This window comes from Coenobita brevimanus, chromosome 13 (genome assembly GCF_032717465.1).
Source record: "Coenobita brevimanus isolate Jiangsu-jjx chromosome 13, ASM3271746v2, whole genome shotgun sequence".
Taxonomy (NCBI): Eukaryota; Metazoa; Arthropoda; class Malacostraca; order Decapoda; family Coenobitidae; genus Coenobita; species Coenobita brevimanus.
This window is the reverse complement of record NC_136966.1, coordinates 52,579,005-52,651,093: the sequence shown is the minus strand read 5'-3', so window position 1 is coordinate 52,651,093 and position 72,089 is coordinate 52,579,005. Positions and strand designations below refer to the sequence as shown.

The window sequence follows — 72,089 nt, the reverse complement described above, 5'->3', positions numbered from 1 at the left end:
GTTATTAGATTTAATTATTATTAAACATCACCAGCAATATAACGCGGCCATGGCAATAAACAAAATGACGTGTTTATAGGCGTGAACACCATTACATGATCATAAGGTCATATGGTCACAAACTGTGTTGCATTCACTAACATTAAGAAGAAATAGCACTTATTTGCAATCCCTTTTTGCTCTAGCGTATTTCCTTATTGTTATGAAAAAAACACCAAGCTGCATCATAAACAATTTACAGTTGTTCTTGTCACTGTTTAGACCTAGCTCATATAATTAAACATGCCTCACTTGAAGAAAAAAGTATGTGTGTGAGAAGATGGACTTTGTCATGTGGATACGTGGCGGACGACTGGTAAGAAGGAATAAACTTATGCGGAAACTACACAGCTACACCAAATAGAAAGGGACTAGAGAGACGGCCAAGCGACAGAAAGGAAAAATCAACTCATTCCGATAGTACAAATCAAAATGACCTTCCAAGGTTGAGGCTAAGATACGATATAAAGAATAAACAGCAATCGAAAGTTCGTCTACACACACCCACACCCACCCACACACACTTGTGCTGGCCATTCGCTTTTCATATGGGTCTTCATCCCCTTCCTTGTAACATATCCACGCCCCTTTAGTGTGGCGCACCTCCCAGGAAGAGAACTACTCAAATGCGCGCTATAGTAGTAGTAGTAGTAGTAGCAGCAGTAGTAGGAGCGGCAGGATGGCCACACGTTGGGTTTTAGGCCTGACGGTCCGACTTTTGAGCTCCATGGACGCTCGTTTCTCTTCCTTTGGGTCTCTTGATTAGCATACATTCATTTATTCCCCTAGATACCTTGATCTTGTTTGTTATAAGATAAAAATAAACCGAGCCACACATGGTACAGGAAAGTGCAAAATGTATTATTGTAAATAGATATTTTAGCTATGTAACACGTTGTGATCCGAGATGTGCACATATTTTCGGGGGGATATATGCTCAGACGGTATACGGGCACGTTTTGCGTCCTAAGGGACAAAATAATTACCAACTTTTACTTCAGTCCATAAGCTTTACTTTGTATAGGCTGACTTGTTACTCTCATTTCTGAAATGATTATTGTTCAACATAAGAACAACACACACACACACACACACACATACACACACACACATTAACAATCAGCAAATTAGTGTGATATATAGGACGTGTGCTAATACCGACATTAACGAATGGGTGTGAAACGCTGGTCCAGAATGAAAACGAAAAACCGAGAATAACAGCAATGGAAATTGGATTATCGAAAAATGTTTAGGGTAAAATGGGCAGGATATGAGATAATATGATTTGCGAAAGATGTGGCTAAAGGAAGTCTGCTGATAATAGTATACATATAATAGAGTGTACATGGATGGAGAGAAGGGATGTATATAGGAGGCTGAAAAAGGCTATTGGTCATATGGAACGAATTAAGGGATGCAGACAGGGTGAAGAAAAGGATACGAGTATATGCTGATAAGTTCGAGGGAGTGCTAGACCAATTAGAAGACAGATGGGTATCGTAAATGTGTGAAGCTGTGAGATATTATAGAGGCTAGAAGATTTACAGTGGATTGAGTTAACTGGATGAACTGTGTAAGGCGAAGCACGTGGCTAGGCGCTGACACCTTTTTTTCCCCCTTTTTTTTTTTTTCAGTATAGCCAAATGACTGGATCTAGAACGCATATATGAAGAAAACAAATATGAGAAGGCGGCTAGACCTGGAAAGTGGAGCCATGATTTCAGGGGTTCGATTGGTGTAGATGAGCGGTGGACCACTTCAGCTACATTTGGTGGTGATGGACCTCTTTCGTTCCCTCTCTTTAGAACCACCAGTATTTGGTATGGATTGTTCTAAATAACTCGTGAGAACAAGCCCATTATTATCCGATCAGCACCTCACCCCATCCTTCTATGTGAAAAAGGTCATGGTGATGATAGTGATGATGATGATGAAAATTTTAAAATCTGACATCTAATCCGGACATGTCATACTACATTATTTTGCTATACACTCTCAGCAAGCAGAAATAGATCTGGTGCTACTAAAATGTAATATATGGGATATGGATAGTTCTTGCACTACAAAATACTGTATATATGAACCTTTTTGTATCGTTCTTTAGAGATTAATATGCGCTTACCGATTATGATAACAGCCTTCTAGGGGACATGTCTTTGTATATTTCAATAACCTAACTGTGGTTCACAGATGGGCAGCAGATAGTCAAAGATCAGATATGAAGTAAGTAGATTAAGTAGTGCTCTAGTTTATACCTCATCTATTTAGGACAAGGTCGAGTAGATAAAGTATGGGGGCAGGAATGACATTTGCCATGTCTCGATGCTTGAATAATGTAGACGTTTTAAGCAACTTAAAAAAAAAAAAAAAAAGTCCCCCCTCCAAAGGGTGGAATCACACATGCCTCGTGCTGATACACATCTAGAGTGGCTCGGAATATGACCTTGACCTTGACCTACTTGCACCAATTTCGGACCTGTAGATTTTCATCCCTACTACACACCTCTGTTTTGTGATATCTTGAGTGGCTGCGAACTTATCGTGGTAACAGACACACAGACCTTGACCTACTTTCACTAACATTGAACTCGTGATCAATTTTTTCCCTACTACACCAGTGTGAAATTTTGTGATGATATCTTGAACGGTTGCGAAGTTATCGTGCCGACAGTCACATAGACAGACAGACAAACAAAACAATACCAGCTTCTGTATCGCAGCCGGCAAAAAAGAGCAGTTCTTTCAAACTGGTCAATCAGCAGATGCTCAAGCTTTGGCTGGGGTCTATCTGTGCACGTGACTGTTTGCTATCAACAGACTGACATTTCAATTTAATCATTACAGGAAAAAAAAAAAATTCCAGTTCGGTGACTATATATATATATATATATACTCCACTGTTACCTGGCGCGTCCCTGAGTGGCGGTCAGAGGAGGGCCATACAGATATTCAAGGTACTACTCTCAGACGGCGCGGGCCATGGAACTCCCTATTGATAATCCCTCCAAGATCCGAAAAAATAGAGCCAAAGGCATGTCCGGGATTTGGTTTTGTCCGGGACTTGAGGAAAATGCCCCTGGACTGGTATTTATAGACCCCAACCCAACCTAACTTTGAAAGCCACCTAAATAACTTCCTACCAGACATGCACAGTACCTATTTAACACCCTATGCACACAAATAAGGGACAGAGACCATGAAATAAATGAAAAGGAACCAGAGAATGAGAAATTAGGAGTATGGAAAATATTGAGCAGTGTACAGGGCACTTACATGTCCGTGACCGTCACAAAGATTAACCCGCCTCCTCTATGGCTCTGAGAGTGGTGAAGGTGCACTTGAAGCACTTACAATAATCCTGTGTTGTGCTGCACTTAAGCCTTTGCACTGTGAATTATAATTGTTTAACAATGACCACTCCGTTCTTACTTGCGACACGCCAATGTTGCACTCTGCACTTAATCTTTTGCACTCGAATTTTATTTTCTTAACACTGCACAACACTGTAAATTCCCATGTGGTCTAGTGGCAAGGTACTGCAGTTTATTCACAGTTTATTAAAAAAAAAATGAGCACGTGGGCAGCCATGGCAACGAGCATGCAGTCACGACAGTAGGTAGGCAGGAACTGGAGAGGATGCAGGGGCACTCTAGGGGATGTCAGAGGAACTACACACCAAAATACAGCTGTTCGTCACCACATGGCAAATTTAAAGTAGGGATGAACACATCAGTTCTTTTTTTTTTCCGTGCTTTGGCCATTTCTGGTGTCCAAGGACCTGAACCCAAAATGTCCGGGACCTGGGCAACTAGGTCTCAAAGGGATTACTGAATAGGGCTCCATCGAATACACTGAATAAGGTGGCACAAAAAATTACATCTCACCAGAAACCATGTGGCAGGGAGGTGAGAATATTTGCCACAATCACCTCAGCCAAACATGAATTCTAATGTTAATAATCTGACAGGCATTCCTGTTGGATCATCACCTACCAAACGCCCAACCACACTACCTCCTGTGGTAACGGGTAGTGTGACACCGAAAGTGAGTAGGCAATGTCTCGGCAAATCAGAGACTGAGACATTAAACAAACGGAAATCCATGATGATCTACACATACAATGTAAGAAGCCTCACAAAAAACTAGAAACTTGATATCTGAATGACTGAATTAGAAAACACTAGTTGGGATATTGTAGGTCTGAGTGAGATCAACAAAGAAGATAAATTAATTCAGCTCCAAGACAGCAATCACCTGTTTTACTACAAAGGAAGGCAAAATAAAAGAGTTAGTGGTGTAGGATTTCTAATTAACAGAAATCTTGCAGAGAACATTGTTAAATTCAATAGTGTATCTGACAGAGTTGCATAGACTGTAATTAGACTAGGCAACACCCTGAAAGTAATACAATTATATGTACTGACTTATCAAAGCTCAGATGAAGAAACAGAGTCATTCTATGATAATATCTCCCAGATTATGGAAGAAGAAAAACCAGACACTCAATACTCATGGGAGAGTTTAATGCAAAAGTTGGCAACCTGAAAATTGGAAAAGCATGTATGGGAAATTCAGAGAGAGAGAAAGAAGTGACAGAGGTGTAACGGTGGTAAATTCTGCTGTAACATATAACATGAGAGTAATGAACACAATCTTTCACAAAAGAATGGGGAGAAAATGGACCTAGAAAAGTCAAAAAGGATAAACAATGAATGAAATCGACTTCATTATAGCAGATAAAAATAATACAATCATATTGGCCTATGTCACAGTTATCAACAGTGACTATAGAAAGTGACCACAGAATGGTGGGTTGCACAGCCACGTCCAATTCCAGAAGTGAAAGAAAGAAGTTGATTAAAAATAAAAAGATATGCCCAATAAAAGTAAGTGACAACCAAGCAGCCTTCCTGTTAGAAATAACAAACAGATTTCAGGCTCTACGCTACATTGAGTGTGACATCGATGAGTTGAATGACAGACTACAAAGAGGCTAAGACAATCAGTGGATGTAGCAAGGAAAGCTAATACAACCAAAGCCAACAAGTATTCAAGAATGGCCCTCGAGGTCATGAAAAGGCAAAAGGAGATGAAAGTAAAAACAAATAAAGAATACAGAAACAGCAGACTTAATAAGACTATTAAAAAGAGACAGAGAGAAGAAAAAAGAGAGAGAAACATGGATCACATCAAAGAAACCATCAAAAAAGGAAAAAGTCTGAAATAGGTTTGAAGTAAAATGGCACTAGGAAAGCAACAAATTATATCACTAAGAAACAAAAATGGTAAAGTCATTAAGTTTTGAGATAGGATGGTGAAGAGAGTTGAAGATTTTACAAAGAACTGTATTCATCAAAAACAATATTACCAGTAGCTAACTTTTCAGTTCACATAAGTGAAATACCAGAGGTAGCGCCTGACAAAGTACAGTAAACATTTCTCTCAAAAATATGAAAAGAAGAAAGGCCCAAGAGAATATGGACTAATAGCAGATTTACTGTGGATGCAGAGGCAGTGTATAATGAGGAAGGAAATTCCCCATACACTGTGTAATGCAATAGTTATTTTGCTTTACGAGAAAAGCAACTCAAAAGATCTTATAACTATCAAACCATTAGCTTATTACCAGTTATTTACAAACACTGCAATAAAGTTCTTACAAACAGAATAACAAATAAACTGCATTACATCTCTGTCCCAAACAGCCACAGATTCTAACAGCAGTAGTTCAGTATAGGAGGGACGTTGCCAAGTGAGTTGTTCTTCCTATGGTCAGCCTTTCGGTGTGCAACAAGATCAGCTCAGAAGTCGTAAATAAATACTGGCTTCTTAAGTTCAAAGTTTTCATCTTCCAAATACAGTAAACCCTCGATATAATGAACCCTGGTATTGTGAATTTCAATTAAAGCAAAAGGCCAAATTGCGACCAAACTTCCCCTGGATTTTGCGAACAAAGGTTGCTAAATGCGGGGGAGGTTTGTGAATCAGCCCACGGTGACAACAGTATCCCTTCCTGACACAGTAAGTGTACTTCAACAGCATCCCTTCCTGGTAAAGTAAGTGTACTGTAACAGTAGTACATTATACTGTATTCTTATTATAGGTATTGTACTTATATGTACAACTTCATACAGTATTGTACTTAATGTACAACTTCATAAACCATTGAATTCTCCATGTAAAACTTCATAGAGTAAGTTTAGGCTGTGGTTGTGCATGAAGGACCAAACGACTCCCTGGATATAGCGGCCCAGGTTCAGTAATCCCTCAGATAATACCAACTCTCGGACATAGTGAATTATCGGATATAGCAACCCATCCCTCCCCCCAGTTAGTTCATTATATCGAGGGTTTACCGTAATTACGCGTAACGCTTGCCAACTACATTTCACTGTTTTCACAAGTACCAGAGCTATACAATCTTCTCAACTGCACTGACACTGAACTGACATTGGATTACACTCAAGCTGAACTGAAACGAAACTGACTGCTCCAGGCTCTTCCATTTCCTTCAATAGCCTTCCCTTCTCCATCATTCTAGTACGCTCTCAAAGAAGCAACAGTTACCAACTCAAAGACATCCAAAATATCCAGAGTTTTCTTACACTACATAACACTCTACATTATTTAGCATACAAATTGAGATAAAATTACATAATTTAACAGTCACGTAAATAAAACATTACAGAGAAAAAGAGCACAAAAATTAATGTATAACTTTACAAAATACCTTCCTTCACAATAGCAGGCTAACTGGCAACTCTGACACTTAACGGAAAAATACGAGAAGTACTGAGAGCCCTCTGGACTACCTATGTAGCAAATCCCATTTCTCAACACTACCCCATCCCTAGTCCTTTGTCATCCCGACAAAACTACTCAATGTATACAAACATAATCCTTAATCCAAACTAAACATTTAATTATATACAGAATAATCCTTCAACTTATCAGGTCTTCTTCTATGCCTCTTCCGACAACATCCTTGCTCCTCCACACAGCCCATTCCTCCTGGAATGTCCTGGTCATCTTCCTCACTTCTTCCCTCTTGTATTTCAGTTCCATGGTTCTCCTCAACATCCTCGGCTGTGGACGAGCATGATTCCTTGGAGACGTCCCAGTTGTACTGTCCTGGCCCATGGTACTGCCACAGACGATTTACGTGTACAGTACCACCTTTAGGCGAAACTTCCTGCCTCCCCGAATACAGTACATTACATCTGATAGGTGGTCCAACACAGTGTAAGGCTCATCCCAAGGGCTCTGCAGCTTCGGTGACTGACCCTTCTTCTGCTGAGGATTGTATAAACAAACTGTCAATACCCTTGAAGCTAACCTCACTTGCCTTGGCATCACACTTGCACTTCACCTGAGAACTTTAGAGCTTCCCTGATGATGTACCTTAGCCAGCCTTTCCTGAAGATGCTTCACATAACTGGAGATGTCTGTAGGCAGCTCTTCACCTGGTGGTCTTCCCATTAATGCTAGGGGTATGGAACGGAGAGGCAGATTGAAAAAGACCTGGGATGTGGTCATTGAGCGTGACCTCAGGGATCAGGGACTGAACAGGGTAGCTGCCAGGGACTGAACAATGTGGATAGCCACCATTAGGTGACCAAGGCCAATGCATGCAAGCATTTTGGAGCCTTAAAAAACAAAATAAAACAAAAAAATTCAGAACATAGCTATACAAATAACTACTTACCCAGCAATTACAAATGAACTACCTCCCCTGCAATTTAGATGGAATGTTGTATCCCTTGCATTATTTTACAGATACTTTTATGGCAAATACTTAGACAAAATTGCATCCATTGTGCCATCTCTCTATGCCTTTCCCCATGCTACACAGGCATCTAATGGTGTCCATGAATGTCAAATTGTCATATTGCAGAACTTCTACTTATCAGAATTCTTTTATTCCCTGAACTGCTTCTCTTCGGAATTCGCTTCCCTAGATTAGTTCTCCCCCAAACTTCAACCTACAGCAGTTCAAATCCAACTGTCAGATTTTTTTTTTAAATACATGGAGGACACCAGTAATATGGTGTATGGAATTTTAAACATTTGTTTTTCCTTCCTCTGTTCATCTGGGGAAAAAAAAAAAAAAAAAAATGCACTGCCACAGACCCCTTCCACTAAATCCTTGGAATGACACATGACACTGGACTCACCTTCAAGGACCACACACGACATCAAAAAGCTGTGCAACCCCAGACTTAACACACTCAGGGCACTTAAATGGACAGCCTTCTGGCAACAAAAAGATACACTCTCCCTAAATGAAAAACAATACATTAAACATATAATGTTCCTTGCCTTGCAAGCATGGGCCCCTTTCATATCCAACACCCACTACACCTTGCAAACCATACAGTACAATGTGCTATGCATCATCAAGGGCTGCACTAAAACCACTTCCTCAAATCACTCTTTTGAACTTAAGTCTCCCCTGTATGTGAATATCTTGATGTAAGAAGCATACATTTCTACATGGCAGCCTGAGCCAACATAAACACCCCTGTCATTACATAACACAGCCACACAACACAGCAAAAAACAAAACAATCACCGCACAAACATTACCTGAACCCCTGACCCTCTTAAACAGTATACCACCTTCAGACACTCCTACACAAGCAAAGAAACATCTACATACTCACTTCATATGCAGGGCAATACATCTCAATCAGAACACCATACTACAAGCCTCCACCCACCCCCCTCCTGTTATTCACACATCGGAGACATCAAATGAAGCTGGTTGACTTAGATCAGGATGTTACCCAGCCCTTCTTAGCTTCTAACTTAGATAGGCCAACACTACATAACACACAAATTAGAGCACTGCAAAGCACATGCCACACTAAAATGCACACATAACATCAACAGCGTAATGAACGTATGGGGCAAATCCCATAAGGCAGTTGCTTACCTATGGCTAAAAGGTTTGCATAGCCAGACAGACTAGGGTTAGGAACAACAACAATGACAACAACAACAACAACTGTAAACTGCAAGTTTATACAAAACTGTGGCTGCTCTGTCTTGCTCAGCAACTTAGAATCACCCCTTTCACTACAGGACGTATTCCCAAAGCTGAGCAAAACAGCCTGGTGGTAGCAATAAAATTAAACTCCGTACTGATTGGCCTACCAGCCAAGGGTAGGAATGACACCCATGTCATTTATCTCTTTATTTCTCATACAATAGTCATAAGTTACTATACAACCTAATAAGGCAAACATAGTACAGCAAGTCCTCATTATAGGTCTCATTTATTGATATCATTTTTTGCTATTAACTCCTTGAAATCCAAGGCATAAAATATTATAACAGGCTTGATTTTCCACCTTCAGACAGTTTTATTTGGTTCTTGTACTAAAGGTTACATCTAACCCTTCCAGTGTGAAAAGTTTCTCCCCAACTAAATAAAACTGTCAAGAGATAACAAGAAAAATATGCAAAATACATTACCAGACTGTGAAGGTTAAGGCCACATTAAATTACAAAACACTTTCCTAATGCAGTTCCACTGCTGCCCAGGACAGTAAGATGCCAGTTCCCAATTAACAGCAACAAAAAATATATATATACTGCATATATATAGATAGACAGATAGACAGATAGATAGACAGACAGACAGATAGATAGATAGATAGATAGATAGATAGATAGACAGACAGACAGATAGATAGACACAGACAGACAGACAGATAGACAGACAGACAGATATATATATATATATATATATCACCCAGCATAGTAAATAGTTTCCTGGTGCACAGGAAACCATTTGGCTTGTCACTCAGTGTAGTGTCACCCACAGGCAGAAGGAAGAGGAAAGAATGAAGGAGAGAAAGACAGAAGAGGGAATGTAAAGTCACCCACAGGCAGATGGACAAGGAAAAAATGAAGTCTTTCTTTACTTCATTCTTTCCTTGTCCTTCTGCCAGCGGGTGACTTCATACTCCCTCTTCTGTCTTTCTGTCCTTCATTCTTTCCTCTTCCTTCTGCCCGTGGGTGACTCTACAATGAGTGACAAGCCAAATGGTTTCCTGTACACCAGGAAACCATTTATTATGCTGGGTGGTAACCATATAACCAAATTTTGGTGCCTGGTGGTTTAATGGGTAATTATTGCGCTCCAATCGGATTGAACCAGTGAGGGCTTATATCCAAGGGGTGGTTGGGGTTGATTGCTCATGTAATGCCACTCAGGGATGAGTGAGGTTGGTCACTCTCATCTTGAATGTTGGGACCAACTGCCTAGCCCCGGGCTCCTACGCCCCTTATGGGGCAATGCAGGAGTGGATGATGGATGGATGGATGGATATATATACAGTATATATATCATCCATCATCCACTCCTACGTTGCCCCATGAGGAACGTAGGAGCCCAGGGCTAGGCAGTTGGTCCCGACATTTAAGATGAGAGTGACCAGCCTCACTCATCCCTGAGTGGCATTACATGAGCAATCAACCCCAACCACCCCTTGGATATAAACCTTCACCGGCACAATCCGATTGTAGTGCAAAAATTTCCCACTCAACCACCAGGTGCCAAAATTTGGTTATATGGTTACCACCCAGCATAGTAAATGGTTTCCTGGTGCACAGGAAACCATTTGGCTCGTCATTCAGTGTAAAGTCACCCACAGGCTGAAGGAAGTGGAAAGAACGAAGGAAAGAAAGACAGAAGAGGGAGTGTAAAGTCACCCGTAGGCCGAAGGACAGGGAAAGAATGAAGGAAAGAAAGACAGAGGAGAATGGAAGGAAAGAAGGATGGAGAGGAAAGGGCAGACACCCGAGAGCAGCACTACATCGAGCAAGTGGATGGTGAGCGCCCCCACCTACCACAACCGGGCTAATACATGGCTCGGTCCCCTCTACAGGGAGGGAAAATCTTTTGAACAAACGATATATATATATATATATATATATATACAGTACAGTACATCCCCACAGTATGCGAGTTCAGAGTACACGATCCCCCTTGTATGCGAGAACCTATTCTTTTTTTTTTAATTTTAGCATATTTTTTATTAGTATGCGAACTGAACGCCTTGTATGCGAGATGGGCAGCGAAGAGTGGCCCAAATCCGGGGTTACCCCAAGTACGTGACATTGCCCACCCAAGAAGCGATAAAGGTTACTTATGCTCCGCCCACCTTGTGACGTCGATGCTGCTCACTCGTCACATGATGCCCATATGCGCCGCTTGGAAGGTGGTGAGGCGAGAGTCCCAGCAGAGGAAACACACGCACACACAGGGTACACTCGTTGTTCCAGGTACGTCCCCACTCCCCATGTACTCTAAGGCTATTTTTTTGTGTGAACCAGGATGTCCGCCCCCTCCTCCAGGAAGAAGAAGTGCATCACCTATGCCATGAAGATGCAAGTCATTAGGAAGATGGAGAGTGGAAAGGGTAACACAGCCATTGGCAAGGAACTAAGCTTGGCAGAATCGTCCATGCACACTATATGGGCTAAGAGGGAGGTCATAAGAAGACTGTGAAGACATATGGGATGGCACCATTGGACGGGTGAAGCACACTGACCAACCAGGCTACAATTCTTATGAAGCGGTACCTGGCTACATTTATCCTGAGGAAGGAGAAGGAAGGAATTCCACTGAACAGGTGCTACATCAGGGAGCAGGCCAAGATTTTCTACAAAGCTGCAGCACTGAAGCTTGCTGTAAAGAAACCATTTAAAGCCTCCGTGGGATTGCTTTGCCGCTTTCTGAAGAGGAAGGAGCTGCGTCACATTCGCCTCACGGGGGAACGTGCATCAGCAGATGAAATGGCGGCAGGGGATTAACCAGCCATCCTAAAGGGGATAATCGATAAAGGCGGCTACAGCAGGGACCAAATTTATAACACTGATGAAACAGCCCTATACTACAAGGCTATGCCGAAGTATACTTATATTAGCAAGCACCAGCGCCACGCCCGGGGCAGAAAAATCGACAAGAGCAGGATAAGTCATGTTTGCCGTGAACTTATCAGGCTCACACAAGATGCGTCCTGTTGTGGTGCATATTGCAGCACACCCCAGATGTTACAAGAATCTGCGCTGCATGGATGACAGCGGGGTATACTGGTACAGCAACTCCAATGGTTGGATGACGAGTAGCATCATTTCCGAGTGGCTGTTGCAGCATTTCATCCCTGATGCCAAGGCAAAATCCCGGGAACTTGGCATCCCCTTCAAGGTGCTTCTCATCCTCGACAATGCCCCAAGTCATCCAAACTGGCTAGCAGACCTCAGCAAGGAATGCAAGATTGTTTTTCTGACCCCAAGAACAACCTCTCTCATCCAACCGCTAGACCAGGAGTTGATTGCAACGATCAAGCAGCTATACCACCAACGCCTCTATGATCACCTCCGCAGCAAGACTGACAGCTGTGATGAACTGCAGGCAATTCTTGACTTGAACACAGTTGGGAGTGATGTCATGGACGCCGAGGATGGTTTGGACTCGCCACCCGCTTCATCCTCACCACGCACAGCACCCACACAACCAACTTCAACTCCTGAGAAGACTATTATGGCTTTTTGGTAGTCATTCAACCTCAAGGATGCCATCACTCTCTTGTTGTCCTCTTGGGCAGATATAACCACTGCAACAATTAACCATGCTTGGCGCCTCCTTGTACCACACCTGTGTGAAATCGCACTGGGAAGCGGCTTTCAGTCCCTCGCTGCTGCCGAGGCAGCCACTCTCACAAGTGCACAAACTGTGCCTGGATTTCAGGCCATCTCGCTGGAGGAGATCAGGGGTTTATATTCGGCCACAGCAGAGCAGGATCCCCAACAAATCGTGCAGCGAGTGGACGAGGCCGACGCAGAGAGGAGATCGCAGCAGAAAAGGCAGCAACACCAGTGATGGAGAGTGAAGATTTGTCCATGATGGAGATCAGCCGGGTACTGTGTGCCCTTGATAAATTCGAGGAAGAATTCAAGGACATCGAACGCTCTCAGTTGTGAGTGGAGGAGGTGATGTCTTCACTGGACAAAACTTTCCGCTACTACTCCGACAAGTACAACCAGGAAGTAAACAGACGGAAGCAAACACTCATCACTTGCTACCTTCGGCTTGAACAAAGTGAGGAATCACTCCCTTCAACATCAGAAGAGCCATATCCTGAGGAGGATCAAGAGACTGATTCGATGTCTGAGGTGTCAGAAATAGACTTTGAAGGGTTTATGAACGAAGTGAGTGCATTAGCTAGTGAAAGTGTCGAAAGTGCTGGTGACGAAAGTGGTGAGGAAGGTGGTATGTCAGGTGGTGTGGTGGGTGATGCAGGAGATGAACGCTAGGTGCCTCATCCTGCCTTGGATCCTTATCTTATCTCCATCACGCCTGTTGTCCTCTTGGGTAAAGGTGAGCAGCCATATTCTTGTTGGCTTAGTTAAGCCATATCCTTGTTGATTTACCTAGTAAAGCCATAATCTTGTTGGTCTACGTTATCTTAGGTAATATGTCTTAGATAGTTTCCCTGTATAGTACAATACTTGGGTCCGAAAGGCGTCTCAAGGGTTGCCCATGAAGGGAGGTGCCGCCCATATGTAATTTTCTCCATGTTTATGTATTCACAGTACGCGAATTCCTAGTACGCGACGACCTCTGCTGCCCATATACTCGCGTACTAGGGGGATGTACTGTATATATTTTTAACACACCTTACTTATAGTGAGGACTGTCTGTACAGAACATCATATAGACACACACATGGAGAAAGACCACAAATAACTATATTCTCATATGATAAGTCTGCCCATAGCACTGACAAACAGATTACAAGGTGCTTCTTGGAGGACGTGATGCCAGATCGCAAGGTGTTTCTTAGGGGAAGTGGTGTTCAAGTGGTTAAAAGTACTGTAGTAGTTAACTGTTCAAACAATGTGAGTCTGATCCCAATCTTGAGCGGGGAACAGTCTGTTTATTTGAATTTCATTAAAATAGACTTCACTGATCTTCCACATGGCCCAACAACATATAAAACCACTCCCACTACTATCATTATAACAGTCCTGAATGAGACAGCCTTAGTATGTATTAAAAATGAACTGTTGGCATTAGCACCAAAGCAGTGACATGTGAAAGTGTAAGGCACTTTGGAGAACCGCTGGATAACAAAGAATGGGTTGTCAAGTATATGCCCAAAGTCTGACACCTTGCCTTGTACTTTACACAACCAACCAGCTTTCATACACCTTCCTGTCAAATTTTTCAATCTCAATACAATTCACTCTATACAAATTCCCATTAGAAAATTCCGTTTCTAAGGTGTTACAGAAGCATAATAACACATCTATAAATTTACTGTTGGTTACAGTAACTGGAGACATTAAGAGATCAATAAATGTGATGAAACTGAGTCCCCAATAAATAGCCTTAAGGAGATGGAAATTTATAAGTTCATTAAAAAAAAAAAAACTCAACATTTAACTATTAAACTTCATTCACCTATTAATCTTCTGGAGCTAACAGTAACACTGTTTGTGTCATTTTCTACCAGGAAATTGAATTAACAATTTAACTACAGCCACAAAGTAGGGTAAACCCTCGATATACAATGGGTACCAGAGTTCAACGTAATGTGAGTTTAGCAATTTGCAAGTTTAGCAGAGACTGCTAAAATATCCACCTTCTCTCGTCTTCAGCAGTGTTTTGCTGGCTACAACCCTTGGAACATGATGCTCATTTGTTCCACGACCATAATTATGATATCACTGAGCAGGAATGGGTAAAGTTTACAAATACTGTATTCCCAATTCTGATATACAGGTATTTTGCAATAAATTACATAAAAGATTTTGGTATGTACTTTTAAAAAATCACTTTCTTTAGCTTTCATGTAGTAAAAATTAAAGATGTGCCAATACCAAGATGTTGGCCGATGCCGAAATCCACTTTTCAGCCGATACTGATACTGATACTCCGATACTAACAAATGGCCGATACTTTGCCGATACCAATACCAATACTTTTTAATTTTTATTTTTATTTGATTTATTTGATGCCGGTAATGTGAGTGTTGTTAATGCAGGAACAATATAGTAATCTATATATAATAATATATGATAATGTTACATCATACATGTAATTATAATGTAATATAACATAACATCATAACAATCTGTCTACCATTGTTGTGAAACATGTCTTGAATCACATAATAAACCAGAAAAGTATTGGAGTATCGGCCATATTTTTACCTTGCCGATACCGATACGAAAAAAAAAAAAAGGCCGATACTGCCTATAATGATACCGATACTATCGGCACATCCCTACTGAAAATTATAAATACCAAATAATAATTGTGTAAAAAAAACAAATGAGTGAGTGCATGGCAACACCGTAATCAGCTTTAAGGAAGCTTGGTGGCGTTCACCTCCCTCCATCCTCAATAAACACGCATGTAGCAGCCAAAGATGAAAAAACTGTACTGAAGTGTGAGACAATGTCGGAAAGAGCAACTAATTGTGTTATGTTCAGCAGTGGTTGGAAACCTATCTAAGGCAAGGGAAGTATGCCAGAATGAATAGGGATAAAATAAATATACTGAGTATGAAAGAAAATTGTGAAATTTTGGATAAACTTGATTCTGGGTTAGGGCAAAGCACAATTGGAAAATTGTTTAGGATCAGTTCTACCTGCATGTACATCATTAAGCCTCAGTGAAGGAGATGCCGTGGTCAGCCAGTCTCTGCCGCAGGGTCGTGTCCAGGAAGGCAGCACCGGGTGGGAACACTCCACCCCTGTTGGCACACATCACAGAAGGGTTGACAATGTAGCTAATTTATAGCTAGACTTTTTTTTCATTTATCAACTTTTTTTTTTTAAGGATCATTGCCAAATTCTGGCAAGTATGGCTTATTTCCTATCAGTACTCAAGAGAAAAAGTAGGGTTGCCAGTTTAGAGGTTTTATATACATCATCATCATCCGGACCTCCTTTCCCACCCCAAGGCAGGGTGAGGAGTAGCAATGTCCAGACAGCCCAAATTTGCCCAGTCCATTGGGCCACACTTCCAATCACTCATCATTCAAGCCCCCGAAATCCTGACTATCAGATACGCTAAAAACATTCACCACAATCTGTAGCTTCACATAAACGTATCCGATTGAGTCAATCCGGATGCTGCCACATTAAAAAGGGGTGCCAAATCCCTGATCGTGCAATTCTCCTCACAACATTCATCCAGCCAGCTCGATCTCTTGTCAGTTCCCTAGCCTCACCGACTTCCAAACCCCTCTTCCTCACACATTCATCCACCGTATCTCTCCACCTTCTCCTTGGCCTACCTCGCCTCCTCCCTCCTTCAAATTCACTCAGATATACTTTTTTCACCACTCTGTTGTTATCCATTCTCTCCACATGACCATACCACCTCAGTACACTCTCTTCAATTCTGGTGTCCACTGACTTCCTCACTCCACATTTTCCACAAATCACATTATTTTGCATCTTATCCACCCTCTGTACTCCACATAAATTCCTCAGCAGTCCCATCTCCACTGCTCTTACTCTTGACTTTTCATTTTCATGCCACACCACAGTCTTACATCAATATGTTAAAGTTGTCACTAACACTCCTTCATGTAAGCCTCATGCAGCTGCAACACTCAAGCCTCTGTTTCTTATCAAGGCCTTCATTGCACCAGCTACTTTTCTTCCTTGTGTCACTCTACTTTCAACCTCTTTTGCATATTTTCCTCTATTTTCTATCACTGTACCCAGGTATTTGAACTCCCTCACCAATTCCAGTCTCTCTTCTTTCACTGTAACATCACACTGGGAGCCATCTTCTCTCTCAATAACCATCACTTTACTCTTTTCTACATTTACTCTCAAGGTATGAAGCTCACAGACATCAGCAAAACTCTGCACCAGCCTACCAAGTTCTTGTTCGATACTTGCAAGCAGTACTGCATCATCAGCATACAACATATTTGAGATATTCCATCCATCACCATTCATTACCATTGCCATCCCCCTCTCCATTACTCGTGGTTTTACTTCTCTCATCATCCCATCCATATCACACAACCTTGTCGCATGCCCACACCGATCATGAACCATGCACTTAGATGCCCATTAACTTTTACACATGCTTTACTACCATCACAAAAATTCTTGACAGCATCTAGCAGCTTACCATCTATGCCGTACATGCGCAAAACTTTCCACAATCCTTCTCTGTCCACTTTCTCGTATGCTTTTTCCAGATCCATGAATGCCATAAACACCTTAAGGTTCTTCTCACAAGCCTTCTCTGCTATCTGTCTCACTGCAAATATTTGACCCACACATTCTCTGCCACTCCTAAAGCCACCCTGTTCATCACTCACTAGGACTTCTGATATCTCTCTTACTTCCTCTATAATAATTCTTCCATATACCTTCCCTACCACACTCAATAAACTTATGCCATGATAATTCTTGCACTCACGTTGCTCACCTTTATTTTTGTACATGGGTAAAATCACAGCCTTTTTCCACTCTACTGGCACAGTTTCACTCATCCATGCCTTCTTACATATCTTCTACAAGCACTTCATTCCACTCTCTCCACTACACTTAAGTATCTCTGCATACACCTCATCAACCCCAGCTGCTTCCCATATTTCAGCCGCTTCACAGCACTCTTCACCCGTGCGAATGTCATGTCTCCTGGCACTGCGTTCCTTCTCTGCACACCCCCAAAACCATTCATGTTTACTGCTGCTCAGCTCTCTCTATTACCATTCATCAGGTTTTCAAAATCTTCCATCTGGTCCTTACTTCATCCCAATGAGTTAATAATCTACCACCTACATCCTTCACACCATCACAATTCTTTCTGCTTTCACTTCTACATTTCCGCACCTCTTTCCACAGTAACTTCCTATTTTCAGAGTAGTTTGCATTCATTTTTCTTCCTAGATCATCATTTACCTCCTCCTTTTTCCTCTTCACCAATCTCTTTACATGCGTCTTGCTCTCACTATATTCAGTTCTTATTTCAATTGAACCCCTGTCCTGTAACCACTTTACCCATTTCTTCCTCTTTTCCTCCACCGCTCTCTTAACCTCCTCATCCCACCATGCCGTACCTTTCTTCTTTGTTGTTACTCTTGCACACCACAAACCGCTTTAGCATTCCTAACTAAGCAATCCCTAAATGCATTCCACAGGCTGTCCACATCCATTTCATCCCAATTCACTGATTCTAACTCCTCCTCTACTTTGGTCCTGTAATCATCTGCCATTTCTTTGATCCTCAGCTTCTCAACTTTCAGTCTCTCTCCCCGACTGTTCCCCTCTCTTGATCCACCTCTCTCCTCTCAGCTTGATCTTGCATACCACAATCACATGATCTGACAGACCTCGTATCAGCAACCATTCCCATCATCAACTTTTCTACGAGCACATAATCAATCAGGCTTCATTCAACATGATCCCTGTTCCCTCTATACCATGTATATGTATGTGCATCTTTGTGTTTGAGATACGAGTTACAAATGCACAACCTACTCCCCTGACATATATACACCATAGCTAAGTTATTCATTTTTTATTTAATAACATTTATTTTTAAGAACAACTGTTGTAACTCCAGACTCATCTGCACATGAACCCAACAGACCAAATAACTGGTCATGTCAACCGGTTGCTCCCAAAGCTCTTTTATTGAAGTTATGATGAAGGACTGACTGTGTTGCAATTTCGTGGTGCTTACATGAGGTTGCTCCCAGAGCTCTTATATTGAAGTTATGATGAAGGACTGACTGTTGCAATTTCGTGGTGCATGCATGAGGTATGCTGTGGTGTGGGGGCTGCATTGCAGTGTGGGCTGGGTGGATTGTTTGTAAATACAGCAGTATTTTGTGTCTGTACTGTAGCAGGGAAGGGTGATGGCCACATCACAGTCTGGCTGTGTATTCATGTACCTCCGGGTAAAGTAATCTCTGGGAGTTGAATGTCTGGCACATGTTCATGATGGATGCAGTTTGGCTGGAGGTTTTGGATGGCTTTGGATGGGTTGCTAGACATTATCAAACCTTTAGCCTTTGGACATCATTAGTGCTTCCGTCACACAAGAAAAATCATCTGGAATTACCCGGTAGTCAGAACCAATAAAAAAGATGTCAGCTGTCTTCTAAGGGTGAACGCTGGATTAAGTCCTTCTTTCTTATACTTATACATAATAATAATAAAAATAATAATAATAATTTGTGGTAGGTGGGAGCGCTCACCATCCACTCACTCGATGTAGCGCTGCTCTCGGGCGTCTGCCCTTTCCTCTCCTCCATCCTTCTTTCCTCCCATCCTCTTCTCTCTTCCTTTCCTTCATTCTTTCCTTGTCTTTCTGCCTACAGGTGACTTTACACTCCCTCTTCTGTCTATCTTTCCTTCATTCTTTTCTCTTCCTTCTGACAGTGGGTGACTACACTGAGTGACAAGCCAAATGGTTTCCTGGACACCAGGAAACCATTTACTACATTGGGTGGTAACCATATAACCAAATTTTGGCGTCTGGTGGTTTAGTGAGTAATTATTGCACTCCAATCGGATTGAGCCAGTGAAGGTTTATATCCAAGGGATGGTTGGGGTTTATTGCTCATGTAATGCCACTCAGGGATGAGTGAGGCTGGTCACTCTCATCTTGAATGTCAGGACCAACTGCCTAGCCACGGGGTCTTACGCTCCTCATGGGGCAATGTAGGATTGGATGATGGATGGATGGATGGATAATAATAATAATAATAATAATAATAATAATAACAATAATAATGATAATAATAATAATACTGTAATATTAATAATAACACCTGATATATGGCATCTATCACCACCACAGGCTCCCTCCCTCCCCTGTCTTGTTGCCTCCCTCCCCCTCCCCCTCCCCCTCTCCTTCTCCTCCTTTCTCCCTTACTCTGGTGGATGAGCGCTATGCCCTCGACGGGCTATGTTTGGAAGCATATGCCTAGCAGGGACTATTGGCGAACTTTTGCTCGTGGGTGTACAACTAAGAAGGTCACTGATGAATGGAAGGAAGAGAGTACGTGATGGGACAGAGTCCTGAGGAACACCACTACTGACAGTACTAGGAGAACAGTGGCTGTTAACTACGGCTAGAGAACGACCAGAAAGGAAGCTAGTGATGATGGCAAAGATGAAAGGATAGAAACCGAAAGAGGGAAGTTTGGAAATTAAGGATTTATGCCAGACTCGATCAAAACCCTTTAAGATATCAAGTGCAATGGCAAAGCTTTGGCCAAAGTCCCGAAAGGAGGATGACCAGGAGTTTGAAAGGTAGGTGAGAATTTCGCCAGTAGAGTGTTCCGGGCGGAACCCATACTGATGATCCGAAAGCAGGTTGTAATAGGAAAGGTGCTTTAAAAATTTTTTGTTTAGAACAGATCTAAAATCTTTAGAAATACAGGATGTTAAAGCAACTGGGCAATAGTTAGAGGGATGGGAATGGCCACACTTCTTTGGTAGAGCTGATAGAGAGCCAACCTCCAGCAAGAAGGAAAGGTACAGGTTGACTGGCAAAGGCAACAAAGTTTACCTAGGTAGGGTGTGAGCACAAAAGCACAGTTCTTGAGGACAACAGGCGGGACCCCATCAGGCCCATATGCCTTGCTAGTATTAAGGCCAGTGATGGCAGAAAATACATCAATTGAAGAAAATGTAATGTCAGCCATGAGGAAGACATAGGGAGGAAGTAATGGAGGAACAGCACCAGAAACATCTATGGTGGAATTGGAGGAGAAAGTCTGAGTGAAAAGTTGTGCTTTATCAGTAGAAGAAATAGCTACAAAGCAATCAGAGTGGAAAAGAGGAGGGAAGGATGATGAGGTAAAGTTGTTAGAAAGGTTTCTGGCAAGAAGCCAGAAAGGGTGGGAAGAATTTGAGATGGAGAGTTCAGAGCATTTGGTACAAACGAAATTATTTTTAGCAGAGAGAAGAACAGACTTAGTATGATTCCAGGCAGAGACATAAAAGAGATGAGATTCAGGGGCAGGTTGGCTCCAGTACCTTTTGTAGGCCTTCTCCTTGTTGTGGACAGCATTAGAACAAGTGCAATTAAATCAATTTTTTTTTTTTTTTTGCATTAGCCACCGGATATGAGAAAGAAATGTATGCTTCCATGCTGGAAAAAATAACCTTTGTAATGCACAAGACACACTCAGATGGCTCTCGGTCATGGAAACAAAAATCATTCAAGAGAAAATCAAATAATTCCTGCCTGAGAGCCTCCTAATCAGTAGCTCCAAAGTGCCACAGCCATCGCTTGCTGGGGGGATCTACAGACCTTCCTGGAGCGATAAGACAGGTTAAGGTGATAAGGTTGTACTCAGAGGAGTCCAACGGTGAGAAAAGATTAATGGCGCAAGCAGAAGGATTAGATGTACGAAAGAGGTCAAGTATGTTGGAACTCTAAGGCAGTCATGGGTATGGGCAGGGTGCTGTACAAGCTGCTCCAAGTCATTAAGGATAGAAATGATGAACTCTTGTTCACCTGGTGGATCAGTGAAAGGAGAGGACAGCCAAAGGAAGTGGTGAACACTGAAATCACCTTGTATGGAGATTTCAGAGAAGAGAAATTGACAAGATGCGTTTCATCTCAGAAGTAAGATAGCTGAAGAATTTTTCATAGTCAGTAGAATCAGGGGATAAGTAAACAGCACAGATATACTTATAGTAGTTAGAGAATGACAGGATAGCCTATGCCAGAGAGCAGAGAATTCAGAAGATTCAAGTTCAGGAACACGAGAGCAAGATGTCGTTGTGTACATATACACAACAGCCACCTTTGGCTTTGAAATAAGGACAGAGAAAATGGGAGGATACTGAGAAGGGTTTGCTATCAGTCACCTCAGATGACAACAGCAAAATAAGCTATAATAAAGATGATGATGATAATGACAATGACAATGATGATGATCTAATTCACTTCTAACCTTCCAGGCATGCAGTCAGCTTCATCCAGGATGGTCAGGGCAGCCTGAGTTACCAAAATGGCTGTCCCACAGTAACCTGGATCTGGTCCTGAAATCTGTGGGGGAAAAATTGAATAAACTGATAGAGAAGTGGCAAACCTGGAGCAGCATTTTTGGGCTTAGGAGGTTCACTATACATGTCCAGTTTAACATGGCCTAAAAGTGCCATCTCCCCATTCTGAATACTAAGCTGAAAATGAGATATAGTATACACATATGCTGGAATATGGTGCTAGTCACGAGTAAGTGTTATGGAAAAGATATAGAACTGTAACCTATACTTCTGTTTTATTCTACCACTGAGCTGTAACTAGTGACTGACATTAGAAAGTGGTGCTTGTTATGAACAAGTGTTAAACCATAGTAGCATCTTATCCTGCCCCTGAGTTACTGAAAATAAACTTCAAAAGGACAAAAATCTCCCAAGTAAAAGACAGATTCTGGGATGGCTTGATACATGTGGTTGGTGGTTGGTTGTCGTTTTGGGTGGGGATTTAAATGATCACGTTGGTGAAGCAGCTCAAGAATGGAAAGGGGTACGTGGGGGATGCGCATATGGTTGAGGAATGCAGAAGTGAAGTGGATACTCACATCTGGGAAGGCAATGAATATGACTGTGTGCAACATATAATTTAGGAAGAGGAAGAGAGTAGGTTGATTACATATGAGTCTGAGGGTAATACTGTAGTAGCTAGACTGACTACTCCCCGATCAGCTGGGCTGACAAGAGGTTGAAAGACATTATGGCTATAGGGTTAAGGTTATAAGAAGAGAAAAGTGTGTGCTGCAACACAAATTACTGGTATGTGACATGATGCTGATGGAGCATGTAGTGAAGAAGTGGACCTATGCACCCAGGAGGAATATACGGAAGTTGAAAAACCAAGCAGTAAGGGATGACTTCTATAATGAGATGAGTAGAGTGGTGGCTGAAAAGGGCGATGTTGACAAAAGTGTTAATAAGCAGTACAGAGCTCTCAAGAAAAATATATCGAGTGTTACTGATTCAGTATGTGGATGGACAAAAAGGTACCATGTTGGTGGGGTGAGAGTGTAGAAGCCACAGTTAAGGAAAAAAGAAAACTCTTTTTGGGAATGGAAAAGGGATGGGAACAGAGAGTACTACTTGGATGTCAAGCATAGGGCTAGAAAGGAGGTATAAAGGGCAAAATCTGAGTCTCAGAGACTTTTGCTTGGTAACCTAAATAGTGCTGAAAGGGAGGAAAATGGTACTTACAGTGGCACATCAGATGAAGGGTGAAAGCAGGGATACCACAGGTGAGCAATGTGTGAAGAACAATGAAAAAAAGGTAGTGGTGGACAGCGAAGATCTTAAAGATGCCTGGAGAGAGTATTATTACTGGCTGCTCAATAAGGACTTTGATCAGAACAGGGAAGGTATGGAGTCAGCTGATCTAGTGTTTGGCCTTTGCTCTTTGACTGATGCTGCAACAGATGCGGCCAGGGAAGGTGGCAGGTGTATCTGGGTTAACTGCTGAAATGCTGATGGTCTAAGAAGATACAGAAGTGAGTTTACTTAGTGACAATAAATTCAATTACACATGAGAGTGCTGTCCTAGGTGACTGGATTAAGACTGCAATTGTACATGTGTATAGGGGGATGGGTGATGTCCTGGAAAGAAGAAAGTACAGAGGTATAAAACTTTTGGACCACATAATGAAGGTAATGGAGAGAGTTGCAGGTCTGATTACGAGAAAGAGAATATTGATGAGGTGCAGTTTTGGTTTATGCCAAGCAAAAAGACCACTGATGCCATATACACTGTCTGACAGCTTCAGAAAAATACACAGGAATGAAGTGGGAGGTGAACTTTGTTTTTGCTGATTTGGAGATGGCCTCTGACAGAGTCCCAAGGGAGGTGATAAAGTGGGCAATGAGAAAGCCTGGGATTGAGGAGTGGCTGGTTAGTGTGGTCATGGCTATGTATGTGGGTGCTCGTACCCAGATGAGAGCGAATGGAGATTTAAGTGATGAGTTCTACGTGAATGCTGGCGTGCATGAGGGGTCAGTCTTGACCCCCTTACTGTTTGTCATGATGCCTGATGCTCTCTCACATGACTTCAGAAATGGACTCCCATGGGAGATGTTGTATGCTGATGATTTGCTACTGATGGCAGAAAATGAATTAGAGGCGGAGGAAAGGTTTAGGAAATGGAGAGATGGAATGAGGCCCTAGAGTTTGAGAGTAAATGCAGATAGAACAAAGATGATACCTAAGGCTGGTGGTGTATCCATAAATGCAAGGCCTGGGGGAAGGTAAAGGAAGTTTGGACTGCAATTGAAAAGCTGAGAGGAAGGGACTTGGATGTATTGGTGTTTTGAAGTGGAGGGGTAGACTGAGATGATTTGGGCATGTTAAGCGGATGGAGGATGACAATTGGGTGCAGAAAGTGAGAAGTTTGAAAGTCGCAGTACAGTTCTGAGAGGCAGACCAAAAATGGCCTGGGATGAGGTCATAGAGTAAGCTCAGGACTACGGGACTGAACAGGCAGGCTTTCAAAGATCGAACTGTGGAAAGAGCTGCCATTAGGTGACCAGCAACAACACATGCAAGCATGCTGAAAACTTCATAAACAATATAATATGAAGCTATGGTGGAAAACTTTACCAAACACCATCTCTTACATTATACCAAGGCTATCACAACTGGGTAAGGAAAGTAAGAAGTATGAAAGTTGGGGAAGGGTTGCGAGAGGCAGACCAAAAAAAGGGCTGGGACAAAGTCATAGTGACCTCAGGACTATGGGACTGAATAGGCAGACTACCAGAGAACAAACGATAGAGAGTGCCGCCATTAGATGACCTGGGTTAACACATACAAGTGTGCTGAAAACTTCATACACAATACAATATGAAGCTATGATAGAAAACTTTACCACCGACCATCTCCGTTATATTATACCTAGTCTATCATACAGAACCAGTGTGATGGTACAAGCATTTCTTTAGTTCTGTCTAAATTTTTATGGAAGCTGACTGGAAGTCATCACTAAAAATATGATTCTAAAATCATTCTTTTTAAAAACACCACTACAATAATTCATCTTCAGCTCTACAGTCAGAGGATGATATTTATTTTTCATTCTTGTTGCTTCAAGATGGTATTTAACATGGAAAGTACTTTTTGCACTGAAGTGGGTAATGAAGGCTATGGGTAACTCCTATTAACCAAGCCTCTCATCCTGATCATAATCATGATCCTCATCATCATCATATCATGATCATGATCATCATCATCTTGATCACCATCTCTGATGCCTTGCTCCCTCCTGGGAATCCCCGGACAGGAGATCGCTATGACAGAAGCACCTCCAGGCCACCTCATCATCAATCACTTTTCTCACTCTCTTAAACACTCCTGTCACTAAAAGTATGATTTTAAAAATCATTCCTTTTAACCCCTCCACTACAACAATTTATCTCCAGCTCTTCAGTCACAGGATGATATTTAAAGTTTTTTCTTGCTGCTTCAAGATGGTATTTAACACAGAAAGTACTTTTTATACTGAAGTGATCAATGAAGATTATGGGTAACTCCTGTTAACTAGTAAGTCTCTCATCATGATCCTCATCATCATCATAATCATATCATCATCATCTTGATCACATCTCTGATGCCTTGCACCCTCCTGGGAATCCCTGGACAGGAGACTGCCATGACAGAAGCATCTCCAGGCTACCTTATCGTCAGGCACTTTCCTCACTCTCTCAAACACTCCTCTTCCTCTTCCCACTCTTCGATGTACAAGTACTGTTCACTATTTTCTTTCACATCATATAAGATATGCCTCTACCAACAGTGCCCTCTATGTCATCTCCACACACTTTCTTTGGTACCTGATCTACATGTGTGTGCATTCTTTGTACAGTCACCCTAAGAAGTGATGGCTGAGTTTCAGACTGCTTTGGTCACTCTGCACTGCCATACATTCAATGAAATTTTACTGAATACAGTAGATGGTAAAAGTTTTGTGCCTTCATCCCATCATATCAAATAAAATATATATTATAACACACTAAGAATTATGTAAAACGAATAACTTGAGGCAATGATATCTTAAAAGGTACTTCATCCTCTACACTCTCCTACCTTTCAAAATACAACCGAGCTCTCCCATTACTTTTCACCCCTGAAGTGATCTCTCCTTACCTTCACATCCATTTTGCCATATTTACACAGTACCTGTACAGCTCCCTGATACTTTAAAATATTAACATCCAACTATTTCACCTCCCATCTGTATCTTGCAATTCATTTTCTCTGTCCATAAAGGTTGCAAGATTAAAGTACAAAATACACTATCTGAATTAAATGCGCCAGCAGTCAAGGAAAAATGAAAAAACATATCATAATTAATTGCTATCAATTAATGGAAAATGTTTATAACCCTTTAGCTCCGAGGGCTCTCTTAATATGAATAAGACAATTTAGAGGTACTGTAGCAGGATAAAAATAAAAGAAACATGATCATTGTGAATGGGTAAATAGCCATGAGTACCAACAACGCTACAGTTCTAAGCCTTGTTACTGTAACTTTTTATTCGCTCACCACCTCTCCCTTTATCCTTCTTTAATACTGTATCTCTTTTATTGTACTGAACAGTTCCAAGCCCAGCCTTACATCCACAGATACATTACCTCCTCCTTTATCTGTCTCTAATACTGTCACTATTTTATTGCAAAGTTTCAAGCTCAGTTCTCTATCCATTCATCCATCACCTCCCCCTTGTTCTCTTTTAAAGTACAGTGCCCGCTTTATTGCACAGTTCCGAGTCCAGTCCTCTATCCACTCATCTGTCACCTCCTCCTTTATTTTTCTCTTATCCTCCCCTTATCTTAGTCCCAACCTCAGTACTCTATCCATTAATTCACCACCACCCTATTTACTCTACAATTCCAAGCCCAATCCTTGATCCACTCATCTTTAAGCCTCCATTACTCCTATGGTCTCAAGTCAAGTGCACTGTACTGTATCCAACCATCCACTATTTCCTTTAGCCCTCTAGTTTATTTCATTTTTCCCCTCAGTCCCACATCCACTTCTTTATTGATTACCTCCTCATTTAGCTTTCTTTATTCTATCATCCTGGGGCCATTTTTCTAGCCACTCATGCATGATCTCCCATTCTTCTTTTATTATTTCTACATCCCAGTCATAACCCAATTTCTCTAATCACTCATCCAATACCTTAAACCTATTCAGTCAATGACATATCTTGCCCTGTTCTTGGTCCCTGCATGTAACTCAAGATAGCAAAGATCTCTCACACTGAAGAAATTAGTGAAGACTATGTCCAACCCTTTTGATTTAAGGAGTCTCCTCCAAACTCTACAAAATTGCATGGTAGTATTAAAAAAAAAAAAAAAAAAAAAAAAAAAAAAAAGTCACCTGAATCAATGGGTTACTATCAATTATAAGCTCAGTTTTGTATCTGTTCATTCACTTCCTCCTCCTTGATAATTTGATTTTTAACCCCTTCCATCACAGGACATCATTGTTTTATATGGTACTTTCTTCTTTTATTTGCTGATGATATTCGGCTAAGGAAAGACTGTCCAAATTCAAGTGATTAGACAGAACCTCAAAAACTAGCCATTTCACTATAAGAGATCTTTCCAAAACTGAATGAAACAGTTTGGTGGTCGTGAAAACAAACAGACTGACCAAATGTTGACATCTATGGCTCTCTCTTGTATTTTGTTTTTCTCTTGGAAGGAACAGTTTTGCAGGCACATTGCCTCTGGTTCCTTCTTCCTCACATTTAAAAAAAAAAAAAAAAAAATGAGAACCACCCAAGGATGGGTGGGATAAGAAGCAAAAAGTGGCATGGACAAGATCCAAAAAGAAGAAAAATAAGGCTATGGGTGGGATTATGAGAAACGAATGGGAAGGCACAGAAGTGTGATGACAACTATCAACAATGAGTCTAGTGAAAGGGCCAATCACTCATCCATTCACTGAGAGAGAGAGGGGGGGGGAGGGTCGGAGGTAAAGAGGACAGGAGGAAGAGAGAGAGAGAGAGTATGCCTTGGTTGATAACATGTCCCCAGACTCATCAGGGCATGAACATGGTGGACTGTAGGAAACCAACCACTTCAACTAGCTGCTCCCAGAGATCTGTTGTTGAGAGATAATGAAGAACTGTTTGTGCTGTGACAGTCAGGTTCAAGAGGTTGGCAGGTGTGTTGTGATGTGGGGAGCTGCATTACAGTGAGGGATGAGAGAACTATACCTGAGCTGTATTCTGTGTTGGTACTGAAGCAGGAATAGGGGGTGGCCACAGCATGGACTGGCTAACAGTCTTGGTGAAGGACAATTATCAACAGAAAGTCAAGTGACTGGGGCAACACATTCATTCAATGGATAAGAAAATGCTATTACCTTAACTGTCTTTGTGACAGTGGGAGGTGTTTGGTGCTGTTCATCTGGGTCTGTCAACTTGTGGTCCCAACCATAGCCAATGAGGGTGACGAGGAACCGCAACTGTGACAGGGATGAGCGACTGGATCCTCCACGTGCAAAGGCTCCCATTGTGAACACCTCTGGATACTGGGGAAAAATGATGACATACAACACCAGCACAAAAGAGAACGTACATGCAGTGCAACACACAAAGATCACACTGTACTGCTGCCTCTCACACCACAACAGGACTCCAGGGAAGAATGGCTACTAGCAGAGGCTATCCATAACACAATTCAAGTACAGGGGAATGCATTCTGCCTGCACTGTACTGGTGGTCCTCATACCACAACACACTGTGTGTACTCATATCTCACAACACATTCACCTAAGTCTGGGGCTTCAAGAATAATAAAGACACACAATACTGTACAACTCACTCACAACATACTCTGCCACCCCTGACAACTCTACACAACACTCAGTAAGGATGGCTGTTTACAGAAGCAGCACAATTCACACAGAATGTATTCTCCCTCACCCATATAATGTTGTCCCTCACACCACAATTCATTTACTCATCCTCTGCACTTCAGTCTCAAAACCATCATACAGTAAAAGTCTTCTCATGCAGCATCTTTTGGACCAATCAGGTACCACAAGAGAAAAAACTGCTGGATGACCAGGAAAACCTGCCAAAAAGTTTCTAGCAATCATGGTCAGTCACCCCAATGCAATCACAGTGTCTAGCAAGTATTGTATTACTGTTCAACCCTAAGCACTAGATCAGCCTTCTGTTTCTTAAGGTTGCATATAGTGGAATAGCTCACACCAAAAGCTTCCATTATCTTCTTCCTAGGAACACCAGCCTCTAATTTTTTCAATAATTCAATCCTCTTGGTGATAGTCAGCACCTTATTGGTGCATTTTTTTCACAACAACAGTAGGCTTTCGACTAGCAGAAGCCATAGCGCAACACAAGAACGAGAGGATGACTGTAAAATAGCACAACAAAGTTTCCAAACTTTCGAAAGGTCCTGCTCCCAATGCCAGACACTCACAAGTTATGATGACTGACGGCACATGCAGTGTTGGCAAGCTGAAATCTTCAAAAGCACTAAGCTCAACTTTAAAACGCACTAAGCTATAGGTGAACAATTCAAACTTTTGCACTAAATTGGATTTCAAAATGCGCTAGATGTAGAAAAAAAATCTAATATTTATTGGTGCTAAATTATTAAGAAAAGTGCTAAATTGTTACGAAACACGTTTGATCTAGCACCAACAGAGCCAAATTGGCAACTAAGGGTGCACAGCATGGGTACAAGTATGGGTATCAGCGGCAAGCTGGTGACCCCGTTGTGGGTGCCGATCGGCTCAGTATACGTGCTGGAAGAGCAGAGAACTTTCGTAATGGGACTACGTTATGAAATCCGCCAAAAGACCGGAAATACTGTAAGATCAGATGCCGAATGAGGGGACTTTTACTGCATATGCCAGGAATCTTGACAAAAACAGTATACAATGTAATATACACACGAAGCAAAATGATTTTACTGTACTGCAGTTGCTCATATCAAAATGCATTTACTGTATTCATCTCCCACATGATTCGCTTCACAATGGAGTTCCCTAATAGGGGGAATTTGGACATGGGAAGGGGGAGTAAAAACAGTGCAGGAAAAAAATGGCCAAAGTAGTCTATTTGATGTGTTACCGGTTATTTTTCATTCATTCATTGCCAGACGCCAAGTATCCCAAACGGGGTGGCCAAGGGCTTAGAGTTAATTGTTTTACAGGGAGGGGCACTAATCCTCCACCAACCCCACCTGACATGTAGGGAGAACGTTATGCCAACACCATCTGGTGTTCCTAGGCGGTCACCCATCCAAGTACTAACCAGACCCAACGTTGCTTTAAAAATCTGATATATTTTACAGACATAGGATTTTTTAATTTTTAATTTGTGATGTTTAGGATAAGATTAGAATTTTGGTCCTCAATCAATTATCAGGCTACAAAGAAGTATAAAATCTCTATAATATTCCCAATAAATTGTAAATATCTCCATAATACTAGTAGAATTCTTGCCACTACACAGTAGAAAACACTGCTAAACAGAGGCAAATAACTATAGTTAACTTTTGGCAAGCGATGGTCCTTCTGGAAGGGCAAAGTCAGCAGCTGTAATTGTCCTCCAGAAGACAACAGGAAATTTCATATTTTTTACATTAACTTATTCCTGCCTAACTCTTGAAGAGTGAGTCACGTTGGGTCCCTCACAGCATGCTTGACGGTGTTACATCACTCAGTCACCCACTGGCCACAATGGAGTAAGGATGTTGTCCTGTTTCTTCCAAACTACCCCATTTCCCCCACTGACCCACTGGACTGGAAGCTTGCCAAGCCACTCAGTTGTACCAACCACCACCCAGTGACACCTCTGACAGCGACTTCAAATGTGAGCAGGGGGTGGCGTGGTGAGAAAAGGCTAAAACTGGATCATGTATAAGTATGTGCTGATTGCAATATCAGCCTCTGCATAGAAGAGTGCTTCCACGTCTATCACACTTCTGCATGCTTTTAAGTACGAGTCTGATTTTTAAACAGAGCACCAACTAGTTGGTGTAGCATGATGATGATGGAAGCACTATGTAACAGCAACTCTGGGCTCTCATCTACCATCACAACACGTCATTCAGTCATCGCACGTCATTCAGACATCGCACATCATAGCATCACCCCACAGTCAATGAGGTACATGCACTTGAGTGAATGTGTGTTTAGTGAATATGACAAATTTTCTTCTATCTCTCCTATCATCTGAAATCGGTGACCTTTCAGGGTGGATTTCAAATGGGGGGGGGAGGGGAAGTCGAGTCTGCAGGGGTGTAATCTGGAGAGCAGAGCAGCTGTAGGGCAGCTGGGGGATGATGGTCATCTTGTGCTTTGTCGAAAATTCACGGATAAGGTGCGACACATGAGCTGGCGCACTGGCATAGTGTAGCATCCAGGTTTTGCATGTAGACACCTCAACCCTTTCTCTATGCACTGCCCCCCTAAGATGCTTCTGGACTTGTAAGTAAAACTATTTATTGATTGACTGACCATGTGGAACAAACACGATGCACAACACCCTTCCTATGAAAAAAAGACGATCAACATCACCTTCACATCTAAGTGACAGACACATGCTTTTCTTTTGTCGCAGTGACCATGTTCCAACCTACTATGACGACTTCCTTATTGTCTCAACATTGTTGCCACAGACCATGTTCCAACACCTGTTATGACATTCTTCACAAAGCATTTATCAGCATGTGAACAATCAAACAGCTCCTGACTGACTGTGACATGGTATTCTTTTTGCTCATCTGTCAGCAGACACGGGACAAATTTTGTGGCAAAACAATGCATCTCCATTTTTTTGGTTAAAATCATGTGGCAAGGACTTTTACAGATGACTAGTTCTTTGGAAACATCACAGAGAGTCAGGCAACAACTTTCACGAATCACGGCGCACACTTTGTCAAAGAAATCATCGTCTCGACATGGAAGACCATCCAGATTTGGGATCGTCTTTGGTAGATGTTCTTCTCGATACGATCTGAACCACTGAAACCACTTGGGACACTGCATACAGCTCAAACACCTTCCCCATAAGCCTGCTGCAACATCTGAAAAGGTCTCTGCAAAAGTTTTTCCCAATTTGATAGATAATTTCATGCAAACACACAGCTCTTCAAGATCCTTCATTGTTCAACTTGCAACAAGTTGTCATGTGCACTAAACAAATGTTCACTGAAGAAAGTGTACCTCGATGACTAACTGACATCGTGTGATGCAGCTAGTGTCAGACTGAAGCTCAAAGTCACTACTACACAATGCTCCCATCACAATCATGCTAAGCCAGCTAGTTGGTGTGCTCATTAAAAAGTTTGGTTTCTTTCTGGACAGACCTTGAATCAGAAAAGATCGTAAATATGCATAAATACTCTGGTTTTGAGTGGACAAGAAAATAAAATTACCATACAGTAAGCTCCTGATTATCCACCATCACATTAACCAACAAACATAATTTTCTGACAAGCAAAAATCTGGCTGAAATAATGTATTATGCATTTTTTATAGCAACAATTAACAGCACACTACTAACCACATGGGAATGCTCAATAACATCTTGAGTGTAGTACTATAAACATTAATTGTATATTTTACTGTAAAATACTGCAATACTTACCAAGAAAAGTCCATTTGAGCTTGTTTGTCTAAAAAGTTATACAATACAATACGGGCCTTCAGAAGGAGTTATGCCCCCGTAGAGGGGCTGGGGAGGTAGTACTGCATTATCCAAAGCAATGCATTATCTGACATGGCTTTGGATAAATTATCATGGATAACTGAGAATTTACTATAACAATGAGTATCCAATGGTGAGTGACACTGCAGTGCACTACACACTACTGAAAGTGAAAGTGATGCTTGACACAAAGTTACTGTATTTTGGATTGTTAAAGTTTTAGAAAACCAAAGATAAATACTTTCAAAGACAGGAAATTACTTTTGCAAATGCATAACCTGTAATATGCAGTAAAAAAATAAGTAGGTAACTATTATATAGTGGTCAAGTGCTACATTTTTCCCCTCACATGACAAATCTGCATAAATACAGCATTGTTACTTGAATACCTTACAAGTGACTATGTAGTAATAAGTGATAATAATAAGGGATATATCTAGTGAGAAAATGAAAAAAATTATCAGGAAAGCATTCTGATGTCACCTCGATTAAGTAGCTCACATAGCATGGTTAGCACTAGTGAAGCACTTGTGATATTGCTCTAGTAGGTTATGTCCATATCAAAATACAGTACAACAAGTGTCCTTAAAACAGAAAATTCGTGCAAAACTTGTTTTGTAGTGTTATAAAGCATGGATGGTGATAGGTGGGGGTGCTCGCTCACTTGATGTTGTGCTGCTTTCCGGTGTCTGACATTTCTTCTTTTCATTCCATCCTCTTCTGTCTTTCCTTCATTCTTTCCTCTTCCTTCTGCCTATGAGTGACTTTACACTCCCTCTTTTGTCTTTCTTTTTTTTCATTCTTTCCTCCTCCTTCTGCCTATGGATGACTCTACACTGAGTGACAAGCCAAATGGTTTCCTATACACCAGGAAACCATTTACTATGCTGGGTGGTAACCATATAACCAGATCATTGCACATGGTGGTTTAGTGGGTAATTATGACAGTCCAATCCAATTGAGCCGGTGCATGTTTATATCCAAGGGGTGGCTGGGGTTCACAGCTCATGTAATGCCACTCTGGGATGAGTGAGGCAGGTCACTCTCATCTTAAATGTCAGGACCAACTTGCCTAGCCCCGAGCTTCTATGCTCCTCTTCGGGCAACACAGGATTGGATGATGATGATGATGATGATATAAAGTATGGAAGTCACCTTCCAAACTTCACCCCCCATGTAAAGTGGCAGCAACATGCAACCAGTGTTGCCAAGTGAGCAGTTTTCCTGTCAAATCTAGCTTTTTTGTTTGTTTTTTAATTAATCTACCCAGAAAATATTTAAAATTTTACTTTATACCTGGCACTTTAAGTCCTGTTTAGCTTTCTCGCTCTCTCTCTTCATCATCATCATCATCATCCAGACCTCCTTTCCCACCCTAGGGCAGGGTGAGGAGTAGCACATCAAGACAGCCTAAGTTTGCCCAATCCAATGGGCCACACTTCCATTTACCCATCACTCATGCCCTAGGAATCCTGGCTCTATCTGATATGCCAAAAACATCCTCCACATTCTGTAGCTTCACAAAAACGTATCCGACAGAATCAATCCGGACACTGTCACATTAAAAAGAGGTGCCAAATCCCTGATCATGCACTTCTTCTCACAACATTCATTTAGCCAGCTCGATCTCTTGTCAGTCCCCTGGCCTCACCGACTTGCATAGCTCTCTTCCTCATACACTCATCTACCATATCTTTCCACCTTTTCCCTGGCCTATCTCGCCTCCTTCCTCCTTCAAATTTGCTCAGATAAACCTTTTTCACCACTCTATTGTTATCCATTCTCTCCACATGACCATACCATCTCAGTACATTCTCTTCAATTCTGATGTCCACAGACTTCCTCTCTCTACATCTTTCACGAATCACATTATTTCATATCCTATCCACTCTCTGTACTCCACATAAATTCCTCAGCAGTCCCATCTCCATTGCTCTTACTCTTGACTTTTCATTTTCATGCCACACCATAGTCTCACATCCATGTTAAAGTTGGCACTAACACTCCTTTGTGTAAGCCTCATGCAGCTGCAACACTCAAGCCTCTATTTCTTATCATGGCCTTCATAGCACCAGCTGCTTTCCTTCCTTGTCACTCTACTTTCCACTTATTTTGCACATTTCCCTCTATTTTCTATCACTGTAACCAGGTATCTGAACTCTCTCGCCAATTCCAGTTTTTCTTCATTCACAATAACATCACACTGGGATTCACCTTCTCTCCCAATAACCATCACTTTACTCTTATCTACATATACTCTCAAGGTGCGAAATTGGCAAAACTCTGCACTATTCTACCAAGTTCTTGTGCAGTATTTGCAAGTAGTACTGCATCATCAGCATACAACGAATTAGAGATATTCCATCCATCACCATTCATTACCAATGCCATCCCTCTCTCCAATACTTGTGTTTTTTACTTCTCTCATCACCCCATCCACATATTTAGTGAACAACCATGGGGACATCACACACCATCATTGTTGCACGCCCACACCGATCGGGAACCATTCACTTAGATGCCCATTTACCCTTACACATGCTTCACTACCATTATAAAAACTCTTGATGGCACCTAACAGCTTACCATCTACACCGTACACGTGCAAAACCTTCCACAATTCTTCTCTGTCTACTTTGTCATATGCTTTTCCACATCCATGAATGCCATAAACAGCTTATGGTCCTTAGCACAAGCCTTCTACACTATGTCTTACTGCAAATATTTGATCCACACATCCCCTACCATCCTTAATCTGGTGGAGTCTTACCACTTTTGAAACCAAACTTGCAGATTTACATAAAATCTATTTGGCAACACTGCTTGCAATGCTGTCTTGTACCTGCCAGGGTGACCCGCATTCCCTTAAAAAGCACCTCCTCTCCAACACTCTCTCTCTCTCTCTCTCTCTCTCCCTCCAGCCTTGGTCCACCTACAGACCACTAGTATCTTTCAAAAGTTTGTGGAAAGAATGAAGTTTGTGTCTAAAATTTAAACATGTCTGGTTAAGTATATGTGGGTCAAACAGCTAGCATAAACATCATTTTTCTCGTATCTGCCACACCAGTGATGCAAGTTAAAAAACACACCACTGCAGCCAAAGGGTTAAAATAACTCCCAAGGAGAGGGGGAGTATTTCCCCCCTTTGGGGGTTGGGGGAGGGAATCATCAAAGATTTTCTGACAAAAGTGGGGAATGACCAGGGAAAGTGTGGGAACCTCTGATTTAACACATTCATTATGACCTCAACTAGGCCCTCAAGGAACATCAAGCTTAATTTATAGGAGTCCTGTAGTTAAGTGGAGTCACATCCATATGAGTCTAAGGCCCAAACATCATATATCATGCACCCATCAATCATACTGCCCATGTTGTTACATACCTTTAGTAAAAGGCGGCGAGTGAAAGCAAATGATGTCATAATAAAAAGCACAAGACCCAGGAAGCAGGCAGCAAGAGCAGTCCATATGGACTGCATGCCAAAGTATGCGTTGAACTGGGTGGGGCGGATCTGTCTTAGCTTGTAGTTGAGCCGCTGTGACCTTAACACCACTGACCGGTCAGAGGCCATGTTAGGTACACACCAGCGCTTTGCTTCCTTGCTATACCACACTTTCCCCCTGCAAGATACACACAATACAGTAGAAGTCTTTAATATCTAGTGCCTGAAATGCCCCAGTCAGAGGGACGACCTAACTATGCACATTGGTTCCATCCTCAAGAGGTGACTGGAGCTTTTTGATCATGTAATGCAATACTATACCATCAAAAAGGGTAGGCTGGCCATATACCTGTAAACTCTGTCCTTGGGAAAAATCTGCCATATCCCTGGTGGAAAAAAAAAAAAAAAAGTCATATTGCATAAATTTTTTGGCTGATATATACAATAGTTTAGCTACTACAATGACCTGAAATTAAAAATCTTTCACAAAAAAAAAAAAAAAAAAAAAGTGTATATATCATGAATCACTATCTCTAATTAAAGACAAGTTTGCTACTTACACCACAGACATACTGATTCTCAAAATTTATAGTACCTACTAATTTTATGGAAAAAATTTCAATACAGGATTTTAGAATATATGCCCAACAAGGACAATGGTAACTGTAGTTCATTCACCTTAACTCGATGAAGATTTTCATTATACTGTATGCAACCCATCTTCAGTACCTAAATGGCAAAATGAGACACTACTACATGTCTGTGTTATTCTCAAACTTCTTCATTACTAGCATCATACTGTAGTGTTAATCTTTCGCTACAGCTCAGCATTATAACAGGATGGCAATTTTAGGCCAGGTTAACATGGACATGGAGCAGCATAGTTGTAAAAATGTTTTGCCCTGAGAATAAGTTTAATCCCTTGGACGTGGCTAGGGCTCATATTCATGTTTGAAAAAGGAAGCGTCATAACCCCTCTTCTTTAGCAATTTATTTTTGAATGTGGCAAGATAACATCTTTTTGTATGTTATTTATGCAAAGTATGGTAATCTTGGAAGAATATATGTAACACAGAAGAAGATGGTATGGTGTAATAAACAAAATAAATTACTGTATTTAGGAAAAGGTGTTGGGAAGTTTCTTTATTGGACAAGAATATAGGCCTAGAAGTTTTTCAGTGATGGAGTCATGCATGAAGTCATTTCCCAAGAGAACACTGGAGGTTTTCTTTAGTCATATAATGCAACCAGGAGGATAAGGCTGGTCATCTATCCCTAAATATTCTGGAACAGTGTCTTATGATCAGGCCCCTACACTTCTGAGGAGGTAAAATGGGATTGGCTGGTATAGTTATCAATAGTATATACATTAGTTATGCAACACAATACTATCAGCAAACGCTGTTGAGTGCCCTGTTACAGCTTAACTATGTATAAACAAATTAAGAAAATGGAACTTAAAGCAGAGATGGGACAATTGCCACTTTTTTAATTCTTCCTCACCTACCATGATGGAACTCTAGCGATGGAACTCTAAAAAGGTAATTTTCTGAAGTTTACCGTGAAGTTAACAGAAAAACATCTTGCAAAATAGTGACTTGTAACAACTTACTGTACGTGCAGAACATCCATATGCTGGAAACATCTTTTATAAAAAAAAACAGGTGCTACAATAGATTAGCAAGAGACAGCTTACTCATACTGGAAGAAGTCAACTCATCCCTGTTTACAGTTTTTATATATAGTTCATCCAGCTTAACTTGGCCATTATTTTTGTTCTTTTGCAGCTTATTTCCTGAAGTTGAATGGCTGAATAAAACAATACTATCACTTTACATCCATTTCATAATACCCAGTACTTCTTTTTGATTAGCATCATATTCAAGAATTGACCCCTTCAATCTAATTATGTTTTTGGTATATTCTTACTATTTCAACAAAATTTTAATAAACTTATACCTTTGCAAATGAAAGTTATATCTAACTCCTAAAGTTTGAAGAGTCCCTCTAAAGATGACTGAAATTTTCTGGTGGTTGCACTGAAGTACTGTAGTAGGTAAGGTAAGGTAGAGTGGGGGTAGACAACATGAGGTGCTTAGCCAAAGTGGTCATCTCCTTAATAGAGGCCTTTGATCCTATGGAGGATTATTCACCCAATACCCTGGGATAAAAGGCCACTGCATCATCCAGGTCATCATGGTTACCTTTCCTAGGTGTTACCTTAGGTACTTATTTTACCTACCAACCCATAAAGGGTGGATGGACACCTGAGTCAAGTGATGCCAGCTGCCCACACCAGGAATGGGGAGGCAGCTTTGCAGTCAACGATGCTAACCACTCAGCCACTACAACAGTGGTAATACGGTATAGCAGTAGATACGGTATTGAATACATTACTGTACTAGACTGAAGGGGTGAATCTCTTGTTGCAGCTTGCATTCAAGACGGTGATGTGGCAATTTCAGGCCAAGTTAAAGTGGACAGAGAAGAGTAAGCATGGATCTGTTAGGCAACCTTGGCTGTGGCTTGTGTGATGGTTTTGGAAGATGTGATGCAAACAGCTGCTTGCGTACAGCCTTCAGCTCCTTACTGTGGGTGATGCCCAGCACTGCGCACTCCAGAGTTGTCACGTTGATAGGCGCATTACCCTGCAGAGTTACAAGTGGTTGTCCTGTTCACAGTGCATTATTATAGACATCTATAAAGTTAACATTCATACCCTTCAGTTGGAAATGCCTGTGCTGTATACAGTGCATCATTAGACATCTGAAGAGTAATATTCATACCCTGCAGTTACAAAGTGGCTATGCTGCATATATACAGATAGGTCATTATTACAGACATCTGAAGAGTAACATTCATGATGTAAATATGAATTTCTATAACACTTCACTCTGATGATTTTTTTATAAATATGAATTTCTATAACACTTCACTCTGATGATTTTTTTATACATTTCAATTAAAAAAAAATAAAATTCCATATTTCTGAGAATACTATCTACCTACCTATTGTCAGACGCCATAATCCCGCAAGGGGTGGTCACAAACAAATTGCCTCCATGTCGCCTTGTCCCCTGCCATTTCATTCCCAGGCTCCCAGCTCACATCCCCCTCTCTCATACACCTCTCCACTCCATCCCTCCATCTCATCGTTGGCCTCCCCCTCCCTCTCCTCCCCTCCCCCTCACTCACATACACTTTCCTCGTCAGTCTCTCCCTCTCCATCCTCTCCACAAGGTCAACCACCTCAACGTGTTTCTCCTAACGCTTCCTATCACATCCACAATCACACCACAACGCTCCTTCAATTCCTTATTTGTCAATCTGTCTATCCATGTGACTCCACATGCTCCTCTCAAATAACTCATTTCCACTGCTCTCACTCTTGACTTGTGTCCCTCCAGCAAGGTCCAAGCTTCACTTCCATACATTAGAGTTGGTATCACAATACAGTACTGTCATATAGTAACTTATTCACTTCCATGCTCACTTCCCTGTTTCTTATCATTGCTTTCAATGAACCAGCAACCTTTCTTCCTTGTTGTACCCTTTCAAGCACTTCACCCTCTAAACTTCCATCCTTACTCATCTCACCACCCAAGTACTCAAACGCACTCACATTTTCCATTTCCTCCTCATCCAACCTCACTGTACATTCACTGACTTCACTTCTCTGGAAGACCATAACTTTACTCTTCCCTACATTCAACTTTCCATTTCTTACACATTCTCATCTCCCTCTGTCTGTATTTCCTACTTCCTATGATTACCAGTCTTTCAAACACAGTGTGTCCAGGCATCTCAAAATGAATGGATCTTGAATTTTTTTTTTTTTTTTTTTTTTTTTTTTTTTTTTTTCCTTGGAAGGAAAGTTTTGTGGGTTCAGCCACTGGTTCCTTCTTCCTTGCATAAAAAAAAAAAAAGAAAAAAAGAAAAAAGCCTTGCAGCTCCCCTTCATCTTCACTTAACAACAGACAACAGTACAGGGAGTTTCCAAACACTGCCCTCTCTCACTAGGGATGCTCCAACATCCACTGCCCTACCTTGTATCTCTTTTATAACCCCATCCAAATACAGACTGAACAACCATGGAGACATGACACATCCCTGTTTCAATCCAACCTTCAAATAGAAAAATTCATTCAGTTCACTATCCACACGCACTGCAGCCTTAGCACCCTCATACATACTCTTCACCGCATTGAACAACTTCCCATCTACTCCATACATTCTTAATACATTCCACAATCCTTGTCTATCCACCCTGCCATATGCTTTCTCCAAATCCATGAAGGCCACATACAACTTCTTTCCCCTTCTCAAGAAACTTTTCGACTAAATATCTAAGAACCAATATCTGATCTACACAACCTCTTCCCTTCCTAAAACCTCCCTGTTCTTCTCCAACTAATTCCTCTGTTATTTCTCTAACTATGTTAGTAAGTATCCTACCATATACTTTTCCTGTTACACAAAGAAGAAAAATGTCCCTGTGATTACCACATACAGTACTTCTTTTTTCCTCTTTTCCTTTGTACAGGGGAATAATTATACCTAATGCTGATTTTATGTGTACGGCGTGTCGGGGTGAGCAGGTGGAGATTGTCAGACGTGAAAGGATTGAACTTGCTGGTGAATCTCTAGAAAGTGTGGAAGAGTTTTGTTATTTGGGAGACATGTTGTGTGCTGGAGGTGGGGCTGGAGCTAGCTCTGTGGCTAGGGTGAGAAGTGGTTGGAAGAAGTTCAGGGAGCTCTTGCCTCTCCTGACATTAAGAGGACTCTCCCTACATGCTAAGGGGTCTTTGTATGCAGCATGTGTTAGGAGTGTAATGCTGTATGGTAGTGAGACCTGGGCAGTGAAGGAGGAAGATATTCGCCGGCTCAGACGTACAGAAATGACAATGATTAGGTGGATGTGCAGTGCGTCCCTGCGTCCAACGCCTGGAGGGGCTGGGTTTACGATGGAAGAGTTGAGAGGTTGGATGAGACTGGAGTGTATTGGTGTTGTGATGAGGAGAGGTAGATTGAGATGGTTTGGACATGTGGAGAGGATGGGGGATGATAATTGGGTGAGGAAGGTGAGAAGTGTTAATATTGGGGGTGGGGTTATGAGGGGTAGACCGAGAAAGACATGGGACGAGGTCATTAAGTGTGACCTCAGGCTTAAGGGACTGAACAGGGAGGCTGCAATAGATCGTGCAGCGTGGAGAGCTGCCATTAGGTGACCAAGGCCGACACATGCAAGCATGTTGGAGCCTTTAAAAACGAAATGAAAACGAAACTTCCAATCCTCCGGGACTCTACCTGAGAATATCAGTTTGGTATACTATTTTGAAATATAGTTTGCTGACAAAAATTGGTAAACTACTTTGAAATATAGTTTACTGACAAAAATTTTGAAAACAATACATTTACTGCCAATAAAACTTGTGGTTTAGTGTCCAGGGCCACTGCTATGTTTACAATGTGCTATGATAGTCTATAATTGCCCAAGCTAGCTGAAGCTGGACTCACTTGACCCACAATGTTGATTTCTTCAGTTCATGTTCTGTGACTGTCTTTGCAGAAAAAACATATACATATATATATGGATAGATAGATATAGATAAATAGATATAAACAGATAGACACAAAGATATAGATATTGCCAACTTCTAACATCTGAACCCTGAAAACCATGATTATATGATAAATCATAGCATCAATACAGTAGGTACTAAGCACCAGAGGTACTAACATGAGAGTAAAATGTGGCTACAGGCTTCATAACTAGCCACACAAATATCACTCTTAGGTAAGAAATATTCAGCCACAAGTACAGTCACTTGGTGATCTTTTTTCTGAGTGACTGTACACAGTCATAGTCCAAGCTAAGACTATCACATTACACATCTCAAATTTGATTTTTCCCAACAGTTTTGAGCAGGAAGTACTAAGCTGGTTCTGACTCTTGGTTTAGCTTCTAGTCCATCAAAAACACTGGCTGCACTGAGGTCAACCTCAATATGGCATCATTTTTATGCATGCATGTATGTATGCATGTATTTATACAGTGATATCATAATGAAAAGAATGCTAAGCAGTTGGATGTGTATACATATACACATGATGGAATGATGGAAATGATAGCAATGATGGAAATTTCTAGTTTTCTGAAAAATTCAGGTTTCCAAAAATCTCTTGGTCTTGGTCTGGACAACTGCAGATTTGGGGACTAAGAGACTTAATACAGGCGTAGACGGTGTGAGCCTTTATTAACCCTTTCAATACAACAAGTCCATCCTAAATGAAATAAAACTGTCTGGCAGCAGCAAAAATGAGAGTCATTAGACTGAAGAGGTTAACAGAACATAAATACTTATGTGCCTTAATACTATATCTGATACTATCAAAATTACAAGCAAATGATCCGGTTGTGGTAAGAAATGGATAAAATGTTTGACTTTAAAGAGAAAATGAAGTGCGATTATATAAAAAATTGAAGTGTATCTGACTTTGTTCGGTAACAGAACAGTATGCCTGCAATTTACCAGTATTAAAACCTATCAGTACAGTATCATCACTGCTATTAACATCACTAACACCAACATAAAAGATCATAATTACCCCTATCACCATTACGACTACCAGTGTCATTACTTCCACGGCTGTAACCACCTCTGTCAGTACACCAACATTTGCATGTGCCATCATCACATCCACAATCACAACCACAATTGCCACAATTAGTATCACAATATTGGCGTGTGCTCATAACTTCCACAATTACCGCCACTATCAACACCCACAACCACAACTGCCACTATCAATACTACAACATTTGTATGTGTTAAGTCAAAAGAAGAGGGAAAGTATTGTGCAGCTATGTGAAGAAGCTCATTCAAGAGTCTAATAGCACACAGTCCATGTTCAATAAAACATCCAACTTGGATGATGGGTAAGCAACAATGGCAACTGACTCTTAAAAGTAGAACACAATTTTGCTCATGCACACATGTGAATTCATGAACTTAAAACACAGCCTATCTTCACCAGAAGGTCAAGTTTGGCAACTGTGTCAGCTTTTGGTGGCAAGTGATCCAGGAGTCTGGGTGTGACTGGTTACTAAATACAACATATCCAAGTGAAGAAGTGAAGGCAAAACACCAAAAGTAAGATGCTTATCAGACACAAACAGTTAAGTAAAACAAATGTAAGTGAGGTTTATGAGTGAAAGGTAAAAAATTCAGAAGGCATTTACTTCAAATTTTAAAACTCATCAACAGCTTGAAGTACTAGTGTTAATCCATCAGCAGACAAATAAAGAAATACCAGTTAGTTTTAAATGAAACAATCTTAAATGAGAACTACTTGTATACAAAAAAGAACCACTTACCACAGAGGAGTCATCCATGCCAACCACAGCCTCAACAGAGTTCAGGTCACCTGACAAAGAAGGATAAGATCAATAAATACTGCAGTAACACAACACCAACATACTATACCAGTTAATTTCACTGACGGCACACCTTGAAGTATATAATGAGACTGGTTTTCACTTCTATCACAGATCATGCTGTGCTCATTTACAGCAATGAAACTGATTTTTTCAGTCTGGATTACAACTTTGTTCTCATCTGTCACTAGCAATGCTTGAGGAAGAATGTTAAACATGAATTACTGATATATGTGTCACCAAATAACCATGGAAGGTGCAACTATGAGAAAGATGTGTGACAATACACTTGGTAACCAGCCATATAACTAACATCACGCATAAGTTTGCGTAGGGGTGGAGTAGTTAGCGGTGATGCATGGCCACTGGAAAATTAGCACAGCCTGAGATGTGGCACGCAACGCGACGCTACCCAGCCTAAGCTGTGGCTCGCAATCCATGAGTTAAATGTCAGGACCAACTTGCCTAGTCCAGGGCTCCTATGCTCCTCAAGGGGCAACACAGCTTTAGAGGGGGACGGGGAATCATTATCAATTCAACAAGGAAGTAAGGTTGCAGGTTCCTTGAAAGTAGTGGTATGAAACAGGGAAGTGGGAGTAGAAGTGAAAAAATTACTACATGACAGTACTGTAATACCAACTCTAACGTATGGAAGTGAAGCTTAGACCTTGCTGGAGGGACACAAGTCAAGAGTGAGAGCAGTGGAAACGAGTTATTTCAGAGGAGCATGTGGAGTCACATGAAGACAGGCTAACAAATAAGGAAGTGAAGGAGCACTGGTGTGGATGTGGATGTGATAGGATGCATTAGGAGAAATACACTGAGTTGGTTTGGACATATGGAGAGGATGGAGAGTGAGAGATTGACGAGGAAAATACATGTCAGTGAGGTGCAGGGGAGGAGAGGGAGGGGGAGGCCGAGGATGAGATGGAGGAATGGAGTGGAGAGGTATATGAGAGAGAGGGGGGTGAACTGGGAGCAGAGCAGTGAAATGGTAGGGGACAAGGCAACATGGAGGCAATTTGTTTGTGACCACCCCTTACAGGATTAAGGTGTCTGACACTAGACAGATTGATAACCAGAATACAAAACTCTGAAATAATTCCTCTATTATGATGACATATCTTTATTTCATTCTTGTTACCATCAATTATTTTCTTAATGCATAGGGGAAATCTCATGGGGCAAGGATTAATAACACTGAAATCAATCTTTTCAGCCTGAAAATTCTTCACTAAACTGACTAAAAGCATCTAGATATGGCAAGAATAAAGCTGGAAAATATGTCATTAAAATGAGGAGGTTGTCAAGACAAAACTAACATGGGAATATTCGCTGGAGAAAGCCAGTGCCAAGATCTGTCAGAATGAAGTTACTCTTCACAACTAGAGGTCTGTTCATAGATGACTAAAACTGTCTGGTGCAGCATGAACAATGAGGGAAACTAATGTCATCACAGTGAAGAAGTTAATTCAAGAAAATGCCCACCTGGGAAAACCTGCTGGAGGAAGCATGTGCCAAAATCTGCAGGGATGGAGTCAAAACCACAGGAGCCAACCACATAGACCCCACGCTGCTCTGCTGCCTCGTGTTGCTCTAGCTGCACACGCTCCAGGTACTGGGGCTCTCCACTGATGTCTACTTGGCTTGCCCTGCCCTTGATACAGGATGCCACCACACGATCACCATAGTAACGATACTGGACAGGGTACAGTATATGATGTCACTCTAAAATATACTGATAAGTGTTACTGCATGTAAATACTGCACAATTACCTAAGTAATGATCATGGAAAAAATATATAATACTAGAACATCATCCACTTCTTGAATGCTTCATCAGCAGCACATAAGCGACCCAGTCCAAATTTTAAAGCACGTGCCCAGTCACTCACTCCATGAGGCATTATATGAGCAGTAAACCTTAATGACCCTCGGATGTAAAGCCTTCATGTGCCTTATCTGCTTACAGCCTTAACTAAAAGTTGACTGCATAATGTATACAGTGCTGACAATCAATACGTGAGATAAAATGGACAGACTCTTCATTACAAGATTAAGGGAATGATCCTAGATGATGAAGCAAACAGTATGAGGACCAAGATTCATTAACCTTTTGAATCTGAAAATGCATAGATTATTATTGCTATCACTTGACAAGTTTCTTCTGCCAAAGGGAGAGTTCTTTTAGCAAGAGGGGTTAATGGAGTTTGTTTTCATTTCCTTCATTACCTGACAGTTCACCTATTCTCAAAAAAATTGTTGGCTGGTAGCAAGAATGAAATATAAACTATGTCACTGTAGTGGATGGGTTAAAACAATATTCTCTTTCACAAGACCTCAGCCAATACAGGAATACCATTCTTGTCTTCATCGGAATACAGTAGAATAAGTACATTCGACCCTCGATTTACCGGACTAAAAAGGGGGTAGAGTCCGGGAATGGTAAAAGTCCGGGAATGGCAAAAGTCCGGTCCCACATACCATTCCCTGGACTATTACCATACTTTGTCCAAATTCTCCAATATTGTCCAGCAATTACTCCGATAATCTAGAGCATTCTGGAATGTAGGCTACCTATTCCAACTTAACTAACATACACAGTATATAAAATAATAACACTGACACAATAACAATAATAATAACTGACACAATAGCTGTATTTTTCTAGCTACAACCCTAAGAATGGTTGTTTTGACAGTAGTTGACAAGTATGTGGCAAGTATGATAGAAGAGCAGAAAGCTGAGGAAAAAGAGGAAAATGAGCAAAGAATGGAGCACCACAAGGTCAACCAATCACTAATCAGCTGACCGAGATACAAACAAGCAATCTTGGACCGAATCAGCAATTTTAATTGGAAAATCTTTATCACCACATAGGTTTGCACGCCTAATTATTTGAAATTCAATCAAAAATTTGTGCTTAATATAATTATTAATAGAAAATCAGGATTCAGAGTGAAAATTTCTTAAAGTTAGCAGAAGTGTTTTGCCTCTAGCCTAACAACTCACTTCGACAGACTTTTGTTTTGGATAAATATCGATTTACAATGCAGACACATTTTTTTTGTACTCAAAATAAATATTTATGCAAAACAAAAGTCTGTCAAGGTGTGCTGATGATGTGAAGGGGTAATATCTGCTAACATTGGCCAACCACTCATCAGCTGACCGAGATAGAAACACTGACAATTTGAAGGGGAAATATTTGCTAACATTTGTGCATTTTAGCTCTGAAGCCTAATTTTTTAATTAAGTTATATTAAGCACAATTTTTTAAGTAGATTTCAGATAATTAGGTGTGTATGAGCCACTGTGGCAAAAAAAATTAAAATATTTTCCAGTGAAAAGTGCCGATTCGGTATTTAGTCACACTGAGTCGGGTGAGCTAAGTTGGTAGGAATGGATCCCATTGACTCTGTCCGTAATTTTTTTTTTTTATTATTCTATCTATCTATCTATAGCCCGACGCCCTAATCCCGCAAAGGGTGGCCGCAGACAAAACGCCTCCAAGTCGCTCTGTCACCCACCATTTGACTGCCCTCCCCCCAACTCACCCCCCCCTCCCTCATATACCTCTCAACTCCATCCCTCCACCTCATCCTCAGTCTACCTCTCCCTCTCCCTCCCTCCACCTCACCTACATACACCCTCTTAGTCAGTCTTTCATTCTCCATTCTCTTCACATGTCCAAACTACCTATGAATATTATTGTGTCCAAGCCTTCCTTAAACTTTACTGTGTTATGCAATAAACTATTTATAGTGGCATCTGAGAAAGGTAAGAGGCAAATGGGATATTGCCACGAGTTAGCTGGTGGAGTAAAGCAGGTTGGAGGCCAAGATGCGTTTCATGTATGAAAATAATCTCTTGTGTTACAATTGGCCTTTGTGTTACAATTGGCCTTTATCGAGTCAAATCCTTGCTAAAATTATACTGTGTTGTGCAGCAGACTGTTTACAGTTTTATATGAGAGAATAATGGCCAGATTTTGTTGAGAAATCCGGACTTGTACGGGCATTTGTCTGGCATTTGATGATATTGTCCAGCCTCGGCCCGTGTCTGGGAAATCCAAAATCCGTGAAATAGGGGTCTGCCAAATCGAGGGCCAAGTGTATAAACAGTCATCAGTTTTGTTTTCGTTTTTGAAGGCTCCAACATGCTTGCGTGTGTCAGCCTTGGTCACCTAATGGTGGCTCCCCATGCTGCTCGATCTCTGGCAGCTTCCCTATTAGTCCCTTAACCCTGAGGTAATGCTAAATGACCTCATCCCAGGTCTTTTTCGGTCTACCTCTCACTACTCTACCCTCAATATTAACAATTCTCACTTTCTGCACCCAATCTCTCCATATGCCCAAACCATCTCCTCATCACAACTGCTATTACTAATAAACTACCTCCCCTACAAGTAAGAAGAAATGTTGTCTCCTTTGCGTTATTTTACAGATATTTTCATAGCAAATGCTCAGACCAAGTTGCATCCATTGTGCCACCTCTCCATGCCTTCCTTCGTGCTATACGGGCATCTAGCAGCGCTCATGACTGGAATGTCACTCAGCCATACTGCAGAACTTCTGCCTATCAGAATTCTTTCATTCCCCGAACTGCATCTCTCTGGAACTGACTTCCCCAGAGTTATTTCCCTCCAAACTTCAACCTACAGCTGTTCAAGTCTAACTGTTACAGATATTTTATGAACAGAGGACACCAGTAATCTGGTCCAAGGCCTGGAGGGGCTGGGTTTACAATGGAAGAGTTGAGAGGTAGGATGGGACTGGAGTGTATTGGTGTTGTGATGAGGAGAGGTAGATTGAGGTGGTTTGGACATGTGGAGAGGATGGGGGATGATAGCTGGGTGAGGAAGGTGAGAAGTGTTAATATTGGGGGTGGGGTTATGAGGGGTAGACCGAGAAAGACATGGGACGAGGTCATTAAGTGTGACCTTAGGGTTAAGGGACTGAACAGGGAGGCTGCAATGGATCGTGCAGCATGGAGAGCCGCCATTAGGTGACCAAGGCCGACACATGCAAGCATGTTGGAGCCTTTAAAAACGAAAACGAAAACGATTTGTTTTTCCTTCCCCTGTTCTATTAAAAAAAAACAAAAAAAAAAAAACAATACACTCCAGTCCCATCCTACCTCTCAACTCCTCCATTGTAAACCTAGCCCCCACAGGCCTTGCAATCAAGGACACACTGCACATCCACCTAATCACTGCCATTTCTGTACGTCTGAGCTTGTGAACATCCTCTTCCTTTACTGCCCAGGTCTCACTACCATACAGCATGGTGGCATGTGGTATTATCTGGTGGAACACTGAAGGACTCTAAGTGCTCTGGGAATGAAATGCCTAGTTAATCCTTGCAAAAAAGTAACAGGAATCCTTTATCATCATCTTCTGGAGTGTAGGGGCTGGGGGCCTAAGGCAAAGCTTACACTTTCAGTATGAAGACGAACTAGTTCCAGTAATTGTTATTTCATCCTTGCTGTCATCAGACAACTTTATTAAGGTTCAAAGCTCTTTAAACTGCAAATATAGCCTTCATTAATCCCTTTCACAACAAGGGAGTTCTCCTAGTCTAAATAACATTCCTCCAGCTAAAGTCATTAAGGGCTGATGTCCAGTCTACTTTCCACTGGTGGCATTGCACAAATGAAAAATCTCCAGTCACCTCAAATGGATTCATCCTACATGTGCAGGCAAGCCACTCACTCAGACCACAGAGTTCTCACCATCAGGTGCTGATGATGTCTTTTTCGGGTTTATTCCTACTCCCTCCAGGTGAGTTAATTCTACTTTACAGGGATTTTTCAAAATGGAGGGGCCTCCATTAACCTCATCACTGAAAGAAATCCTCTCTAAACTATTAAAGGACAGTAATTTAGTGGCAGCCAGAATAAAAAAGAAAAAAGTGCCTGTCAATTATTTACGACAATGCATGACCACCAATGGACCTGGTCGGGCCCAACCAGGCCGCCCATCTAGCCAGAATAGGGGACCAAAGAGGTGTATTGCTAGCTGCGGGGCGCATCGTGCAGCATCACTCAACCTCCAGGACTCCTGTCTCCCAGCTGTACGGAACGCCACACGCGGCAAACACGTGGGGAGACAAAAATCCCAACAGAGGTGGAAAAAGGGCAGGGACAGCAACATCACCAGCAGGCCTCCTCTACCAGTGATGCAGGGGAAGCTTGGTCCACGAGGCTGACAAATGCTGAACCCTACGAAGGTAGGCATGCCTCCAGGGTAGGTGGCACCGCCAGCCACGCTTCAAGCCCTGCCACCACGTCAAGGTGACCTCCCTCAGCAGGACTCACATTAGCTGGGGTGCAGACAGATGCACCCTCCTCCTGCTCCATCAAGCTCTGATGCTATCCAAGCTGGAGTATGGCAGTGAGGTGTATTCTTCAGCTACCTCTGCCTGGTCACAAACCTTGGACTCTGTACATCACGCAGACCTTTGTTTGGCTACAACCGTACTTCATACCTCCCCTGTCCCAAGCCTGCTTGTAGATGCAGTGGTAATGGGGTCTAGAGTTATGGCATAGGTCCCACATACTGAGGTGCTGGTACAGAGTCCAGAGGCTTCCTGAGACCCTAACACAAAACTGTTTTTTAGTTCTGCTCAGCACACTTTTTATGATCTCCATCCATGATTTACATGCCCCTTTAGTTATTGGACAAAGGCAATCATGGCTGAACTCAGTCTCCCTAGTACTCCAGCCTTACGTGTGGAGATAGCTGTTGTTCCACCCTCGGTGTTCCCTGATGTCAGATTTTTCTGGTTTGTCACGGCCCTTAAGTCTGTGACATTAGATCTGGTGATCTGCACCCAGATTTTAGCTAGAGTGCACCCTATCCTCCTCAGCCAAAATCTTTACCATTGAGCTGTCTGTACAGTAAACCCTCAATATAACAAACCCTTTTATAGTAACTTCGGATATAATGACCCACCATTTCCAGAGCGAACTTCCGTCGGATATAGCGACCTTTGGTCGCTACATCCAGTGGAAGTTTACTCCCTGGCATGGTAAGTGTACTGTAACAGTACTACATTACATTATAAGCATTGTATTTATATGTACAACTTCATACAGGATGGTATTTACTGTACATGTACTGTATAACTATATAAACCATTGAATTCTCCATGCGAAACTTCCATAGAGTAAGTTGTGGTTGTGCACGTAGGACCAAACGACTCCACAGATATAGCGACCTTGGGTTGGTAATCCCTCAGTTAATAACGACCATCAAATATAGCGAACTTTTGGATATAATGACCCACCCCTCCCCCCAATTACCTCATTATATCGAGGGTTTAATGTAAGTCTGATAGCTCTCCAGTTTATCCTTACCTACAAGGCAATTAGTTTTACAATTTTCAGTGACTCCAGGGCAGCCTTATCTGCCCTTGAGAATTTTAAATCTCACCACCCCTTGGTGTTGGAAATTTTAGAAAAACTCCTCCCCGTGGGCTGCCATGGACGGTCATTTTCATCATCGTTTTCATTTTTGAAGGTTCCAACATGCTTGCATGTGTCGGCCTTGGTCACCTAATGGCAGCTCTCCATGCTGCTCGATCTCTGGCAGCTTCTGTAGTTAGTCCTTTAATCATCAGGTCATATTTGCTGACCTCGTCCAAGGACTTTTTCGGTCTACTTCTCACTACCCTACCTCCAGCATTAATACTTCTCACTTTTTTTACCCAATTATTATCCCCCATCCTCACCACATGCCCAAACCACCTCAACCTACCTTTCCTCATCACAACACTAATACACTCCACTCCCATCCTACTTCTCAACTCTTCCATCATAACACAGAGTTTCATCATCCTGGGTGCCAGCCCATACTGGATTGCAGGGAAATGAATATGCAGATGAGGCAGCAAGGGCAGCAGTTACTCTTGATGCTTTTATAAGACCTCTCCCCTGCAGAGATTACTTCCCTGTGATTAAGGCTGCTCTCTGGGCCTCCTGGCAGCATGCAAGGGACCCACTCCCTGTTCCAAGCTAGCTACCGTACAGAGGGTGATGGCGGTAGTTAGTCCATGGACCTAAACAGCCTTGCCCCATCACTGGGAAGTTGCTGTGACCCACCTACAGACTGGTCATACACACCTGATTCATTGTCATCTCCTTCACTGTGAAAACTGTCTGGTCCCAGTGACTGTGCAGTATCTGTTACTTACTTACTTTGGAAGAATAACATTGGCAGAATGATGGCGGAGAAGAAAGAGAAAGTGAGAAGATGGATAGAATATTGTATGGAACTACTGAATATACAGAATGGAAATACTGCATTGAAAAAAAATAAATAAATAAATAAACAGACTCACAGGCCCAACACAGCTGATGACAACCCTGGCCTGCTTCGCCATGGCCACCAGGCTCTCCTCATTGTTGACATCAGCCACAATGATGGCAGGGTCAGGCAGCTTCAGGCTGGTGTTGTTTCGGGCAATCTCCACCACTCTGAGTAACTTGTCTTTGTTGCGGCCAGCCAAGGCATACGTAAGACCTGGCCGCTTGGTCTCTGCAATCCTTGCCACCTGTGCCACACAGTGGTTAAGTATGACTACATTTTTTTTTTTTTTTTTCAAGAACTGACGCTCTAATGTAAAATGGGAAACCAACTATAAAGGTCGCACTGGATTTTCAAATTGCATTTTTTTGGCATGTGTGTGTGTGACTTACCATGGACTTTCAAAGTAGAAGAGACTTGCAAATAAGGTGATTTACAACTAGGACTTAGTGGTAGGTGGTGGTGATCATCATCCACTCACTTGATGTAGTGCTGCCTACTTTTTCCTTCACATTTATCACTCTTTTTCTGTGTCTGCCCTCTCTCTCTCTTCCTATTTCTCTCATCTTTCCAGTCACTTTTAATTGCTCCTTTCCCTTTCAGGTGGCTTTACACTGAAAGACAGGCCAAATGGTTTCCTGTAATCCAGGAAACCATTTACAACACTGGGTGTTAACCAAATATAGTAACCAACCCATACATGTTCCCTGTGTGTCAGCATGTAAATTGGTGGAGGGTTAGTGCCCATCCCCGAAAAACAAAGATAAATGACCACCCCTTACAGGATTAAGGTGTCTGGCTATATATGGATAGACATATAACTAGGACTAACTGTACCAAAACATTTCTGACAAAACTGTAAGTCTATTGAAAACTGGGGCAATTAGTAAATCAACTTTATATGACACTGGAACCTAGCAGGCAATCTTTCTGCATTTTACCGTCAGCAAAAGGGAATATGATACAAATACAAAAGTACAAAATGCAGGTGTTTCAAGGTCATTTGGTTAATATCCTTTACTTAACCCCTTCAGTACTGTAACTTATCTGGTACATCATGGCACGCCTTGCAAGCCAGACCATGACATATCCTCAGTGTTAACTATTCTGTGAAAGTGAAAGAGAATGCTGGGAGGGTGGGACTGGTTGCCTGATGCTCTGGGGAGAGCCAGGATTGCTCACCTTTCCATGTTTTAGTTCTACCCACTCTTGGCTTTCAACCATTCACTGTCCAGGTTATTTCCATTGTAGCAGTTGGCTGCCTCCTTGGATACACTGCCCTGTCTTAGAAAGTTGCCAACAGTACCTATACATGTAAGACACTGCAGAATATCAGCACTGCTGGGGTAACACCTAAAGGAGGTAACTGGCAACCTGGCTGATGCAGTGGCCTTGCTTGTATCCTTGGATATTGAGTGAATAACCCACCAGAGGTTCAAAGGCCTAAGATATAAAGATGAATATGGCAGTAAAGCACCTTACGGAATCTGCCCCAATCTTTACCTTATCTAGCTGCAGTAAAAACAGAAATAATAATAATAATAATAATAATACAGTAATAATAACTATATCATCATCATCATCATCCAATTTGCATGGCCTCAAATTAAATGGAATACCGTATATCTGGGATACAGTGACCATAATCCGGGCAAATGTCTGGTACAGAAGGGGTTAACAGCCTCTGATGTGTTGTGGTATGGCTTCCATAAGGTCGCTAATGTCTACAGGAGTGAAGCACCTCCTATCCTAAAATTATTAGTGATAAAGATGTACAGGGCCATTTCTAGAGATGTACCTGTATCTGGGAGCTTATAACAAGGTCTTAATTTTCTGTATTTTTGATTCCTTGACATTTTACACGAACTCCAACACCACACAAATTTGTCCAACTGCCGGGAATCCCATGGTTAGCCCTGGCCTTATAAAAAGTGTAGCCAATTTTTTCAGAAGATTCCATACCTGTGTGATGAACCAATTTTTTTTATTTCCAACTATTTTGCATAACAATATGCAATAGTTGTTTAATTATATATGAAAAATAAACTCTAGTTTTTCTATTTCCAATTGTTTAATTATATATGAAAAATAAACTCTAGTTTTTCTATTTCCAATTCTGATTTTTCATTATATATCATATTTCATTATACAATATTATTTTATACTTTCAGGTTTAGCAAGCTCTACCTAACTACCATCACAAAAATCTAAAATGAAGAACAAAGATTCCATCCATCCATCCATCATTCAATCCTATGTTGCCCCATGAGGAGCATAGAAGCCCCAGGCTAGGCAAGTTAGTCCTGACATTTAAGACGAGAGTGACCAGCCTCACCCACCCGAGTGGCATTACTTAAACAATAAACCCCAACCACCCCTCGCATATAAACCTGCACAAGCTCAATCCAATTGGAATGCCTTACTTACCCACTAAACTACCAAGTGCCATAATTAGTTTATATAAAGTATGAAAACAGGTTAGCATTTCATTCTAGTTAAAAGCAAACAATAATGTTCAGCTGAGGAAACTCCCACCAGTCAGGAATGAATGAAGTCCATTACCTTCTGTATTACTGCGATGGCCTTCCTATTTTATTCTTTTTAGCACTAGACACCTTATAGTGCCTCCCATAATTATTTGTTGTTGAGATGTACCGATATAAAAATTTAGACCGATACCAATACCGATGCCACAAAACTGGACCGATACCGATACCAGTGAGGGAGGGTGGTGCCTGCCGTCTGAGGGCTGTGGCAGGCCCCTGAGCCGCTGATGCGAGGCTACCAACCTGTCTCATACATGTCCATGGTGGCAGATGTGGCTCATTACCAAAGAATGTACTGTATTACACAGCACCATGTACACAAAATAATATGATACTAAATAATTGGATATTACAAATAATTTATTTTTCATCTCTATAAAACATCCAAAATCTTTTTTAACAAAATAACTTTCAGTGAGTGATATGCTATTCACTAAATTCCTTTTAAGTATCGGTAGTATTGGCAGAAAATCAGCATATACCGATTCCGATACTTTAAAAATGAGCTGATACCACCGATACCGATACATCGGTACATCTCTAATTTGTTGGAAGCAACCTCCACTATCTCCTTCATTGCAATGTCTCTCCCAAATGGATTAAGCTGCCTAGAGGGTAACTATCCATCCATCCATCATCTAATTCTTTACTGCCTCATAATGAGCATGTAGGCTCAGGGCTAGGCTATCAGTCCAGGCAGCAAAGGGAAGAGTGACAAGTTGCTTGCCAACAAACAGCATTAAGTGAACAATAAACTTTAAACATCCCGTGGATTTAAACCTTCATACACCATATCTAGTTGGAACAAAAGAATCTAGTAGGCCACAAGCAATCAATTTCCCGGGTTTCGTTAACTGGACACTACCCAATGGGGGTGCGGGAGGTCACTTAGTTTAGTCACCTGAAGACAGTAGCACTATGCCAAATGAGTGGATGGTGGGTGCTCCCATCTATGAGCAGGTGGGATAACAAAATATGAGATACTGATACTCAGAGTGAAGGAGTTAACTGTCAATAAAGGAACAATGAAAAGCAAACAAATATAAAACTGCTCACCTCTTCAAGCACGTACTGTCCTGTGTACCCTGAGGCTCCAAGGACCACCACATCATACTTTCGGTCATCACCCATTTCACCTTTACTTAAGGTACAACAACACTTCCCTGTAATATAAAGATCAATAAATGAGTTGTCAGACATGCAAACTGTTACAACTGATGTAAGTCCTTTACATATATAAATACTGTAGATACACATGTTAAATGTGTCAAATACCTGAATGACGAGTGAATGGCTCATCTGAGAAGTCTTATGATAATTTTGACTGCTTTTAATACTACCTGCTTCTGGATCCTACCAACTCCATTTACCATTACATATCGTCATTTCCATTACGCCTACAGGTGACCCTACACTCCCTCTTCTGTCTTTTTTTCCTTCATTCTTTCCTCTTCCTTCTGCCTATGGGTGACTCAACACTGAGTGACAAGCCAACTGGTTTCCTGTACATCAGGAAACCATTTACTATGCTGGATGGTAACCATATAACTAAATTGTGGCACCTGGTGGTTTAGTGGGTAATTAAGGTGTTCCAATCAGGTTAAGCCCATGTAGGTTTATATCCAAGAGATGGTTTGGGCTTATTGCTCATGTAATGTCACTCAGGGATGAGTGAGGATGGTCACTCTCATTTTAAATGTCAGACCCAACTTACCTAGCCCCAGGCTCCTACGTTCCTCATGGGGCAACATAAGATTGGATGATGATGATCATCATTTTCATTCTGGAGGGAATGGAGAATGAAAATTAATTAGGAGCACGTATGAGAGTGTGGTGGAAGGGGAGACCAAGAAAGAGGGGGGGTGGGGCGATGGGAAATGTAAGTGAACAGGGGTGGTGTTAGCTGCAGGGAGGGCAATCTGATGGCGGGTATCATGAAGGCAATTTGTTCATGGCACCTCCTCTGGGATTAAGGCATCTGACTAAGTGCTGACATACAGGTAGATCATTATCTAAAGCCAATTTTATCGCGAGTCACTAAGTGACCACAGCAGCAGAGTCAGTATTGTAGGATCCAGAACCTGGAAAAGGGAGAACAAAGAAGTACAAGCAACATCAGAATACCCAGAAAAAATTGTTGATACTGCCATTCAAGCTGTCAAAATTCTTGACAACCTCATTTACAAGAGTGAGATACAGTTAAAATGACAGTGACAATGATACTGTACTAGATACTGTTATATCCATTCCTTTTTATAAGTACAGGTAGTTAACATTATACGTCAGAGATGTGTTCTAAATTATAAAATTTTTCCACACAAATTGTCCTGTAACTAGTCTGGCAGACACATAATTAAACTTTGCAATTAGTGATGAAGCCTAACCCCTTCAGTCTGACTAGCTACAGTACTTTCATTCTTACTATCCTCTACTGATATACAGTATTTGTCTAAGGAGAGACTTTTGGAACTCCAGATGTTCGGTGTAGCCTTTATTAACCTCTTCACAATAAAATTTTTCCTACTCTGTCCATCCATAGCTAGACACATTAAATCCAGCATTTTTATCTTCATATCACCCTGCTTTCTTCCATCTGCTCCTCCCTCATTCATGTAGCAACCATAGGACCACCTCATCTCTGGTCTCCATCTCCCCTTCCCCCTCTACCTCACTCATAAACTGGCACTGTATACATTCCTGGTCAGTCTCTGATTCTCCATTCTTTCCACATGGTCAAAACATCTAAGGGCAGTTCTAATCTTAACTCTTCCTAGATCATCCATAATGGTACTTCTGCTCTTAACACTTCCCAGAACATCCACATCAACATCACAATGTTCCTTAACTTCTTTATTTCTTAATCTCTCTGCATATAATTCCACATGATCCTTTCAAAAAATCGTTTCCAGTCCTCTCACTCTTATTTTTCAAAATGTCAAAGGAGTCAAAAATGAAATATCATAAAACCACCACTGTAATGAAAGGATTAAGAAATTTTTTCAAGAACATGTTGTGGACTTCACAACAAAAGAATGTCAAAAAAAGGTGTAAAATGAAAACTTACTGTACTTGTTTCCACTTCTGCTCTCACTACAACACTGTGTTCCTAGTTGTCAGGGTACAGTACTGTACTGTCTGCTGTCACCAGTGAGTGATTAGGCCAATGGTCAGCTGACAAGGTGATAACACTGTCCATCTGTCTCCAGTTCTTGTGCTCTGCATTTCTTATTTTCTTCATCAACTCATTCACCCCTCATCTCCCTCTCTCTCTCTTGCCTCTCATCCTCTGCTTTTGTAATTTTCTTCCATATTAACCCTCTCTCTCAATACTTACTTTTATTCGGCCTTTGTAACAGCCATACCAAACTCTCACACTCTCTCTCTCACTCTCTTGTACTCTGATTAATAATACAAAGTTTCTTTTGTTGTCTCTGCCTTCTCATCCACAGTTTTTGATTCACTGCTATCCCATTCACTCATTTCCCCTTTACATGGGCAGGGAGACAAATAAAGTACAGAAATGTAAAGGTCAGAGCACTGCAGTAATGGGTATTACAAAATCTTTTGCTATCCATGGTGGTAGATGGTGGCAACCATCATCTACTCACTTGATGTAATGCTACCTACTTCTCCTTTAACCCTTATCATTATTTTTCTTTGTTTGTCCTCCTCTCTTCCTATTTCTCTCATCTTTCCTGTCACTTCTTGTTACCCTTCTTTCCTTTTTAGGTGGCTTTAAATTGAATGACAAGACTAATGGTTTCCTGTAAGCCAGGAGACTGTTTACAATGCTGGGTGGTAACCATATAACCAACATATTCCTGTTCCCTATGTGTCAGCAAGTGGGCTGGTGGAGGGTTGGTGCCCCTCCCCGTAAAACAATTAACTCAAAGACAACTGACCACTCCTGATGGGATTATGGCATCTGGCTACGGATAGGGTAGACAGATAGATTTTGCTATCCACACATCACAACCATTCTCACTTATTCCCTTCAGCATCACTAGATACTGTAATGTACTGTGTGTGTGTGTGTGTGTGTGTGTGTGTGTGTGTGTGTGTGTGTGTGTGTTTTACAAGCACAGGCCTCTTAGGGAAGTGTGTGTGTGTGTGTGTGTGTGTGTGTGTACTTCACCGGGTCGGTCAGGATCACTTTGATGGTCGTGATCGTCAGCTTTTACCCTCCCGGAAGGGAGCTGAGAGCTCATATAGTCTGATCTAAGGGCAAGGCTGTGACCTTCACACACGCACACACCAGTCCCCTTGCTCAAGGGGGGCAGTAACCACCCACTTCGTCAGTGAAACTTTTCGCAACCTGAGTGAGGCGCGAACTCCCGTCCACCAGTTGGCAAGCGAGAGCGTTACCACCGCACCAGCGAGCGGTGTGTGTGTGTGTGTTTACAACCACAGGCCTCTTTGGGATGTTTGTTTCTGTGTGTGTGTGTGTGTGTGTGTGTGTGTGTGTATAAGACTAAAGTGTGTAGCTTGTTAATACATTCCATGGTGCCATCATAACATGTGCCTGTGTGTGCGTGTGTCTATTGATTTGTGTGCATGTTAGTGGGTGTGTGGGTGTCATTGGAACCAGTAAGAAGTGTTTATCATTATATTATGTTATTTCAGTACGCATTTGTTGAGTCAGTGAGGTAGCTACTTGACAATTAAGTGAAGTTTTGTTTAGGAAAAAGAGATCAGTTCCCCTTACAGTTTGGAAAATATGCAATGCATTTTTATATAATTTTTTCGTCTGAAAAAGTTTCTAAAGAGTTCTTAAGTTATATTTATGGCCAGATTACCTCACTACAATGTGATATGATGCATCTTAATGTGATTTCAAATTATGAGCTCAAAAAAGAAGATATGTTTGGATATTTCTCTTTATATATGTATAACTTGGGCCACGAGTGCCCAGTATTTTTTTTGACATTTTTTAAAAAACTTTAAAGTGTCCGAAGTTTGGCCAGTGTGTCCAGAGACAGGTGCTATTAACCATTCTCATGTTGAAAGGGCAAATACTTGGATGTCCGAAGTTTAGAAGAGCTGTCTGAAGTAAGGAAATTTGTTCCTAACTTCGGACACTTGAAAAAAAAAAAAAAAAACACGAATTTAGCGTGGTTAATTTTTTTTATTATATACATTCAGTAGGTACTGTCCCTGGCTACCACATGTCACCAACAGGGATAAAATTGCACCATTTTACACAGAGTTATTCATTAAAACACATAAAAAATGTCCGAAGCTAGGGTGTTTTACGGTATATATATATATATATATATATACACAGATATATATATATATATATATTCATTCATTCATTCATTGCCAGACGCCATGTATCCCAGACGGGGTGGCCAAGGGCTTAGAGTTAATTGTTTTACAAGGAGGGGCACTAATCCTCCACCAACCATATATATATATATATATATATATACATACTGTTTATTATCATCATCATCATCAGCCGTATGAGTATCCACTGCAGGACCAGCCTATACTGACCGAAGTTGGGACGATAAAGCCAATGTATCTCTACCAAGTGGCTCAGGCTGTCTGGTAGAGATTGTATGTAGGGTGAGAAGTGCTTGTAAGTGTAACTGTGGTGTTGGAGTGGCTTTGGATGTGTGTGTAGTCTGTGAACCAAGTGTAATCGGCCCGTGCAAGCTGACTGGGTGCAAGCATACATTACAGTAAGCAACAACCAGGCAGATGCCATCATGTGTGTGCCAGCGAGAATGGAGCCATCTTAGAATGCCTTTTTGACACAAAATAATTAGTCACCATTACTGATATATCTAAACTTGACCTAAATTTTCATAATATAACCCAGCCTAATTTATTCTAACCATGTAACCTATCCTATTTCCAAATTCATCCTAACCTAACCTATCTGTTTTCTAATAATATTCTCCTTGCTTCTTGATGGATCCTCTTCATAATGAGAAATGCACTTCTGTACACCTTTACAAAGTTGCTGGGACAATCCCTTCAAGGGCAGATAATAATCTGTGTTAATATTTAACAGACGGTCCTACATCTTGGCTACGGTAGTGTTTCTAAGCAATCAGTTAATCAAAATTTTGCTTTTGTGTTTCCATCACAGGAGAATAACAAAATAGGTAAAACCAAGTTGAACACGATCTTTATTGCATATATACTGTGGGTGATAACACTGTTCTTTTACCAGCTATAAGCAATCACTGGTCAGCTGAAAATTGAGGGGGGGACATACACTCTCATACCCCCTCCCCTAATCCATACCTTACATGGTACTGAATTAGGGATACATTTAGACTTTATTCATTGGTAAAAGTATGCTTTAAATACGCAGAAGAAAGACCTTACCAATTCCATTCATCAAGTCTGTTTTCTGTATTTTTCTGACTATTTTCAGGGTGGTGCTGTCACTTACCATTTCTTGTTGAAAAATTTCCCATTATTTTCATCACATTCCTTAAGACATATCTACGATTGTTTGTTTCCGGTGCAACAGGAGAAACTTACTCAACATACTCAAAGGAGGACTTCAATTCCCAGTTTCCCAACTGCAGGTTTGGTTGGGTTGGGTTAAATTATTAGGTACAGTTAAGCTAAGTTGGGTTAGGTTTAGCTAAACACTTTGGCTAGGACAGTCCCTTCTGCCGTTACACTGACGAATCAAACGAGTTGTCACAGAGGAACAGCTAAAGACAACGGGGAAACATTTAACAAGAAACGTTTATTCACCACCCCAGAAATAATCTGGAAAATATGAAACTATCAGGAAAAAGAGGAACTGATTTGGGAAAGTGCTTCTACTGCTTAAAGTGTATGTTTAACTATTCATTCTTACAGACAAAACAGCTGCATAAGGCATGGTTTTTACCTAGTGGGAGATTTCACAAATGTTAATTCAGTACTGAACTGCTGAATGGGATTACTGTTTATATAACTCTTTAACTGGGTAGGATCTGTGTTGAGGAAGGTAATCTGCCAGCCAGCATAACATAAAAGTTCTATGGAAGCTGTGTAAGGGTTACAGACTTCATCTTTTAACACTGATTACCAAGGTTGTGGAGTTTGTGATATTTCCCAACTCAGACTCTGACTCCAGAAATTTTACAATTATGGGATTAAGGCATCTGGCAGTAGATTGATAGACAATTCCTAAATCTTTATTTTAAATTCTCTACTTACAGTGCTTGAATAATAACAAATAAACATTATTCATGGTTGTAAAATAACATGAATAAAAAATTGAAAAGACATTTACCATTTCAGAACCAAAACACTCAGTCGTGGGAATTTTACCGACTCAACCAAAAACAGACTCCTTAAAGGACTTGAGCCCTGCTGATTACCGGTCAATATGGCTTTTCCCAGCTCAACCTACGGTACTATCGTACATAGAGCTGCACCATGTGAAGTCGAAATGTATAACTCAGTGAATGGGTTAATGCACAACGTGTATCATGTTGGCCAAAACTATAATCCTCTACAATTCACGCGAATCATGCTTTAGTATGTTAATGTATAAAATCGGTGGTCTTAAAAGACGACCCGTATTCATTCCTCTCCCCTTTACCATTTCATGAGTACAAAGACCGGAAATCTAACCTGTTAAAATGTTCCTGATTACCCGCTTTGACTGGAGTGCCGGTGATGTAATTATGACAATCTTTCAGCTGCCTGCGATACAAACTTGTGCGAAGAGATGGCACTTCTGCGTTGTCGAACTCCACCCAGTTACCACCGGTTTCGTCAGGACACGTTAATTATTGGTTAAAAGTGCAATTTATAAATGATATCCAAAGCCTACGCTATTGAATGAACATAGACTTTGATAGATCCCCCTGAAAATTAGTTTTTTAGGTATTAATAAATCAATAGTAAGTGTATTTATAGAATGACGGGGAATCGTTCAGGGTGCGAATTGTCCTGACGGGGAATCGAACTTTCGATTGCGGATTACCCACAGATTACCACCTGACCACAGGAAAAGAATTACACACTTACTTGAGATATGCTGTGAAGGCTAATTGTTTATTTTTTAAACTTCAGTCATACGGCTATTGAATTATGCACAAGCAAACATGGTTTCACCAAAGGTAGTATAGGAATCAAGCGGTATCTATTAGTAAACTGGATACATTTGGTTTTCCTAGAATGTTGTGCCCATTTCGTGACCTCCGTCTTGATTTACGAAGAATGCTGTGCTGAGTTTGGAGTTAGAACCATGAACTAACTCAGCAAGACGTAATTTATGCACGTTACTATATTACTAGAGGGACATGGACAATGATATAAGATGGAAGATGATATACAATAACATATTATCATTTCACTAGACATACAAAACTCTGTGCTATTTCATTCATATGTGTAATAATACTGCCTATATCCTCCATTAACATTACTTCCACCCTGGGCTTTACCAGTTTCCCTGGGCAGAGGAATCCATCTCTCTCCGTCACCCAGAGAAGAACTAAAGACAGCAAGTGCCAACAAGGCTGTCTACACTCTCCACACCATCTTACACATAAAAGGAATCCGGATTTATGTTCAGATCATCTAAGTTGTCCTGACAGGTGAAGAAACAGGACAAGAAACAGTGAGGTGAGTTGCTGAGCGAAACCTTTGTTTGTACTCATTAACAGAGTAGAGGGTGATGAAAGGACAGCGAAAGCAGAAGGTGGAGAAGAAAAAGGAAAAGAAGATGCAATACTTTCCTGATTTTCCTCCCATTTGAAATACCTGAGAGTTCCCTTAAGATCATCTGTGTGAACCCATTTACTCTCAGATGACAAGTCTTTACTCTCAAATTTGTTACCATTATGAGATCTCACAAGGTGTGGGCCCGTAAATTTGCAGTCTAATTTAGAAGTACGAGTATGTAAACGAGTAAATGCTAGTCCCCAGCGTTAATGCTGACAAGTGAGACAATTAAGGTATGCTGGCGACGTAACATACGCTTTAGACAGGACCAGATTAGACTTGATATACTGGCGTATTTTCTGGAAGTCTGACTGTTTCATTTTCACGTAATCATCCAAGTTATAGAGTGGACTAAGTTTTGATAACAGCATTGTATAGGGAAGAGATTTGTCGAATTCACTTAAGACAGAGAATGGAGTTACGCTAATGGATTTATTAATAAAGCTGTTGATAGATGCAGCAACTTGGGATACCCACTCATCCCAACAGGTGCTTTGAGAATCTCAAGTACCTCATGCACTCCAACATTTTGCAGTTTTGTCTTTCAACAAGGCCATTGGAAGCGGATGTTTGGGTATGACATTACATTTATTGATGTTATACTGTTTACAAATCTCAACAAGAAGACTGTTGTTGAACTCCGAACAATTATCGGTAATAATGATTGATGGTGTAATGAATGGACAGATAACATGATCAATGAAGGCACGTGCAACGTGAGAAATGAATAAATGCCACAAACAAATACTCTGCACCAGATTCCGTAAGAGGCAATTTAAGATCAGTAGAAACAGTTTTCCATGGACGTGATGAAACTGGGTATCGTAATAGAACAGGTGATCAAGTTGACCCATTATGATGATTACAGGGAACACAGGAATCACAGTGAATATTGTCCTTAAGGCATTGCAGGCCAGTAGAATAAAAGACGTGCTTGTTTCAAAGACCGATCGTTTCACGGATGGGATGCACGAGGTGTGTTATGGATGATGTGGAGTACAGCAGGTATTAAAATCAATGAGAACGAGTTGACGTACATCTGTATTAGGTATGTCCATACCGGTAAGGGATCGTCTTCCTATACAATATCATTGTCTAACGCGAGTTCATCTACTGGCACTGGCAGAGTAGGTAAGGTCGAAGCATATCCTGAATAGGAAGTAAATAGCATTAGACCACAGAGGGTCTGTACGCTGATAACTATAGACAACATCTGAAGTTAGAGTGGAATAAGGAACTCCACTTGGTTGATATGCTGGTACTGTCGCGGTTACATGACGTGAAATAGCATCTGTAGCTACATTAGATTTATTAGGCACGTACTCCCTTTCATTCTGGAGAGAAGTAAATGAGCTCCCGTTCAACTGCCATCACGTTACGGTGAGTTAAGGAATTCTCGGTCGGTTGTGTACAGTACACACAAAACAGTCTTCTCAGCATTCCCTTCCTGAGCCAGCACATTTGGCCTGAGGAAGCGGTCAGCGCCAATTTATCGCATTCAGGCAGCGTTTGAATCTTGACGACTAAGCAACAAACATCCGCTCATTTACAGCTAAGCCTGTGTCGCCCCCTATTTAGGAGATTTAGATGGGGCATGTGGCGCTTTGCCTTTTCCACATAGTAACCCTTGAGTGTAATGTACCTTACGGTATAATTGCATGTGTTTTCCATGTGAACAATTTCTTGAGTCTGACTTACCGGCTGCACTTCCTGCCACAGCTTTCTCTTAATAGAAAAGGATTCAAACCTATATCGAATAACATGAAACTAGCATTTGCATGCAAACCTCGAGATCCCATAAGGAAAAGGGATTATATATGGGTAGTAGTTTCCTAAGGGTAAAGCTTTGAAGTCATTATTTGCTGATGGATCTCCTTTATGCTGAATTAATTTGATGACATTGAAATCGGTAACCGTATTTCGTCCCAGGCAATCCATTCCTTGTGCATGACATTTTCCCAGTCATTTATCGTTCAGAAACTGTATTACACAACACTTACGTGCTTATATGTAACGCTAATATTGAGCCGGATATAATTTCATTTTATTAAAACAAATAGAAAATACATGATAAGGGATGTCACATTTATAAGTTACACAGTCAGGAATGCCAGTTCAACACTAGTTTGTGCATTTTAGCGTGGCGGTGATTTTCGTCCTTTTTGCAACTTATTTCCCATTGCTCAGCAGTTGACAAGAAATACTAAATACTTTTTATAATACCTTTCTTTGAGTGTGTGTGTGTGTGTGTGTGTGTGTGTGTGTGTGTGTGTGTGTGTGTGTGTGTGTGTGTTCTTACCTAGTTGTTTTTCTTACCTATTAGTATCTTAACAGGAATGAGTGGTCGTACTGTCCTGTGTATTAAACCACTTTTGCCATACATATCCTTAAATTTATTAATTGTTTTGGCACTGTTTCATTCGGTAGTGCATTCCACTGATCAATTACCCTATTTGGGAAACTGAATTTCCTTACCTCTCTTTTAATGTACTCGTAGATTTTTGCAGTGTCATCTTGCTGATGCATCCCCATAGGTTATGTACTCATTTATGTCTATTTTCTCTTTCCCTGAGCTGCATTTATATAGCATAATCATGTCTCCTCTTTTCCTTCTCTCCTGTAATGTTGGTAGAATCAGTCTTCCCAGCATAGCTATCCCTTAATCTTGGTACCCAGCTTGTAGTGGCCCTTTGTACAGTTCAATCTTATCTGTGTTTTTTGAGACGAGGATTCTGGACTACTGATGCATACTCCAGGTTGGTCTGATGAATGGTGTTATTATCTTTCTCAGCATGTCTTCATTTATATATGTGAATGCTATTCTCATTTTAGCAAGCAGTGTATAGCCTACATGTTCCGTACCCCTCTCATTTATGTGGTCAGCCGGAGATAGTCTGTTACTGATAATCACACCTAGGTTCTTCTCCCTTTCTGATATGTGTAGGGTAGAACTTCCTAGCTTATAATCCCATTCTGGTCTTTTTCCACTTTTACCAAACTTAATTACATGACGCTTGTCCACGTGTGTGTGTGTATGTGTCTGTGTAACTTGCATCATATTTTAGTGCAAGTATCCTGCTTACAGCTCAGCGTTTAAGATAAAGAGATTTTAGTTTTAGGCCAAGACAAAGTGGACGAGTGTACCATCGGTGATCAAGATGTTCAGGTAACAGCGCTTGCTCATTTCTAGTTCACAAGGGGCCCAGAGGGCACAATGCTTTATATGCTGATCGTACATTCTCTGCATATATCAGCAGCATTCCGATGTGTTTATCCAACCTGCAGTGTCACATCCCACACCTAGGTTATTGCCCTTTCTTTTACTGTCCCAAATTACAGAATGGTTACATTTTATAGGTCCTTGGTTATAGTCACTATGTAACTTGCATTTTTTTTTTTGTTCCACCATGAGGAAACATCAAGAGTTACGAACTCCATACAACATATAGTTGGCTGGTTTTGGACAGGGACGCTTTCATGTGGTGTCACTGGTAAAAGCAGGCGCCTCCTCTGTCGCCCCGTTATACAAACGTCCCTCAGCTCCCTCCATATTCCCTGAAAAGGGGATGGTGAACTACAGGATAATGACATCTTCAGCCTGTGGTTCACGGGGTTCACTTTTCAGATGAACCTGGAGTTACAACTACCATAGCTGTATTGCTGATTAGTCAAATTCCGTCATAGGTCTACAGTTTGGAAATTTTACATACTGACTCAATTCTTGCTGCGTACATATCCACATCAACCCAAATGGCATTTATCCACCCTCTTGCACGTGTGAGATAGTCCTTCAACTGAGGGTTTGTATACGCATTGAACGCGTGTACAGACTTTGCAATTAACAAAACATTATGCGTATTGTCTCAAAACAAACGCGTTTTACTTCACACATCTGGCAATGCTAATGAAAGTTAGACGCGAGGTTGGCAATTGTATGGTCCAATGGGGAGGGTCGGGGGTTTAACATGCTGTCCGTGGTAGTCAGGAACAAAATTTATGATCAACTCCCTCTCATAACTTAGGTTTGTTTTTTAGGAGGAATAAAATACTTGGCGAAATTATGCAGCCTCATTTTCTTGTAATTTCTGCCTAACTAAATGTAACCCGCAATACTCTTTCTCTCGTAACTACAGCAGGATTTGTTTTCAGAAAAAAAAAAAAAAATAGAAATATGGAAAGATTTCTCACTCTCCTTGTCCTTTTGGAGAAAACATATCACATTCAAGACGGTGTGATATTAAATGTGAAGTTATGAATCCAGGCCCACCACGCTTGCCTCTTGAACCATGGAAGAGTTAATGGCAGTACACGTATGCTGATTAGGATAAATTATGAAGGTTTGGTAATAATACAGAATATAAATGTCGTGCTTAATCATTTAATAAATATGTAGGCTATTGTCTGCTAAAATTCATTCTTTACAACAGATAGTACTAGCTTACGTGGAATGTGTGCACAATTAATGTAACATTCTGTTGAATGTGCTGTCATATGATATTGCAGCCTAACAAGAAAGCATAGCCACTTGTAATTTGAAATAGTTTGTTTTATTCCTTATGAATATGCAGGGCTTTTTGTAGGCTAATAATTAAACGTGAATAACTTTAAGAAGGCTCTTTTGCCTAGCAGTGTGACAGCCTTCCCTAATGAGTAAGGATTAATAATTCTTTATCACTGATGTAACTACATTACTGCATGGGAGCAGAAAGGCTTGTAGAGAGTAGGTAATGAATTAATAGTGCATCATCTCTTCACTGTTAATAATATGAGCAGTTGTTCGCTACGTATGCAGTGTTCCAGCAGTTCAGTTTGGTTCAATACATCAACTTCAGTCTGCTTTCTCACAGCATTAATCTATGTTTTGTTTACAGATATTTACCTTTATCAGACAAACATAAACTTGTGCAGTTTTCACACCGAACATATGCCGAACACCGTGCAAAATGACCACGGCTGGAGTCATACCACTGATGTTTGGAGATAGAAACCTTCCTCTCTATCACTCTATCTGCCCCCCCCCCCCTCGCCCGAGAACTCTTCCACTTAGACTGGCCATGACTCTCCACTAAATTGTTCAATTTTCTTCTCCCACGCACCGGAAGTTGTCCTCTAATATCGCCGTTTACCTGTAAGTACAGGTAGTCTCGTGTTTGCGTTAGAAATGCGTTTCAGAATACTACAGATTTTTCCATACACATGGTGCTGCAAACGGGGTAAACTGGCATGTAAGTTTTACATAAAGCAGTGGGATTATAATAGGCAATTTTCTATAGTTTTCTTTTATCAAATGAGTATTAAAAGTAGAAATAATGTTATGGCGACTTATGACGAGGACGTATTGCACTCTTCTTGTTACCTTTTCCCCGCCTTCTGCTCACGTCATTTATCAGTCCATTTGTCTCGGCCCCCTCCACAACACACTGCAGGGCCCTACATTCACTCTACTAAAACCCTTGACATTTAGAACAGTGTTGCCTGTTCCACCTGATGATTCTTATCTGAGTTTCTACTCTCAAAGAAACTCATTTGTCACTCAGCTCACAGACGTTTCTCCCCATCCGTATGTCCAAACATCATTGATATAATAATGAGAGCTGATGAAAATGTACATCCACGTGCCATCTCCACTTACGGTACAAGCAAACCGACTTCCCTTCCAGGGCACTGTTTAAATCATTCTTCATTGAAATATTCATTCTTGCTTCATGATCAATTCCTTCATATTTACACATTGATATTCAGAGAGTTTACATTTACATATCCCATTGGCTCCCAGAGTTCCTGTGCGAGGGATTCTGCTGGAAGGGTGCCTGGCGTACCGCCCTCCGCCTGTCGGCTTATAGTCGCGAACTCATAGGTCCCTTCCCCGGGGTTCCCTTCTTTATTAAAGTTTGAAAATGCCCAGTTCCGTCCTATATTGGGGACACTGGGCGCTAATGGGATATATACCGGTCTATCTACCTACCTATCTATCTATCTATCTATCCATATCTATATCTGTTTATCTATCTGTTAATCTATCTGTCCATCTATCTATCTATCTATCTACCTATATATATATATATATATATATATATATATATATATATATATATATATATATATATATATATATATATATTCCGACTCTATTATTCACCCTTCCGATTCTGTAGTTCAAATAATTCTCTTCGGGATACCCTGTACAGTGGTTTGAAATCATGCCCCAATCGTATCAATGTTCTCCTTCTGCCTCCTCATCCTACACACAACACTGTCACTGAAACTTCTAAAGTTGCTTATCATTATCTGCCAGTAATAGCTTACAGACATGTTACGATGCCTCACATATTTTCATTGTCTCACTGCCACCCCTGCATCTGCTGTTCTTGCTGTTATTTCCTTTAACAGAACCATCCAATTTTAGTTTGTATTCCATAAAGGCTTTGTTTATGCATGCATGTGTCTACCTTAGTGGAGCGCTTTGCAGCTTTAATACCTTTCTTGTCATCATTCCCATCAACAACTGTCACTGGGTGTAAACATGTGAAATGGAAGATAGAGGACTGCTGAGCCTCGGATACCTGGCTGTTGAGCATATCCGCAGAACCGAACGCATAATGATAACAATAATAATAATAATATATTTACAACAACAACAACAAACAAGCATAATGATACAATCTTGTCTTACTTCAAATGTCACCTCAGAAATGTCACCCTTTCATTCTCATACAGACACTATACTCCAGTCAAAATACTGTTAGACCTTGAACGAACTGCAACAGATTTTTGTTTTCCCACAATATTTCAACTGACCCATAGAACAATAATTTAAAAACACCCAAATCTACCGAGGGCTTATGCCTGATTTGCATAAGTCCAGTATGGCCTCCAAAGTTTTGACTTGTTATACCAAGTTCCATTTTTTTTTTTTTTTCCTTCCTGTCTCCAGACGTTTTTCCTCAGCCCAGGGAGGATTTTCGAACTGGAAGGGTTCGATACAACCTTCATCAACCGTTTCTTTATCAAGAATTCCTCTTAAAGACGAATTCACTTGTTTTCTGATGGTGGCTTGAACGTGTTGAAAGGTTCAAGACCTTTAAATCGTTCAGGAACTTTTTTTTCTTTCTTTTTTTTTTTTTTTTTTTTTGAGGGGAGGAATTATAAAATTACAATTTGGTTGATTAGCTCATTCATTCATATACATCCAAGATGACTGCCATAATGCTTGGTGGGAACCTATTTTCATCATATACGGTTGGTATGATAATTTTTTTTTTTTTTTAACTTGTTGATTTTTCTTCATATCCGAGATTTTGAACTAGAGAAGCGAAATCGATCCCACTCAGATCCTTCACTACATAAGGCGCCTGGCAGTCAAGTCACACCGGAAGGTATTCGGTAGGAGACAACCGTGCCTTACGCACGGTGATTCTAACCCGAAATGTGACAAGCACTTCCCGGCCCTAATGGGCCGCTCATCCCTTTCCAAATAAGAACCGTTTCTTGACTGCACTTTGCCCTGCCCAAAACCAGGAAGCTCCATGGGAAATCCCTGACGTATTCGGCATAATGTAAAACCAACAGAAAATTTATGGGTTTAAACACCACTTTAGAAAATTTAAATCGACATGAAACTGAAATGGGCCCATATGTAATCCAGTTGCAACCATCCTACCAAGTTTCGAAATCTTTTTTCCAGTTTCAGCTGTGCTACACACACACACGCACACACACGCACACACACACACACACACACACACACACACACACACACACACACACACCGCTCACTGGTGCAGTGGTAACGTTCCCGCTTGCCAACTGGTGGACGGGAGTTCGCGCCTCGCTCAGGTTGCGAAAAGTTTCACTGACGAAGTGAGTGGTTACTGTCCCCCTTGAGCAAGGGGACGGGTGTGTGCGTGTGTGAAGGTCACAGCCTTGCCCTTAGATCGGACTATATGAGCTCTCAGCTCCCTTCCGGGAGGGTAAAAGCTGACGATCACGACCATCAAGTGATCCTGACCGACCCGGTGAATTACACACACACACACACACACACGACCAGATTTTTAGTATACTGGACTGAAGGTTTTCTATTATGTAAAGTGTTGCCAGGGACAGGTGATCTACTAACCTCAAATGTTTTCATTTACAGTAGCCTAGACTCAGATCTTTGTACTAAAAAAAAAAAAAAAGAAAAAAAACTATGAAATTAGCTTACACCTTTTTCCATTTATTTTCATGGTGATTAAATGACTTCTCAGTCATTTGAAGATATGTATTGAAAAGGCAGGTATATTCCTCCCAAACTATCTGAGCACTTTCATATTGTCCTATTTCCTGGTGTAAAATCTTATCCAAAAGTGGCTTCACTGGGGCTGTAATCACTACAGCTACACTTCAGCCAAGACTTGGTGTGCTGCTTTAGGTATTCTTGTTATCAGCTGTAATTAACAGCTGAAAACCGAAGCTGCTTATCTGGTGATACACAACATCCAGAGCTAGTAGATCATGAACTCTTATGACTGAGTTGTCGTAAACTGAAGAGATTTTATTCTCTTATATTCCAAGCTTGAATTTTTACTTTTCACTTTTTCAATCTTATTCCTTCCTTCTCATCTTTGTGTGTGGTGGACGGGTATTGCACTATTGATGGCATTTTTGTATGCTATACTGAATCATTAACTCATATAGCCTACATGGAACCTCGCCGAACCAGTGTCTATTTCATTGAAGGTGTTGTTCCTGTGGCACTGGTTATCATTGATGGTACATCCTCCTTGCACCTCACTGGCCCTAAGTGTAGGATGGACCTCGCACACAGACCTCAGACCTCATAGTTTAGATGACCTAGTGGTTCTCGTGAGTGTGTCAAAGTGAGAGGCTGTGTGGTCTGAGTTGCTCTGA

The 72,089-nt window shown here is 41.2% G+C and overlaps 1 protein-coding gene across 1 annotated transcript; it reads right to left on the bottom strand.

Annotated features, from left to right (window-relative positions):
* Positions 1 to 15,721: 15,721 nt before the first annotated feature.
* Positions 15,722 to 55,650, bottom strand: LOC145414513 (saccharopine dehydrogenase-like oxidoreductase). Its single transcript, XM_080284037.1, has 9 exons — positions 55,563 to 55,650; positions 51,995 to 52,207; positions 45,141 to 45,351; positions 43,593 to 43,642; positions 38,729 to 38,862; positions 36,155 to 36,392; positions 28,452 to 28,619; positions 22,008 to 22,102; positions 15,722 to 15,812 (listed from the first exon to the last, which is right to left on the bottom strand). The coding sequence occupies exons 1-9, from the start codon at positions 55,635 to 55,637 to the stop codon at positions 15,722 to 15,724; spliced, it is 1,275 nt and encodes a 424-aa protein (XP_080140163.1). The 5' UTR covers positions 55,638 to 55,650.
* Positions 55,651 to 72,089: the final 16,439 nt, after the last annotated feature.

Coding starts and splice junctions, on each gene's coding strand:
- LOC145414513 (XM_080284037.1), bottom strand. CDS start 55,637: ATGGGTGATGACCGAAAGTATGATGTGGTGGTCCTTGGAGCCTCAGGG. Junction 45,352..51,994: donor TCATCAGCTGTGTTGGGCCT/GTGAGTCTGTTT, acceptor TACCCTGTCCAG/TATCGTTACTATGGTGATCG. Junction 28,620..36,154: donor CTCGCCGCCTTTTACTAAAG/GTATGTAACAAC, acceptor ATTTTTCCCCAG/TATCCAGAGGTGTTCACAAT.